Source organism: Solanum stenotomum, chromosome 1 (genome assembly GCF_019186545.1).
Source record: "Solanum stenotomum isolate F172 chromosome 1, ASM1918654v1, whole genome shotgun sequence".
Lineage (NCBI taxonomy): Eukaryota > Viridiplantae > Streptophyta > Magnoliopsida > Solanales > Solanaceae > Solanum > Solanum stenotomum.
The window spans coordinates 276,493-347,320 of NC_064282.1; the positions used below are offsets into that span (position 1 = coordinate 276,493).

General features: G+C 33.5%; 9 protein-coding genes across 11 annotated transcripts in view; 6 read left to right on the forward strand and 3 right to left on the reverse strand.

Moving 5' to 3' along the window:
* LOC125878018 (alpha-1,3-mannosyl-glycoprotein 2-beta-N-acetylglucosaminyltransferase) overlaps nt 1-5,323 on the forward strand; it is a 14,809-nt gene extending 9,486 nt beyond the window's left edge. The window contains exons 15-19 of the mRNA XM_049559321.1: nt 2,119-2,181; nt 2,290-2,328; nt 2,407-2,577; nt 3,903-4,030; nt 4,985-5,323. Of these exons, the coding sequence (XP_049415278.1) occupies nt 2,119-2,181; nt 2,290-2,328; nt 2,407-2,577; nt 3,903-4,016 (387 nt within the window). The 3' untranslated portion in view covers nt 4,017-4,030; nt 4,985-5,323. The remainder of the gene's footprint in view (nt 1-2,118; nt 2,182-2,289; nt 2,329-2,406; nt 2,578-3,902; nt 4,031-4,984) is intronic.
* Nucleotides 5,324-7,342: 2,019 nt separating this feature from the next.
* On the forward strand, nt 7,343-7,906 carry LOC125878122 (metallothionein-like protein 4B). The gene is made up of 2 exons (XM_049559347.1): nt 7,343-7,426; nt 7,507-7,906. The coding sequence occupies exons 1-2, from the start codon at nt 7,344-7,346 to the stop codon at nt 7,661-7,663; spliced, it is 240 nt and encodes a 79-aa protein (XP_049415304.1). The 5' UTR covers nt 7,343; the 3' UTR covers nt 7,664-7,906.
* Nucleotides 7,907-14,233: 6,327 nt separating this feature from the next.
* LOC125878028 (probable serine/threonine-protein kinase PIX13) lies at nt 14,234-16,966 on the forward strand. Its single transcript, XM_049559332.1, has 6 exons — nt 14,234-14,441; nt 14,531-14,871; nt 15,242-15,377; nt 15,494-15,636; nt 15,868-15,991; nt 16,132-16,966. The coding sequence occupies exons 1-6, from the start codon at nt 14,381-14,383 to the stop codon at nt 16,578-16,580; spliced, it is 1,254 nt and encodes a 417-aa protein (XP_049415289.1). The 5' UTR covers nt 14,234-14,380; the 3' UTR covers nt 16,581-16,966.
* A 1,909-nt stretch (nt 16,967-18,875) lies between these two features.
* On the forward strand, nt 18,876-24,620 carry LOC125877968 (probable galacturonosyltransferase 3). The gene is made up of 9 exons (XM_049559263.1): nt 18,876-19,151; nt 19,355-19,395; nt 19,481-19,541; nt 20,252-20,290; nt 20,416-20,553; nt 20,700-20,837; nt 20,920-21,254; nt 21,328-22,273; nt 23,979-24,620. The coding sequence occupies exons 1-9, from the start codon at nt 19,086-19,088 to the stop codon at nt 24,252-24,254; spliced, it is 2,040 nt and encodes a 679-aa protein (XP_049415220.1). The 5' UTR covers nt 18,876-19,085; the 3' UTR covers nt 24,255-24,620.
* Nucleotides 24,621-28,976: 4,356 nt separating this feature from the next.
* On the forward strand, nt 28,977-31,323 carry LOC125877958 (pentatricopeptide repeat-containing protein At2g17210). The gene has a single exon (XM_049559253.1). The coding sequence runs from the start codon at nt 28,996-28,998 to the stop codon at nt 31,198-31,200; it is 2,205 nt and encodes a 734-aa protein (XP_049415210.1). The 5' UTR covers nt 28,977-28,995; the 3' UTR covers nt 31,201-31,323.
* A 188-nt stretch (nt 31,324-31,511) lies between these two features.
* On the reverse strand, nt 31,512-36,040 carry LOC125877933 (protein NLP2-like). Its single transcript, XM_049559226.1, has 4 exons — nt 35,267-36,040; nt 34,677-34,728; nt 33,586-34,599; nt 31,512-32,932 (listed from the first exon to the last, which is right to left on the reverse strand). Exons 1-4 carry the CDS (start codon nt 35,975-35,977, stop codon nt 32,064-32,066), a joined length of 2,646 nt encoding a protein of 881 aa, XP_049415183.1. The 5' UTR covers nt 35,978-36,040; the 3' UTR covers nt 31,512-32,063.
* A 13,812-nt stretch (nt 36,041-49,852) lies between these two features.
* Nucleotides 49,853-56,244, reverse strand: LOC125878070 (uncharacterized). 3 transcript variants are annotated; one of them, XM_049559343.1, is made up of 5 exons: nt 56,122-56,244; nt 54,708-54,842; nt 51,063-51,765; nt 50,883-50,966; nt 49,853-50,121 (listed from the first exon to the last, which is right to left on the reverse strand). In XM_049559343.1, the coding sequence occupies exons 2-5, from the start codon at nt 54,708-54,710 to the stop codon at nt 50,045-50,047; spliced, it is 867 nt and encodes a 288-aa protein (XP_049415300.1). In that variant the 5' UTR covers nt 54,711-54,842; nt 56,122-56,244; the 3' UTR covers nt 49,853-50,044. The 3 variants fall into 3 exon arrangements, with proteins under 3 accessions (XP_049415300.1, XP_049415301.1, XP_049415302.1); XM_049559344.1 differs by having other exon boundaries at nt 54,741-54,842; nt 56,122-56,243; XM_049559345.1 differs by lacking the exon at nt 54,708-54,842 and having other exon boundaries at nt 56,122-56,222.
* Nucleotides 56,245-63,247: 7,003 nt separating this feature from the next.
* On the forward strand, nt 63,248-67,330 carry LOC125878138 (uncharacterized). The gene is made up of 10 exons (XM_049559348.1): nt 63,248-63,408; nt 63,496-63,554; nt 63,641-63,681; nt 63,980-64,011; nt 64,332-64,360; nt 64,482-64,518; nt 64,692-64,748; nt 65,970-66,046; nt 66,365-66,438; nt 67,149-67,330. Exons 1-10 carry the CDS (start codon nt 63,325-63,327, stop codon nt 67,166-67,168), a joined length of 510 nt encoding a protein of 169 aa, XP_049415305.1. The 5' UTR covers nt 63,248-63,324; the 3' UTR covers nt 67,169-67,330.
* Nucleotides 67,331-68,099: 769 nt separating this feature from the next.
* Nucleotides 68,100-70,828, reverse strand: part of LOC125878106 (uncharacterized) — a 4,733-nt gene continuing 2,004 nt past the window's right edge. Inside the window, exons 3-6 of the mRNA XM_049559346.1 lie at nt 69,503-69,631; nt 68,950-69,012; nt 68,717-68,841; nt 68,100-68,526 (exon numbers count right to left, since the gene is read on the reverse strand). Of these exons, the coding sequence (XP_049415303.1) occupies nt 68,334-68,526; nt 68,717-68,841; nt 68,950-69,012; nt 69,503-69,631 (510 nt within the window). The 3' untranslated portion in view covers nt 68,100-68,333. The remainder of the gene's footprint in view (nt 68,527-68,716; nt 68,842-68,949; nt 69,013-69,502; nt 69,632-70,828) is intronic.

Here is a 70,828-nt window from a genome sequence, read left to right on the forward strand (position 1 = left end):
GGCTCACTCTCATCAATAACACCCTTGATTGATTCCTATAGACATAAATGTCACTATTCCCTATCCCCTCAAGGATTCAAAGGAAGCTGGACAGAATTAGAAGGAGCTTCCCGTGGGAAGGTAACATCACTGCTCATAAGTTTCATCTGGTAAAATGGGAGAAAGTAACTCTACCTAAATCAGTGGGAGGCTTGGGCATCAGGAACCTTACGCTTCATAACAGGTGTTTACTCTTGAAATGGCTATGGAGGTATGAAGAGGAGAATCAGCTAACCTGGAAAAGAGTGGTGAATGCCAAACATGGGATACACAGTAACTGGTGCACAAAGGTCTCCAAGGCTCCGCATAGGATAGGTCCTTGGATTTTGGAAGAACATTATCAACCTTTGCGGCAAGTTCAGCCAGAACAACAGATTTCAAGTTAGGAATGGGGCAAAAGTTAATTTGTGGAAAGATAGATGGTTAGGCTCTTCAACCTTGCTATCTGACTTCCCTAACATTTATCAAATTGTTAGAAGACCTGACGCCACCGTCTCTCAGAATATAAAAGCCAATTCTTGAAATCCAATCTTCAGGGGGAATGTGAATGACTGGGAAATGGGTGAAATGCTTGGCTTCCTAGGCAGATTGGGAAACCGTATGGTCAGTGAGCAACTTTCAGACATGTTCATCTGGGGAACAAGTCCATTGGGAGTTTATACTGTCAAGACTCAAGACAGATGACCTACACAACATCAGTCAAAACTGCCCCCTAAAGTCATCTGCAACAGTTGGACTACTCTAAATGAAGCCTGCCTCACTCAAGATAACTTGTGCAGAAGGTCCTTTGACATAGTTCACAAATGCTATTTGTGCCATCAGCACATTGAAACAAATAAACACCTTTTCCTCCATTGTGCAGTTGCTTCAGGCATCTGGAGGATGTTTTTTTTTTTTTCTATCTTTGGACTCAGCTGGGTGTTACCAGAAATCATCAAAGATGCCTGCAGCAGCTGGAGTTAATGAAAAATTGGTATCAGGAAAATCAGGAGACTGATTACTGGGTGCATTTTTTTGGACCTTTAGGACAGAGGAACAAAAGGTGTTTTGATGGTTTAGCAACTCCAAACTACTCCCTGAAAGGTAGAGCCGTCAATATGGGCTAGGCCTGTTGGGCCGGCCTGGCTTAACCTGTGATTTGATAGGGCTGGGCTACGATTTTTGGAGCCCGTTTAAGAAAAGGGCTTTTTAGCCCAGCTTGAATAAGCCTGCCAATTTGTGGGGCTTGGGAAATATGGATAGGGCCGGCCCGTGGGCCAAATAAAAATTAATTAAAAAATAAAAATAAAATAGATTATTAAAAATAACAAGAGTCTAAAACTCAAAATCTGTTTAAAGTTTGAAATATTACAATTTAAATACAAATTATGTTTATAAAATATGTACTACATAAAATTCCCTAAAATTTCTAGGGAATCACTATATAGGTCATAGCCTATGGAATATTGTCATAGTTTTTGTGTTTTATTATGATCATTGGAAAACAATTAGGTTACTATTTTATTTAGCTATTTATGCTTTTACTTGAATCAAACTTAATAAATATTATAAAGATAAATTTATTTGTGTACTTGATTAACAACTAGTAACACTAACACCATGTAATATTGTCTTGTCGATATTTATGATAATATTTTTAAATTATAATTTAATTTAAGAAATTATAAAAAAAAATATACTTTTAAGAAAAGAGGGCTGGCCTGTCAAAGCTCGTAGCCCACATACTTGTGGGCTGGGCCAACCATTTTCTGACCCACACAAAAAATGGGCTAGCCCGGCCTGACCTGTCAAATTTTACAGGCTTAGCCCGGATGGGGTGAGCCAGCCTATATTGACAGCTCTACTGAAACCTAAATGTTTAATATCTTTAAGTAGTTGGAGCATTTTTTCCCCTATTAGCTCTTTTGAGTCTTTGTTGGATTTTGTTATCTCTCTATAGCATAGGACTTTTGTAATCTACTCTTGTAATTGCACCTGTACAGTGCTTTTGTGCATCTTTTTGATGCTTTTAATTTTAATCCTTACTTCATCGAAAAAACTTTTCCTTGAACTTTGTCAACAATCTTTTATTATTTACAGGGTTCTAGTTTGGGGCAGTTTTTTAAGCAGTATCTTGAGCCAATTAAACTAAATGATGTCCAGGCATGTTACTAACTCCCTTGTGTATTTGTTGCCATCACCCATTTTTTCTTGTCTACTCAATTCTTTCCATTTGTACGACATGTATTCTACCTGGAATTTTGTTTGAAGGTTGATTGGAAGTCAATGGACCTAAGTTACCTTTTGGAGGTAATGACTTGAGGATTATTATGTGCTGAAGATTAAAGAACTTAGGAACGTATGTAACTTGTAGTTTCATGTTCTCAGGACAACTATGTGAAACACTTTGGCGACTTGGTTAAAAAGGCTAAGCCCATCCACGGAGCTGATGCTGTTTTGAAAGCATTTAACATAGATGGTGATGTGCGTATTCAGTACAGAGACCAACTAGACTTTGAAGATATCGCTCGGCAGTTTGGCATTTTTGAAGAATGGAAGGTAATGCATATATGACCCTTTCTATTTCATATAAAATTGATTATGACCTGAGATTTGATCATATTTGTTTGAGTGGGTTCTTTTGATGCAGTTATTGCATATGTTGGGTATGACTATTGACTGTGCATTGCATATTGGGCATCTATTTTACTTAACTTTGAAATAGACTGTTGAGGAGTGCAAAATTCATGCCTGATTTTATACTTTTAGCTCTTGGAGATTTACTCTTTCACTGTCATGATTTTTTAATAATTTATTTGGATATAGCATGAATGTGAACAGTTGCTGTTTGCTGGTATAGTTTTGCAACACAAAAGAAAAAGGCAGGTGCCTTAGGGTTAGAGTGAGCAATCAGAATCCAATTCCACAACTCATCCCCTTCTAGGATTGAGGTGCAAAGGGAGGTGAAATTGAAATGCATGCTTTCCTTCTCCCCTTTCACTTGTAGGCATCTATGGGCTTGGGGCCCAGTCAACTTTGTGCGTCTGGGCTTGAACAAAAACTGAGCTTGCCAATGGGCAAGACTTGAATAGTATTAATTGCCTGTGGACTGGCCGTTCTGGCCTCATATATTTATTATTAATATTCATATTTTTTTATATTGAAATTATATTGTAATATATTTGTACTGGAATAAATACCTACATGTATAGAATTAGCAGAAATGAAATAGGAGGTGATTTATCAAAAAAGTAGATGAATTTATAGCCATTTACTTGTTTTATTTGTGGCTTTGGTTACTTGGTCAATTTGATTACTTAATTCTTAAAGAAATGCAAACTAACTTGCTTTTTGATAAATAAAGTTAGATTATATTTAATGTTATGTTTATAAATTTTAAAGATCAATTCTTGTAAGGCCCAGTTGTTGCTCATGGTCAGTCCTACTCTGCTATTAGTTGTCATGTTTCTCTCCCCAACCATTTTTTTCCGTTTTGTTACTGCTTTGATTTGCGTGAGCTGAAGGTCTTTTGAAAACAGCCTCTCTACCTCGGAGTGGTAGTGGTAAGGTTTGTGTACACTCTACCCTCCCCAGACCCCTAGGTATGCTGTTGTTGTTGGTGGTGGTGGTCAGTCCTACTCTGGGGAAAGGGTGCTCATGGAATTGAAATTAGGCCATGATGGGATGCAACATGCAAGTGAAACACGGGTTAGGGTAATCTGTATTTAATATGGATTATTGACTGGCCCCATGTCGGTTCTTACCCCGGACCATGGACAGATCTACTCACTCTAGCTGTGAGCCTGTGATGGATTTGTCCTCTGTCATGGACTCATGGCTCTTATGCTTTCTGTAAAACTTGCATTAACTGTTCATTTCATCAGGATGGTGTACCACGGGCAGCATATAAAGGGATAGTAGTTTTCCGGTTTCAAACATCTAGACGTGTGTTCCTTGTTGCCCCTGATTCTCTTCGACAACTTGGAGTTGATACTTAGCGAAGATATGATTGGTAAGTTTATGCCTTAATAAGCAAAACTATTGAGTATTGTATATGCACCACTTTAGTAGTTTTTGCATAGAATTTTTTTTATTCAACATCATTAAGGAAAATACTCATTTTAGAAGGCTCGTGAAAATAAAAAAGAGAAAAACAGACTTGCATAACTGTTATGTAAACAAACTGATGACCTAATGCATTCACTTCCTATGACCAGTTCCGTTTACAAGGTAAACACATGCATTCTTTTCTTCTTTTTTTCTTTGCTCTCATGACCCGCACAATCCTTTTCCATGTCTGTACTTGTGTGTCTGACCCTCTCTACATAGACTCCACCTTAGAGTGAACAGATGTTTCGTCCACTGTAAGGTGGAGTATAGGAACAGTTTAGCATATAAGCAACATGCATCACTTTACATGAGTTGTATGTATCATAACTTGAAGGCACCTTAGCAGATATCTCACCTTTTCATATGCTGAGTTAAGGCATAGTAGGCTACAACAGGGTTCCGCTTTACTCCCTCCAGCCCATTTGAGTGTTAGCTACTGCAAAAGAAAATATTAACATCATTTTGAAAACATCTATTTGATAAAATTAAATGGATTCAAGTTCCTGGTATCTCCTTAACTCCCATTTTGTTTAACCAACTTCTTTTTGTGGATTAAAGCATACATGTCTTGGTGGATTTTTTGAACTCAATATTTTGGATATCACAAAAGCTCTGCTCTGGAACTTTCAAATTCCCTCAAATGAGAATAATGTAAGAATGTATTTGCAAACCTTAGTAAAAACCACTTATGTAACAGATAGCCTCAAATGTTTTGAGGCACACCTGGTTGGAATAGGGCATAGTAGCTCTTGTTGTAAAATAATAAGTCACATAAATGGATGATATATTATTGTGAAAATAGTGATTAAGTCTGTCACTCACTGATGTGTATTTTTCTTTCTACTCAATTCAACAGGAGCCTGAGCAACACTTTAGACTTATTTGGTAGGATACATTTGAAAGAGCTGACACGAAAAGCATGACTACCAGTAGCTACATGCAACATTTTAATGTTAATTAATGGAAGGAACTCACTGCCTACTGTTGGAATGGATGAATCAATCACCACAGCCTATTATTCAAGTTTTACAAACATAAAGAGGAAATGTAGCCCTATAAACACAATGTTTTTTGTTTCTAAGAAGGAACGTTACGATTATGAGCAACCTTGAAGAAATGTGAGCACTGACGTTTTAGTTTTGAGATTTAACCTTAAAATCACATTATAAGTACTCAAACGTGATTTATATATGTCCGAGGCACCCTTTCTACATTATGATTGAAGAGTGGGTGAAACATGCTCGAAATGATTCAATATAGATAATCGTGTTTTATAGCAGGCGTGACAGTAAGAACAAATTATTTGTGGACTGGACTCAAAAGAGATGAGACTGGGCTCAATCAACTTTATTTTCCCTGAAATAAATTAACAGAGAACTCACACAACTTTTTATTATAAGAAGTGTATTCACTTTATTTCGCAGTACCTTATCAAATTTATACTCCCATTGTCTTAATCTATGTGATAATATATTTTTTTTTCTTAAAAAAAAAGGTATTACTTTTCTATAATTACAAATAACTTTAGCTTTAGAATTATTTTTTAATGAATTTTTGACTAAAATAAGTCATTATTAAAATCAATTCACCAAAATAATACTTTTTTTTTGAAATTTTACAAAATTAGTATAAACGTATTTCTTAGTAATGTTTTAGGTTATATTTTATTCAAAAAATTTAATGGAAAAAAGACAAAAATTTGACAGAGTAAATAGACGTAAAACGTTACTGTCAGTAAAGTTCTATAATTCGTTACTGTGAAGCATGTTTTACAGCTAAAAGGTCACTCTCAATAACGTTGTGAAACACGTTTTACAGCTAAAAGGTCACTCTTAATAATGTTCTCTGGAATGGCTGAAAATTGAAATTCAATATTACACCTACCTCATTCAACTTTATGCAACTTTTCACTACTAAAATGGATATATATATACTCGCGTATACGTTTACTTGAAATATATAAGCTTTCTTTTTTCTTTCACTTTTCACAACGCTTTTTTCAACAATAGGAAAAAAGAAAGTGAAGAGGGCTTTTTACCAATGGCAATTTTTGTTCTTCTCAACAAAAATTATTCACAACACAGTCAACATTCTATTTTAATAAGCCTCAATTAATAAGATCAGCCTAATCGAAATGTAAAATCAAGGCATAACAAGTGCCTAAAATCAATCATAACAAGTGCCTAGAAACATAACTCTATTGAATAAATGTTTGTGCATTGAAATCGATACAACAAAAACTTCGTAAGAAATAATTCAAATTTACTCTCGTTTTCCTTTTGTGGTAAGAAGTACTTTTTTCCTCTGTTAAAAAAAGAATGATTTTTTTTAATTCGTTTAAAGAATATGATCTTTTTTCTTTTTTTGGTAATATTTTAATTTCAGTTTTTTAACGTGACATGTTTAAGACCACAAGATTAAAGGACAATTTAGTACATTTGACATAATTTTAATTTAGAACCACAAGATTTAAAAATCTTCTTTATTTTCTGAAACCCCGTGTCAAGTCAAACTAAACTACTCTTTTTAAAACGGAGGGAGTATTATTTATGTATGAAAGAGAAGAAACGAGAAAATCATATGTATTTTAAGTAAATAGATGAACAAAATATATATATCCATTGTTTTCAGCTATTCCAGAGAAACGTTACTGTGAGTAATGTTTTAGCTATAAAACGTGTCTCAGAGTAACAAATTATAAAACGTTACTGATAGTAACATTTTATGTCTGTTTACTCCGTCATTTTTTTGTTATTGATTTTATTTAAATAAATATAACCCAAAACATTATTGAAAAATACATTTATACTATGTAAAAATTTAAAAATATATATTATTTTTGATAAATAGATTTTAATAATGGTTTATTTTAATAATAAAAAGTTCATCAAATTAAGTAGGTTAGGAAAGAGGGAGCACTAGTTTATTTTGATGATGAGTTATAAGAAGCTAGGTACTCAAAAGTGTTATATTTTTATAGTAAGTAGGTATTAGTTGAAGGTGGCAAAAGAGAAAGAGAAGTGGGCGGGCAGGTTGACACGTAATAGGCAGGTGTCGTGCAGGTGGACCTGCTTCACTCAATATATAAGAGAAAGACGCTCTGCTCTCTTTATCTCATCAACTAACTAATATTGTGTAGGTGGGATGTTGCCCTTAATTTGTTGCAGTTTTATTGTTTCCGTTTAATTAATTTTGACAACGGATCCATTGCAGGTATGGCTGATGTAAGAGGAAGTTGTGGTACATGCAATGAAATGTGTGGTTGTCCTTCTCCATGCCCCGGTGGAATCTCGTGCAGGTACGTATGGTTGATGCTAAAATTTGAGAGTGCAATCAATATAATTAATTAATTAGTAAGTATATATATGATTTATGCAGGTGCGCATCGTCGGATGCAAGCATGGAGAACAAGAGATGCTCATCTGGAGAGCACTGTGGGTGCAATCCTTGCACATGTCCAAAGAGTGAAGCTGCTACTGGAAAGGCCAACTGCAAGTGCGGTCCTGGCTGCGCCTGTCCCACCTGTGCCGCTTAAACTTAATTACTAATTACTCCCTAGCTATTACGTACCTGCATGCATCATATACGTCTATATGTATATATATGTTTACCTTTCCTAAATTAATTATTAGGACTATATCCTCTCTCTTATCCATTTTAAATAAATCAGTATCGTTTTTTTTTTTAATCATGTTCATGTATGTAGATATGAAGTTCCATCGATTGCCAATTTATTATGAATGAATATGCAATAAGTAATAAGCCATTCATGGCAAAATTGAAGTTGTTGGTACATAATTTAGACTTTGGAGATGCAACAAGACTCTCTCTCTCTCTCTATATATATATTAGATTATATTTGCACGTAGAGTCGTAGACAAAACCATGCAACATAACTTGATGGAAAATCGTCCGGTCAACCCTACACTCGCTGGGACAGCAAATTGAGCTCAAAACTCTCTTTTCTCCAAATTATTGAGTAATAATTATGAGATGCTACAGAGTTAAGAAATTATTATGTATGTATTTCCAAATTAGTTCATTTTATCATTAACCATCTACTAAGGTGGGTCATCAAACTCATAATATATACACATTAAAACCTCACTCCCTAAATTCATAGGGAATATAAAATCTTATTATTTTGTAGATTAATTATTTAATTGATAAATTAATATTTATTAATTTATAGAGTGTTTTGACATTGCAAAATTCGTTCGGGATGAGATCTCAGACATTTTAAATGATTAATGATCTCGGTTACTGCAAATTTGTTCGGGATGAGATTGATGAGATTTCAGAGATTTTAAATGAATTTACTTGATGAAAATGTCATCACATATACAACTACCTTTCATCATAAGTCTTCCTCTAGCCTATAGATTCACTCATTTCCATTAAAATCCAAGAAAGGAAGGAGTCCTTCCAGATTACCTTTGTGCAGAGTAGTTGAAAAAAATGGTTAGAAACGAGTGACATGTCTGAGTATCGTACAATAACAAAAATAGTATAAATTTAAATCAGATTTAATTTTTAATATATTAAGTTTTGGTCAAGATTTAAGAAAATAATAGTGTTCTTAATCATAGATGGAAACACACTATTACATTTTGATTCTTGCATTGCCAGCAGTCCCACAATGGAATTGTGTGCTTACATTTGCCCAAGAAAAGAAGTTATGATCATAGTATTGTTTCCCAATCAAACTATTGTATTTATTCGTTGAGGAATGTTTACTATGCTTTATCTAACATAATATTGTTTCTTTCTTGTTGTTCCTTTGTTGCAGTCAAGAGTGATTTTGCTAGCACACATCAATTACATCCCTCTAGCAAGGAAGTAATATTTGTGATTGTACAATTGATAATATATTTACCAGTCTAATACTACTATTATTTTATTGACATCAGAATGCACAAAAACTGGGCTCGTGCTCAAATAAAACCAACCAAGCATAGTTAGGAGTTAATATATTTGTGTGAAGTCGATGGTATTATATTATAGAGACTACTTTTATAGTGTTGTCCGTCTGTCGAGTTATGTTATGTTTCACGTTGGAGTAGGATAGATGGATCATTGTTGTATAACACTGAAATTTTGTGAAAATCATTTACACTAGACTAGCAGTGGCGGCTCAAGCTAATTAGTGGCCTAAAGTAAAAAAAAAATTGGAGGCCTAAATTTTAATTATTTTTTATATCTGAGATTCAAGTTATTTCTTTTCTTTTTAATAAAAAAGTCTTATTTTTTATGATCTTAAATTAAAGATATATATATACTAAAATATTTTTTAATCTTGTGATCTTAAACATATCATGTGGAAGTTAAATTTAAAAATTGATCCATAAAAAAGAAACATTCTTTAATGTTTCGAAACAAATTAAAACATTCTTATTTTTTTTGGTTAAAAAAAGTTTAAGATAATTTTATTATTACTAAAAAATTACGCCCTTCGATTTTGGGGGCCTAAGGCATATGCCTCATCTAGAACTGTTAAAACGGGTCAGCCCAGCCCTACCCCGCCCAAACCTCGCGGGCCAAAGAATTTGATGGGCTGGGGCGGGCCGGCCCTTCATTTCAAAGGGCTGTAAAATGGTCAACCCGGCCCAACCCCAAAGGGTCAAGGGCTGGGGCGGGCCGGTCCTTTTTTTTTTATATGTCAAATCAATGTCACAAACAGTAACATTGTTTCAATAATTTAATATAAAATCTAGCAATAAATATTTAAAGTAAAAAATTATAATTTCTTAAGTAAATAATAACTGAAAAACAAACTAGTAAACTAAAGAACACTTCTGACTAAAACTTTAGTTAGCAATACATAATTACTTAAAGTAATTTGTTAAATGAAATCAAGAAACTAATTAATTGTTAAAGCCATAAAACATTCTATCACATATAATCTAAATAGTGTCTACTATCCAAGTCTTATATTCAAAACTAAATAATAAAGAAATTCATGAGGTAAACTCCTTAGAAAATCTCCACAAACACTTACTTAAGTTTTCTAGTTTTTTATTCTTATTTTTTTAATATTTATTTTAATAAAAATTAAATAATTTGGCCCATGGGCCGACCCCGGTTCGACCCCGATTTTAAACTGGCTTGTAAAATACTATCTCAACCCTATCCCAATAACGGGTTGGATCAGACCAGCCCCATGAGCTTAGCCCTTTTTGACGGCTCTAGCCTCATCTTTAAAGGCATTGAACCACCCTTATAGACTAGTACTAGTATATATAAAACAATTACTTAATATATGTATCCTTGTTCGACCAAAAAAACCAATTACTTAATTTTTTTTTTATTAATTAATAGACATGATTTTCTACTTCCTATTTTAATTAATTTTTATGTGTTATCTCTATTTTACTTTTTAGATTATCAATCTCTCTCTTTGTTTTGTTTTTCCCCCTCAAAAAATGAATCTTTTAATCTGATGTATATGTAGAACAAATAAATTTCTGAAATGAAAAATCAAAAGTGAATTTGAATTTTGGAGAAATGAATGGAATAAAAATAATTAATTTGATCATATATTATATATTGAAAAAACTATTTTAGAGAAATAGAGATGGTTAGTAAAGGAAAAGTAGATAGTTTTGATTGTTGAATTTGCTAGAAAGCGTATGCATGATGATGATGATATACAAGTCTAAGCTTACCCATGAGCAAAATATGTATATTAATTCACATTGGGTAAATTAACATGCATGCATGCTCAAAATACACATCTACCTTTTTTTTAGGCTTAAGTCATCCATAGCCACTTAAAGTTGTCCTCATATTTCACTTAGACACCTCAATTAAGGGGTGTACCTATTGAACACCTCTCTTGTTCAAAACATGTACCTATTACATACTTTTTAATGATGTGGCATCATAGGTGTAGTACACGCCTCAGAAGCGCGTGAAACCAATACAATTTACTTACAAGCCAATCAAAAAATTACATGTCAACATTTAAAAAGTGAAGCAAAAGTCTGAGCATGAAAAAAATATTCCCAACAGTATCTTCTTCCCCAATTCCAAACCACCTTAGTCTTTTGCATTTTCCTCACCGGCTAAATCCTTTAGCCAACGTCTCTGCCACACCCCTTTCTGTATTCATCTTTATTTTCCTTTCTACTATCATCCGTCATCACCAATATCGTCGTCTTTGTCTTAATCGAAAAAGTGTCCATTAAACAAATGACCGTCAAAATCGAAAAATGAGAGTTAACTGATACAAAAAAAATAAAAATCTAACCTTATAAATTGTAGAAAAATTCAAGCGAGTTAAAGCTACAAAAGGAAATATAATAATAATAATAATAATAATAATAATAATAATAATAATAATAATAATCAGATTGAGTCAAAAAAATCCGGTGAGCATCCATTTTTTCCGACAAGACTAATACAAATCTAAATATATTTTCTTTGAAATTGTTAAAGAATTCAAATCCTAAAGAATCCACAGTACAAAAAAATATCAACAAATCTTAAATGATGTATGAAGAAGAGAGTGAGATCGAAGAAATGGCAGCTATGGTATTGAAAAAAAAATTGCCAAATGGGAATAAAAGGAAGAGGGTAGGTAGCAGCTATGGTGTTGATGAGAGAAATATGGGGAAGCTACTTGCCACTCGTTATCGGGCAATGGTGTTCCGGCGGACTAGTTCTGCCGGAAAGGGGTTATGGGTAGATGGGATTGATTTTTGTTTTTATATTATTTTGGCTACCTTAAAATGCTTTTTATAAGATATTTTTAAATAATTTTTTGAAACTAAATGACATGTCAAAGTTTAATTTGTCATTGTGCCACGTCACTGCGAGTGAATCTCACACACTTCAAATTTTTGGCTGATTGTAAAAAAAATGTCAAATAGGTATCAATTCAACGTGGTAGAGGTGTTCAATAGGTACAAGTCTTAGTTGAGGTGTTCAAATGAATTATGCGGACAACTTTAAGTGGCCGTGGATGACTTAAGCCTTTTTTTTATTTAATTATTATTATTTCACACACATAAAAGGAAAAAAAAAGATTGAGTTTACCTGACGTTCTTTTGTATCACCAGAAAACTTTTCACACCAAACAAGTGTTTCGTCTTCCATCTTTCCGTAAGAAAATAAAAATTCAACAGTCGCCTTTCTTTCCTCTTCCTATTTCAATTTCATACTTGAATACTATATTTGTAATTTTAACTTTTGAAAAAACTACTTCTTTTCTTTTTCATATTCTCATTTACAAAACTTTAAATACTAATTTTTATTTCAAATACAACTTCAAGTTTCAATCAATATAATATTTTTTTTAAAAAAATTTAACACCAATATATATTCTTTGTCTCAATTTATGTGATGCAATAATTTAAGTTAAAATTTTGATTATACGCTATGAAAGGTTGGAATTTGAAGGTCCTAAAGTTGTTAACAGTGTAAATGCACATAACAAAATGAGGCCCAAGTCAAATTAGCATTATAGACGTAAAGTTAAATAATTAAAATGGTATAAAAGGAAGAGACCGGGCATGGTAGACTTTGACTAAATTTCCTTGAAAACAAGTGAGACATCTATCGCATTTAATAGTATTTTATTGTCTATTGATGGGAGTTAGCTAGCTAGCTTCTCTATTTTGATTTTTGACGATCTCCGCCCTCGTCCTTTGACTCGACTTGCCATTTCTCTATTACACATTTGCTTCTTATATTTTTTAATATATAAATACAAATGAGGTGCCAAATTATACTCCTTTCATTTATGACATTTTCTATAAGGAATCTTTTATTATCTTTTAAATTTAAATTAGCATCTCATGACATACTAACTTTTTTTTTTTTTCATCTCATGTAGACTAATTTTGGACATAAAAATATTAATGAATCTAGCCATTTAGTTTTATATTAATCTAAGTCTTCAATCATATTGAATTAATGAAGTCTTATTATCTAATGAGGATGATTAATTAATTTGAGTATAGAAAATATAGATTATTGTTAATTTTGAGGATGGACTTTTATATTCCTACTAATCAAATGATTCAACTATTAGATGCTTGGATAAACAATATTGCAAATGAAATTATGTTTTTTTTTCTGGAATAATTAATTGACAAGAGCACTTAAACTAATTCATATAACACACATAAATACAAATTACCTCTTTGCAGTACTTTAAAATTTGGATCGAGATAGCATCTTTGGTTGATATACTTAAAACTAAATGACTAAGTTTTATTTTTTTTGTGTATCTAAAGTTAGCTTAGGTTTTATCTTACATAACATTAAAAATAAAAATTTAAAATAATATCAAGTTGTCAACTAAAAAATCTACTTAAAGAAAAAGGTTTTTGTTATGAATATTATTTTGTAAGACATAAAAATTATAGTTGGAAGGGAATAAAAAATGACATTGATAAAATTTGCTCAGAATATACATAGTGGAAATTAACTTTAAAGAATTCTTTTTGTCCAAATTTAAATAATGTATATGTTTGACTTGGCATCAAAATAGGCCAAATCCGCGTCAGGGTTGAAGGTGTAGGAAAATTGGTCACATTGAACTTATGCAATTAAATATGGCATAATGTTCTCCTTTCAGACAACATAAACATAAAACATTATTCCTATACTTTTTTCTTTTGTGAAAGATGATTAATAAAGAAAGGTAGACATTCAATTTCAGGGTAGGCTAAAATTATGTAGAGAATAATTGGACTCCAATCTCACAGATTTTGCTTTGTGTGACGGACTATACACTTTCCCAAATATTAAATCTACGAGGTTACACAACTATCTTTATCATATTACCAACTTTAACTGTAAAATTACTATGCTATTTTTGTCATATTAAAATAATAATAGAATTTTAACGCCAAGGAAATTTTATTTAATACTATATGAGAATTATGGGAATGAATTACAAGAAGAGTTTAGATAGTTAAACCAATTAGTAAGTAGAATATGTTTGTTTTTTGTTATAAATAAAAGGGAAAGTAGTAGGGATGGAATGGTAAGATATGAATGAGGCGGAAAAGACTAAGTCATAGTTGAAAATTTACAACAACCAACTACGACTAGGAGTGTTGATTGAATAGAAAAGTAAAAATGAAATTTGAGTCAAGTCAAACAAGGTTGGGTGATCGATTGATGAGGAGGCAGAAGCTGCAAATAGAATAGAATAGAATAGAAGAGATCTCAATCTCATCCCATCCCATCTTTCTTTCTTTCTTTCTTTGTGCTGGAGAAAAACGTATGAGAGATCAGAGATATGGGAGTTTGTTTCAGTTCTAATAATCAGAGCCCATCTACCACTGCCCATTTCAGCTCAGGTACCAACTTGATTTATTTATTTATTTATTCGGATTCCGAATAACTTTCTTAACTTGTGCTTCTGCATCGAAATTATTATATCTTGTAGGCATATCACAGACGACGAGCAACACGACATCCTCAACTGTAAGCAACGTCTCCGGGAATAGCCAATTCTCAGCAGCCAGTGGCGGAGGAGTTGATGAGGTGTATCCAAATGGGGGACAGATATTACCGCATCCTAATTTAAGGACATTTTCTTTTACCGAACTCAAGACCGCTACAAGAAATTTTAGAAGTGATACCGTCCTGGGAGAAGGCGGTTTTGGCAAAGTTTACAAGGGTTGGCTTGATGACAGGGCTTCATCCAGGACTGCTAGTGGCACTGGCACTGTCATTGCTGTTAAGAAATTGAATTCTGAAAGTTTACAAGGACTTGAAGAGTGGCAGGTAAATTTCCTTCAAATATATTCTCCTTCTCCACAAATAGATTAAGTTTGAGTTGGATGGATTGTCAGAGTCTTGCTTTTGTTATGCAGAGGATGTGTTTCTAAAACACCTTTCTACTTTCTCATTTGCCCAGACAGCTTTTTTATCCATATATATTGGAACGTGGGTCTTCTGCTAACTTTAGTTGATTGATTACTATCAACAACTTTTGAGCACAAGCTATTGCTTTCTACTAAATTTCACTCAGTTTTTGTTCGTCATTGACTAGACTAGGAACTATTACAAGTTAAAATTAGTTTTATTGCTGGTATAGATGCTCATTTTTTTTTCCCAAGGCTCTTTGTGTATTTCATTTCATTTGTTTATGCAGTGTGAGGTTAATTTTCTTGGAACACTTTCACATCCTAACCTGGTCAAACTCTTGGGATACTGCTGGGAAGATAAAGAACTATTGCTTGTCTATGAGTTTATGCAAAAGGGCAGCTTGGAGAACCATCTTTTTGGAAGTAAGAGATGAGCTATATACTCTCAATGATATATAGGATTTTCTAGAATAAATCAGTTAGGAATGTGCCTATTTTATTCTCCACCTAAACATATTTGTTCTCTTCGGTTTGCTCAGGGGGCTCTGCTGTTCAGCCACTTCCATGGAATATAAGGCTTCAAATAGTGATCGGTGCAGCCCGAGGCTTGGCATTCCTACATGCATCAGAGAAGCAAGTCATTTACAGAGACTTCAAGGCCTCAAATATATTACTTGATGGCGTATGTTTCTTTTTCTTTTCCCCTGGAACATTGTCGTGTAGGTTCTTATCACAAGTAATATAGAGATCACAAATTGATCCCATTGATTATTTCATTCACCACAAACCCTGAGCACCTTTGTGGTTGACTTAATGTTTTGCCTTAAGTTTTGAGCTCTTGATCTCAGAGTGACAAAACCTTACTAGCTGATATAACTGTTACATGACATTCTTTAATTCCTTTTGATTTCAGTCTTACAATGCAAAGATATCAGATTTTGGCTTGGCCAAACTCGGTCCTTCGGCTAGTCAATCACATGTGACAACACGGGTGATGGGAACGTATGGTTATGCTGCTCCTGAGTATGTTCAAACAGGTAAACTTAGTGTCCGTTAGGCTTCTATATTTGGTAGTTATACTTCTCTGGAATCACATCTTGTGCTTACATGTTCAAACATATATACAGTCAAATCCGAGTAAATGTATGTTCATACTTGTATCGTCATTTTTTGGCAGGACACTTGTATGTGAAAAGCGATGTCTATGGTTTTGGTGTTGTGTTAGTGGAAATGCTAACAGGTCTACGGACACTAGACACAAACCGCCCAAGCAATCAGCATAATCTGGTTGAATGGATTAAGCCACATTTATCTGATAGAAGGAAGTTGAAGGACAAGATGGATTCGCGGCTGGAAGGAAGATATCCATCCAGAGCTGCAGTTCAAATAGCACAACTGGCACTGTCATGTCTTGGACCTGAACCTAAAACCAGACCAGGAATGAAAGAAGTAGTGGAGAAACTAGAACAGATTGAGGCAGCCAATGAAAGACCCAAGGAGCCTAGAATAACATCCAGACATCAGACTGCTTATAGATACGGTCAGCCACCTTTGCACCATCGTTCTCCACTTCATCCAAGGAACGATGTAAATCGAGCCTATCCACTCCCAAGAAGAGCATCATGAATATGATAATACTATATAGCTATGTTAACTTAGTTGTCCAAATACAAATGTTGTCTGTTTTTTTTTTTTTGGTTGCCTGACGTCTGAGCTTGTGAGATGAAGTGTCAAGGCTCTGTATGGCATTGGGTTGTGCTTGTTTCAGTGATATATGTAAAGAGTTCATTATTTTGTACATTGAAGGAGATTCAAGACTTCCAGTCCCCTGTGTTATGGATATGGTTGAGTATGCATGATAGTGTGCCTGGTGATGAGAAGTTAGAAACTGGAAGCAGATAATCAACACCTGCACTGCACACAGAGTTGATGCATCTCTAATTTTGAGATATATGTATTCCTAGAATCACCATCTCTATTCTAATCTCTGCTTCATGGATCCATTTCTGGTTTCTCTTTGATATGTTCTTTTTTTATTTTTCTCAATTTAGGTGGCATTCCGAGTTACCTCTTTCGCAAAAAGTAATTTATTTATTTTAACATACAATTAACTTTTAGATAAAATATTGTGAAAGAATTTAGGCATCCAACAGAATCCTAAAGGGGGTGTTGTAGTGAAGTAATCAGGACTTGCATATTCTTTTTGTGGTGTTATGCTATACAAAATTATCCGAGTGTATGCATTTGAGATAACTTAGATGGACAGTTCATATTATGATTTGTCAAAGAACTTTCTAAATGTTTAATTCATATGTACAATATCAGCACTTCAATACATTACTCATGTTTGATGTTTGACTAAATTCAAATTATTTATGTATACCAAAACAAATCTAGATTTCATATTCTTCGGTCATTACAATAAAGATGTTAACCTACAAATAATTTATTACAATTCGAAAATAACAAATAGTAATAACATGAAAAACGCTACAAATAACTGATAAGTCGACCTTAACCTACTAAAGAATATAAGAGAGAATTAATAAGTAGCACTATTTTAGCAATAACATGAAAAGCACTACAAATAAATTAACCTTAACCAACTAAAGGATACACAAAGATTTTTTTAAGTAGCATTATTTTAGCAATAACGTGAATAGTGTATTCAATGCCGGCTCTCTACAACTACAAGGTTAGAAAAAACTGCAAGGCTCTTACACTTAAATTTGAGGGGATGATTTATTATTATTAAATTATTTTTTTAGCAATAATAGATTATGATTTTTTCAAAAAAAATAAAATATATTGAATACTCTTGTTAGAAAAAGTAAACTTTTCGCATGAAAGAAAAAAAATATTAAAAGAAGCTTGTCAAATCTAATGAATAAAGAAATCAATTATAAAAAAATTATATGCAATTTTGCATCTCAACAAATTTTTTAAAAATACTATTATTATTTTAAAAAGGAAAAAGGGTCTGATATACCCCTCAACTTTGTCATTTAGAACTGATATACCTCTCGTTATGAAAGTGGCTCATATATACCCCTATTTATATACAAATGACTCACATATACCCTTTCTCTTTAATGGAAATGAAAAAAAAAATTAGTTTAGTTTTTTATTATTATTATTTTTTAAAATGTAATCCCATATGAGTATATTTAATCCTCCTCAAACATATATATTTTTTTGACTTTTTTTTTGTTTCATTGACTAATTTAGACTTATATTTTGATGGTCAAATTTATTTATGTTTCACTAATATTCTTGTAAAACTTATTATAGATGATCACATTTTTTTCTTCAAATACAAAAATTAAATTACAATATAGACAAAAAAAAAGCTTTAAATTATAATATAGCCACAAAAAAAATAGTTTTAAATTTTTTTCTTTACACCAAGGAATGAAAGAAAAAAATAAAACAAGAATAAAAAACTCAAAATTATAATAAAAGAAGTCAAAAAATAATTTATGTATGAAAAATATTAAAATATACCTTGAACTTTGTTAGAAGAATCATATATACCCCTAAATAATTTTTAAGAAAATTAAAAGTCAAAAATATAAATTTAAAACTAATTTTTTCACTTTCGTTAAATGAAGGATATATGTGAGCTCATTTTGTAACTGTAGGGTATATGTGAGCCGTATAATGGTAAGGGTATATATGAGTCACTTTCATAACGAGGGCATATCAGCTCCAAATGACAAAGTTGAAGGTATATCAAGCGCTTTTCCCTTTAAAAATAATAATTAGGGTTGCCATTTGATTTTGACCATATCTGAGACCATGTTTGAGCTACATTCTGCTTCAAACTAACTAATTTTAAACTAATTTGTATTAGTACTCTTACTGAGCAATAGGAGAGTTGAATTACTTGAAGGACGAGAATAGAATATTGTTGCCGAAAGTGGAATATTATGGTAAAATGTAAAAATTGGTTCCCTCTTATGCTAAAATGCAGAACTTTGTCCCTCTCTTAAAAAATTGACAAAAAAAGAAGAGAAAGTTGTTCATCTGCCAAGGCCCAAGCTGAGTTGAGGTTGAATGCAGAAAAATGGCGCAATACTAATATAATTGATCCCACTGTCAGAGGTCTCTTCTTTCTAATTTTGGTTGGCCATGGAGGCTCGTTTTAAAGGATCGTTCATATCCCCTACCTTGCTAATCTTCTTCTTCTTCTTCCTGGTAAATCTTTCTCTCTGAGTAATATCGTTGCGCATCTAATTGGCCTTCTCTTTCTTCCTGAATCTCTATTCATTAATCGTGTTAGTGTCGCCCTGGATCTCGTAATTTTGAAAGAGGTTTACCGATATTGTTGTTGTCTTGTTTTTTATTCAAAATTATATTATTGGAGCTTCACTTAGCTCTTTGTTCTCATTTTTATTCAGGTTGCACCTTCCCCAGTAGAATTGTCAAATGTATCATCACTGTAAGATCACTCCTTCTCTATACTTTGTAAATTTTGCTGCTGCAACTAATCAATGTTACCTGACTTCTCTTCCTCCTATTTTCAGTCGGGGAGAGCTGAAAGGTCTTTTCCCCTCATATGATTGTCCGCAATGCATTAATAGAAAGGTTAATAATACTTCTCTTTGTTTCTATGTGTCAGTCATGCTTCTACCATGTGATATTCCTATATATTGAACATCTTTATCCGCCTCAAATCCATGAAAATGTCCCAATAAAACTGCAGAATATTGTTACACCATCTGCTCTTATAGCACAAAACTAGAGTTCCTATATTAAGTTCATCCTCTGAAATCTGGTAATTGTTTAGGCAACTTTTTTGGTGCCAGTTCAAGCTATGCTGATCCTGGAGATCTGCATCACCTATCTTGTTTTTGTTATATTGAAAATCTGGTTGTGTTACAACCAGTACTTTATTAGCTGTGCAGTAATTATCCCTTTCTCAGAGAAAGAATTCAAACATCACTATCTGATGATATACTTGGATGATCTTTTATTTCTTAAACGTAAATTAGGAAAGTGTTTTTTTGTTAACCTAGCTTTTAATTGGAGTTGTCTTTTTCTTTCTCTTTTGACACAGCTTAAATTTCCTAATATTGCATTTGTAGAAATGTTGATATAATGCTAGGAAAAGGGACCAGAAAATTGTGCACTTGGCTCTCAGTATGATTACTTGAATGTTGAATAATGAGAGTTTATTTAGTTGATTTGAAAGCCATTATCTATATCTCATAAGATTTTTGCCTCTATGAAACACTGTCTTTTATTTTTGCATCCCATTTGCCTTATATGACATTAACTCTGAAATTTCTTTGCAGGAACATGGTCGAATTAGTGCTGCTCGTCCTGATGAGAAAGTAATCAACTGGTTTTGATTTCATAGAAACAGTATATAATGACTAGAAAATTCTTTTCTGCTTTAGATTTATTTACTTTTAATCTATATATACCATATTATGATGATCTTCTGCCCTTAATGCAGAATATTGGCATCCTTGTAACATATACTGATGCTAATGGTGCTGTTAGAACTAGGAGCATAAACTCCAAGGACTTGTCAACTTCATGGATATGGAGGTATCCTAGTGATGAGGATGGTGATCACAAGAAGAGTTCCAAGGTCTGTGTTCACCGACCAGTTCTCAAACTTCCACAATTCCTCTACTTGGTGATATTAAATGGACAAAACACTTTGAAATGATGAGGATATAGTAGTTTTGAATTTGTTGATGTAGACTGCAACTTCTGTTTACTGCTTGTTCACAGGAAGTGGAAGGGAAGTCTCAGAAACCGGATAAACTTGAGGGCACTATTGATCACTCTAATGGAAACAAAAATCAGTATGGAGTTGTTGTGGAGCATAAATCAGCATCTGAGCTGCATCCAATCAAACTGAAGCGCCAGGTGGCGAATCTTATATCTCCACATTTGTCATGCATGTGCTTTTTCAGTCATTTGAATTCATAGATACTTCCTGGTTCTTCAGAGGCTAAGAAACGAAAGAAGGGAACGGCGGACTGCAGAGCTGATCGAACAAGATAAGGATATTGAAAACCAAATTCAAGACGCTGCTGTTGAGCGAGCTAAAGAGCTTGACACAACTAGCAAGGGTAAATACAATATATGGAGGAAAGAATATGAAAACCCTAATGCTGACTCTACCCTTAAACTTATGCGTGACCAAATCATCATGGCAAGAGCGTATGCTACCATTGCAAAAGCTAAGAATGAAGATTCTCTGTATGATTCTTTGATAAATCATTCTAGAGAAAGCCAGCTTGCAATTGGAGAAGCCACTTCTGATTCTGAACTTCAACCAAGGTTGGTGCTTTCCAGTTTTTGTTATTGAAGTTTAGATGTTAGGTTTTGTCTCTAATATTGGGTTTATCTACAGTGCACTTGACCGAGCAAAGGATATGGGCCATGTTTTAGCTGCTGCAAAGGATCAACTATACGATTGCATGACACTAGCAAGGAAACTAAGAGTCATGCTTCAGTCGGCCGAAACTGGTCTAAATATGCTGAAGAAAAGGAGTGCATTCTTGATACAGCTGGCTGCTAAAACTGTTCCCAGGCCTTTGCATTGTCTTCCTTTGCTTCTCACGACAGACTTCTTTATACGTCGATATAAAGAGAGAGAATTTCCGAACAAGGAAAAGCTTGAAGATCCTTCTCTGTTCCATTATGCAATATTTTCTGATAATGTACTTGCCACATCTGTTGTTGTAAACTCTACTATACTGCATGCGAAGGAGCCTGAAAAGCACGTTTTCCATATAGTGACAGATAAATTGAACTTCCCAGCTATGAAAATGTGGTTCCTTGTCAATCCTCCTGCTGCTGCAACAATTCACATTGAGAATGTCGATGACTTTACATGGCTAAATTCTACTTACTGCCCTGTACTACGTCAGCTTGAATCTGCTAGAATGATAGAGTATTATTTCAAGGCACATCAGTCGAACTCCCTTACATCTGGCACCGACAATCTTAAATATAGGAACCCAAAGTATTTGTCAATGCTGAATCATCTTAGGTTTTACCTTCCTGAAGTATATCCAAAGCTGGAGAAAATCTTATTTCTGGATGATGATATTGTAGTTCAGAAGGATCTGACACCTCTTTGGTCTGTCAACCTACAAGGGATGGTCAATGGTGCCGTGGAGACATGCAAAGAAAGCTTCCATAGATTTGATAAATATCTTAACTTTTCTAACCCGAAGATATCTGAAAACTTTGATCCAAATGCCTGTGGATGGGCTTTTGGCATGAATGTCTTTGATTTGAAGGAGTGGAGGAGGCGCAACATTACAGGAATATATCATTATTGGCAAGAAAGGGTAAGTTAATATTACATATTCTTAAGTTGGTGCTTCTAATCACAATTATCTGAATTCTTTTATATTATCATCATGAATCTTTCACAACTTCTTATTCATTTGTTTTCCATGACATGAACTCAGCACAATTTTACGAGGAAATGATCTCCTATGGCCAATTACAGTTGTATAGAAGATAATGACCCTACAAAGATATTATGCATTTATTTACCGATCTCTTATGTTATAAAAGGGCCATATAGCTATAAAAAAGAACATTTGCAATGGGCCATCAAACACATCTCCCCCAATTTCATATAGGTTTTCACGAGTTTAAGAGGTCCTGCTACGGGGATGGCTATAAGGCTAGAAAGGCATTGCCTTGATGTCCATTTTAGTTTTGATTAATCAAGTTTATATGATTTTACTGAAAATTAAGACAGTGCACTAAACTATATTTTATATAAATAAAGATGTTGCTGCTTTGGATGGTCAAATAAGGTGAAAAGGCTGCAGATAAAAAATCTGAACTATGGAACTACTATCGAAAATAAATGTGCTTAGGGGTTGTTTGGTATGTGGGGTAATGATAATAAACCCAGGCTAAAATTTGGGATTTACTTTATTCCATATTTGGTTTGAAGTATTAGGTAATCCCGGGATAATTTAATCCCATTATTTGTACTAAAATGGTGTGATTAATATCCCATATAGAAGGTGGGATAAAATAATCCCATGGGATATCCTTGATTATCCCTTCCCGCGTACCAAACGATCCATGATCATGAAAAACAAAGAATTAAATGGAAGTATTTTTAGAAGACTGATGGGACTGAAACCTTGAGTTATTGCTGTAAGTACCATCGTTTGCTTGAGTGTAGATAGATGTTATGGAATCAAACTGAAGTGCCAAAATTTGCCAGGAAATGTACTTCCTACCTCCTGGTATTGGTGTCTCAGGCATGATTTTTAAGGTACTAGTTGAAGTTTAATTGTGTTTGAGTAAATGGGTTCATAAGTGGAGATAGAATTTGACTTTTTTCAAATTTGGGCATTGTTTAGTCTTCAAAATGATGGTGGATCCCAGATAATAGAATAATGGGAAATTAGAAGGCGGATAATAATATAAAATGGAAGACAAGAAGGCTGTATGACATCAATGATGTCCGTGGACATTACAATGACTTGTTTAGGTTTTGAGTAGAGGTGATGAAATGGTACATTGATGAAAAGAGCTATATCAATTGCGACCCCTATTTCTAGTTTTGGAGAAACATCGTATTGTATAGTTGTATTAGGTTGCAGCTCTTGTTATTCTCAGTGCCTCCTCACCCCATAAAAGGAAAAGTTGCATACCCTATGCATGATTGCTCATTTTCCGTTGAGCTTTATCGCAATCTTCTAGAAAAATGAATGATTGCCTACTTAACAGGCTTTTTGCAACTCTTTCTATGATCTACCATGTCTAGAATGCATCTATCTACTCCCTTGACCTCTTGATTTGAGAAGTGAGGAAATTCAGTTGATTTTCTTCCAAAAATTGCTCCTGAACTGGAAAGGGCTAGCCTTAAAAAGTCAGTCTTCCATAGCAAGCTTCGCTCTTGCAAAGAGTAGTAATGCATTTGATGTTCAGGAGTACTTCTGTTAGAGGAGAAAAGTCATTTGCTATTTTAAGAAAATCTTCATCCTTGTGTGGTCTTTCAGCTGACTATGTTTTCCGTTGCAGAATGAGGATAGAACACTTTGGAAACTTGGCACCTTACCTCCAGGGTTAATAACTTTCTATAACTTGACTCATCCTTTGGATCGGAGCTGGCATGTCTTGGGTCTTGGCTATGATCCCGCCTTGAACAAAACAGAAATACAAAATGGGGCAGTTGTTCACTACAATGGAAATTACAAACCATGGTTGGATCTTGCAATTGCCAAGTACAAAGCTTATTGGTCTAGATATGTAATGTTCAACAATTCATACCTTCAACTTTGTAACATCAGGGAATAGTAAATTCATGTTTTTGCAAGTTAGTTTTGCTTATAATCAGTTTCTCTTACCCCTTGCGCTATCGGAAAAGGGGGAAAAAATCTTACTATAGTCAATCTTGAAGTTTCTGGTATCAAGAAATTTTGGGAGAGCATGGGCAAGCAACAGAGTACCCTAATGATGTTGTATGGGTGTACTTGTTTTTCGACATCTAACAAATTAGTGGCTATAACTTGAGAAGGATGATGCATATGGTTGTTTGTCCATTTTAGACTGTTTTGGCTGTTTCATATTGACCATCAGAAATAACTTGTAGATCCTTTGTGCTTACCTTCACTTGATAGACATTCCTCTGTGGAAAGCTAAACAGACCTCAAAGTTTGGATTAAAATTATGATTGAACCATAACAGCTGGTCCACCCATGCCTATTAAACAATATAAAATACAATATATATATATATATATACTCCCTCTGTCCCAATTTATGTGGCACTTGCGCATCGAATCTTCAATTTTTTGAAATGAAATTTATATATTTGTAAACTACGTAAAAAGAACTATAAGTCACAATAATTGATAATTCAAAATGCTTAAAGGATCTATGAACAATTTATGGTCAAAGATAGACTTGTTTGAATCTCGAAATTCGAAAAGTGCCACATAAAATGGGACGGAGGGAGTATATATATATATTTCTATTGTATTGAAGAGTGAAGAACAATGACGACCAAGGATAGTTTTGTAATATTAGGTTCATATAAGGGCAAAATAGTAATTGTGTTAGTCTAGAAGAATCCGGTTCTCTCTATTTCAAACTCCCCAAAAAAAAAGCAAAAAAGTCACAACGACGCAGCTTGCATAAGCAACTCTTCTCTTCATCTTCTTCAAATCAGTGAGTCACCAATAGCCAGGTATGGTTTCCTTTTAATATTTGGTTGAAGTTTTATCTGTTTCCTTCCATTTTTTCAATTTTTGATTCACCTTTGTTCGATTTGTTTTTTTTTTTGCATTTTTGATCCCACTCGACTTTATCAACAAAAAATTTCAGACTTGAAGTTTCTCAAAAGAGTACCTCCTCAATCAATGGAGACTTGAACAGTTATCACCGTTGTTAGCTGCATATTGACAAATTTTATCTTAAATTATTATCACCAAGTTAAAGTGTTGTATTTTTTAGTTACTTTGAGATCATTAAAACTTTCTCTTAATAGTTAAAATCACTACCCTTTGTGCAAGTTTGAACAAAGGGTTGTCTTAAAAAGGGTACTTTGAAAGCATGTCATGTATAACAAGAAAATAGGGCTGTCTTTCTAAATTCTCTCCCTATTGTTTTAGAATTTTTTTTTCCAGATGATATGTTGCCTACATCTCAAGGATCTTATTAACTGATTTTACATTTCATATGCCTCTCAACATGCTTTAGTAGTTTTGTGGTCTCACAATGATATTTGCTTAAAAATAGTAAGTTTTCTTTTCTTCTGGGTTATACAAAATTGACCGCAGATAAGTTGCTTATGCTTTGTTCTGCTTTTTTTTTTTTTTTTGGTTTGTTGTGAAAAGAGACAATTGCAAAAGTAAGTACTACTCTTCGATGTCCCCTTTTTCGCTATTATATCATTTTATCACCATAATTATAGTATGAGTACCTTCTTTATTTGTATAGAGAAAAAAAATAAAATTTGGTGTATGCTTAAAATGTAACCTTAGAAGAAGTTTAATAAAGAAATATTTGTTGTATGAGAAACTTAATTAGATCATGATTTACTCGATCTAAAGATACTAACATGTCTATCTAAAAGTGGTGTAATTTTTTTGCATCCTTCTTGATATGAATTGTTTTTCCTCAATATTAAACATGACATGTTAAGTGATCAAAACTATATTTTGATTGTTGTGATAATTATTTGTTTTTTTTGAAGACGTTGGTCTAGACTTATTAATCACTTCACATTATTTGTTCCATTTTGGAAACAAGCTTCAACTATGAATGTTTTTTAAAGATTCTTTATCTTCAAAAATATTATCTGATGAGAAAAGTAGAAATTTATTTCTTTGTAGTTACTGTTACACTGTTAATTTTGTTTTATTAAAAAATTGCTATAGAGTGTCAACAAAACAAATTAAAAGACATTTTTTTTTTGTAGAATATGATGTCTTCCACTCAGTATCCATGTAAAGAAACCATTGCTATTTTCAGGATAACTTCTATCGTTATCTCTGTATATTTTAGATGCACCAGCAGAACTTGTAATTTTTGGAATAGAAGTGTGGTGGGAGGCTTGGAGCTGACGTTAGGGTATTTTCTTTTGATTACTATGGTGTTCCAGTCATCTTGTGCACACCGCTACTAATTCCATGAGGGGCCAACTATCTTCTACTAGCATCCATGAACGTATTAAGAATGTTAGAAACACATTCTTCTGTTATTTGTTGGTATTTATCGATATTGGTGATATAGATATGCTGCTTTTTCTACTTGTAGTTAAAAAAATAATGATCTAACTTGTGGATGATGGACTTAATGTACTTCATTAAATTGCTCAACTTTATGCTAATTTTGTGTAGCTTCCTAGATCTATCCAAGTGTAAAGATAGTAGAAGTTGGTCCAAGAGATATGACTGCATAATGAAAAAATTAAATAAGTCAACGAATTTTCTGAGGCATTCACATGATAAGTAGGTAAAAGAAGTAGTTTCATGGTGAATTTCCTGCAGTTGAAGTTATATAGATGGATGTAGTTGCATTTGTATAGTTTTATCATGTTGTGTTGGATATGCTATTTCTAAAACTTGAAGTTGTAATTGATCGACTGAAATTGAGATATCTTGAAATCTATATTACTGAGACTTTTAAAAATTATCGTGGATACTTCAAAAATAATACATTTTGGAGAATCCAACATGAGAGTGGCAATATTTTGAGAGATTTCAAGCAACATGACCCAAAACATTACTGCAAGATTCACATATAAGCAACTATATAGATAAGAGGATTTAATATGTCGGCAGTAAATTCTATTGCTAACTAATATTATATTTCTACAACTCGAGTTATTACTTTTTGAAATTGAATATCTATGTTGGTATCAATACAATCTGATGTACTTATTTTTTTCATTTGGTGTGGCATTTGCAACTATCACTCTGCTCTATGCTGAGATATTTAGTGTTCCAAGAACACATAAGATATATTAACATGTAATTGAGTCTGGGCTTCCAGACAAGGACGCAAAAGTTATGTGCTTAAAGTATGTTGAACTTGAGAAGTGCCTAGAAGATATTGATCAAGCCCGTGCACTATACAAGCACTCATCTCAATTCACATACCCTAGATCTAACCCTAATTTCTAGAACAAGTGGCATGAGTTAGAGGTGCAGCATGGTAACAAGGATATCTTCCACGAGATGCTCCATGTAAAGAGGAGTGTATCTTCAAGCTACATCCAGGTAAAAAAATTGCCATCCTATTCTTCAGCTTTTCTTATGTCCCACACCTTGTAGGCTTGTATGGTTTGACAAGGTCATTGTAAACATCAAATTCTTTTACTGATTGTTTTTTTTCAAGAAAAAAATGTTGTCAATTTGTCATCAACTATAGTACGAGGGTTTATTCATTGAATTTTCTTCTGCAAAATGTATGTGCAATAGAGAAAACAAATGTCTCTTTTTACTTTATAACTCTCTAATATCTATTTTTGCACTCTGCTTATTTTATATTTTTAGTTGATTGAATTATTATTTTTTGGATCTTTGAAGGTACTTCAAAACTCCTCCTCAAAAAATTTGGTTTGTGGAATAGCAAACATTGGCTACTGATATGGAAAGTATTGTGCGAGATGAATTTAGATGAAAGTGTAACTTACAACAATGGTCCCAACAACCTCCGAGTTACTTGTCTCAAGCTTTCGTATTACTGATAACAACTTATAGTGCAACAATTTGGAAGGAGCTAGCACAAGTTTCTTGATGACGACTCTTAAAGGGAATGTTTTATGAACATCTTAGAGGATAACAACTCTTAAATCAGATCGCTTCTTTCATGATTTTAAAATGGATGCGAGTCTCCTATACATTTTTTGTTCACGAGCTGTAGTTAGGCACCCTTATCTTTTGTACTTTGAATGAATTAACTAAATTCGACACCTATTGCCATGTTCTGATTTTTGAGTAGGGTGTTTGATGATAAAATGCTAATTTTTTCTTTAAAAAACGAAAAGGAAACACTTGTAAACACATTGTAAATTTCCATATTGAGTTCTTTATCAACAGATTCTAAATCTGACTAACTCAATATTGAATTGATCGTAGATTCTGAATCTGACCAACTTAATATTGAATTGATCGTTGAAACTTAAGAGAAACGACAATGCACCTTAATAGTTTCTTATTGTGTGGATTGTTTTTATTTTATTTTATTTTATTATTATTATTATTATTATTATTATTATTATTATTATTATTATTATTATGTATGTAAGCCTAGGAATATGATCTGTTACTAAATGATGGGGTGTTATGTTTCTAAAATTAGGTTAATGAAAAGTATTTATTGCTACTTTGGATTTCAGACACATTTCTGGTAGATCAAGCACAACTGAAATAACATCAGAATTAAAAATGTTGGGAGCACGGGCAAAAAATCATCTAGTATATATATAAAAGATAACAAGAGTAGAGTAGAGTAGTGTAGTGAGTTGTGATAATAATAATATTGCATTGAAGGTGAAAGAGATTAGCCCATCTCTGTCTAAACTAAACTAAATGCGTGTTCGTTGGAACTCTAACTGGTGTAGTAAGTTAAGAGAATTACTATGTCATGGCAAATCTCAAGACGTTCTTCTCCACTACCGTGAATTGAACAAGACCGGGGTTGAGTTGCCGGACCATTCCGTTTTCCCTATCCTTTTCAAAGCATGTTTAAATCTCTCCGCTACACACGGCCACGGCGGCAACTCTATCCACGCCTCTCTGGTTAAGCAGGGATTCTTAGCTTTCACTTCCGTCGGTAATTCTATGATGGACTTCTATGCTAAATCTGGGGATTTGGGTTCTGCGCTTGTTGTTTTTAACTGCATGGGCAACAAAGATTCAGTTTCCTGGAATGTAATCATTCATGGGCACTTATTAGAGCGAGCTGCTTCTCCCCAAGGATTATGCTTCTTCACTCAGGCTTGGGCTGCAGGTTTTGAACCCAACATCTCCACTTTTGTACTTGTCATTCAGGCTTGTCGCAATCTTACAGCTTTTGAGGCTGGCCGGACGATCCATGCTTCTACCCTTCGTGCTGGGTATTCAAGTATTACTTCCATCCACAACTCGCTCCTCAGTTTCTATGCTCAATTCGGAATGCACCTTGCGCACAACCTTTTTGATGAAATGACTGAAAGAGACGTTATTTCTTGGAGTGTCATGATTGCTGCCTATGCCCAAAGTGAGAACGAAACAGTGCTTTCCCTGGAGTTTTTTCAACGGATGATTGACTTTGGGAAACCACCAGACGGACAATCTGTGGTAAGTGTACTCAAAGCCTGCACCAAATTGAAGGCCATTAGAATGGGAGAGTCAATTCACGGATTAGTTATCTCTAGAGGTCTGGGTTATGATTTGTTCGTATACAACTCTCTGATCGACTTGTATTCTAAATGCAATGACATTGATTCTTCATTGAGAGTTTTCCGGGGAATTCCTGAGAAGAATGTCGTGTCCTGGAACTCTTTGTTGTCTGGACTTGTGCAGAATGAGATGCATTCTGAGGCCCTTACTTTATTTGATTCAATGCGCAAGGCTGGAATTGAATCTGATGAGGTGACTCTGGTCAATCTGCTGCAGTTATGTAAGTTCTTCCTTGACCCTTGCCAGTGCAAGTTGATACATTCCAGAATACTTCGACAAGGTTTTGAGTTGAATGAGTTGGTTACAAACTCTTTGATCGATGCATATGCAAGTTGCAATCTCATAACTTATGCATGGAGTCAATTTAATAATATGACAACACGAGATGCAGTAACTTGGAGCACCATGATTGCTGGCTTCACCCACTGTGGAATGCCTGACGAAGCAATTGCTGTTTTCCGAGAGATGAGCCACACCTCTGAACGGCCCAATGCCGTTACCATGTTAAATCTTCTTGAAGCTTGCGCTCTTTCTGCAGATATGAAAAGATCAAGGTGGGCTCATGGCATTGCTATTCGAGGAGGGTTGGCATCTAATGTGGTAGTGGGAACTGCGATCTTAGATATGTACTCAAAATGTGGTTCTATTGGATCTTCAAGAAAAGTGTTTGACCGGATTCCATACAAGAATGTTGTGACCTGGAGTGCCATTATTGCAGCATATGGTATGATTGGCCTCCCAAATGAAGCTCTATCCCTACTTGCTGAGATGAAAGTTTGTGGTCTGAGGCCAAACCAAGTTACTGCATTATCTCTTTTATCGGCTTGTAGTCATGGGGGATTGGTAGAAGAAGGGCTCTCTCTTTTTGAGGAGTTGATTTGGGATCATGAGGTTGAACCTGGCATAGAACATTACTCTTGCCTTGTAGATTTGTTAGCTCGGGCTGGAAAGGTTGATAGTGCAATGAATTTGATAGGAAAGCTAGGTGTTGGACTAAAGCCTGGTGCAAGTGCATGGGGGGCACTCTTGAGTGCTTGTAGGAACTATGAAAGCTATGAGTTTGGTGCCATTGCCCTCCCTCAAGTAGTTGAACTTGAGCCGTCAAGCTCAGCTGGCTATCTGCTTGCATCAAACATGTATGCATCAGGTCGTTCATGGGTTGATGCCACTAAAATGAGAATGCTGGCTAAGGAAGGAGGGGTCAAAGTTACAGCTGGCTATAGCTTAGTGTATGTAAATGGTAAGGCTTGCAGGTTTCTTGCGGGAGAAAACCACCATTGTTTGTCTGATGAATTGCAGTTTGCTATTCAGCAACTGCACTCGAGCATGAAAATGGACATTACCTGCGGATAGGGGATTCATTTTTGTTTTTAAGTAGATGGCTAAAGAGCAATCTTTCTTTTGAAATATATATACTTGGAAAAAAAAGGTGGACAGGGGCGACTGAGATTCGGGAATTGGTAGCTAGCCCGGCCCCAATTGGGGTTACCAAGACAATAATACTAGTATAGTTGCGGTTGCAATATTTATCACCGTCATTAGATGTTACCTCATGTCTTAGGTGTAAGTAGAAGTTATTCATTTTAACGTAGTAAATTATCTTATCAAAATTCAACTAAACCGAGCCATCACGTTAAAAATGAAAAAATTGGGATGTTTTGCCAAATTACTATTAAAAAAACTCATTCCTCAGAATTTCCTTCTTCGTTAAATCAGAAAGATACACAAACTGAATACCTATCTATCTATTAAATCAGTTTGTCTAGTCTCCTGGAACTACTAAATACACAAGGTTGGAACTTAGAAAAAGTAGATAATTAGACACTGAAAAACATCATCCAAAACGATTACGCTGGTATCCTCTGCAGCCCATTGAATGTGAAATGGAAGACTATTCCACCTCGAACCATGCCAAAGTGCCCCAATCAGCATGACTGAACATCCATCTCACCTGGTTCTTAATTGTATGTTCTATATTACATTCCCATTGATTGATTTAAAAAAAAAAAAAAAAAAGACGATACAATGGGTATGCAGTGTGCAATCAACAAGAATGTCAAATAACTGCATGTAGCTAGGGTGGCGGATTGACCATGGATCTGCCATCTTCCCGCATCAACTATTAACACTAAGAAAGAAAGTGAAATAAGCCCTTCTTTCTACTTACATGCATGCAACTGCCAATAATCCTCCATATACCCCAAATCTGGAAACACTTAGGCTGGACCGCTGCTACCAAATGAACTTCCAAGATTGATACGGTAAGTATGGTGGAGGGAAACTTTAATTGTTCTCCTTTTAGAGAATTTATGTATATCAACACATTCCTCAAGATCAGCATCACATGTCAGAAGCACCCATTCGTCATCATCATCCAAATACTTTAGGTCGATTTTACCAACATCTTGTACATTGAAACGCCTCATCACCTCGTGCTTAACATCTCCAAAACCCCAGTGTGATTGCAGGCTGAAACGGATTTTTTCCTTCCCAAAAATGGCTTTTACTTTATATGTACCTGAATCCCGTAAGACCTGATTGCTACTCGTTGGCAAAGGACACAGAGGTTCCACAGAATTGTGATTGCTTTGGATCTTTTGACTCTGTGATCTGACCAGAAGCTTTGTTTCTTCTTGACCCATATCATGCAATTCTGTTTCTGTATGTGCCCTCTTTAGCATTCCTCCAGGATTTTCCTCCGTTGTGCAAGAGACATTTGTACAAGGAAATAAATTCTTTGAACCAGTGGAACAGAATAAACTTGAGCTAGAGTTATGACTGCCAGACGAAGAAGTTGACTTGGATGTGGTGGTCACAGGGCTGCCATCAGGTTGAGTATTTACTTGCTGCAGATGATCATTGTTTTTAGAAGCAGAGAAGTTGCTGGTCCCGGGATTATTTGGAGAGCTAAGTTCAGGGAAGTTGGTGTAGAAAGAACTGAGTTTAATTGCACCTTCAGCACCATGGACTGAATCGATCACAAGTTGAAGTTTCTGTAACGAGTGGCCAACTTTCTTGATCTTACGAGAAGGCCACCTGGTAATTCCATGTTGCCTGCATATTCTTTTCAAAGTTGTAGGGCAAACTGCAAGTTTCAAGAAATTGATAAGTAATCAATGATGAGATCAGATGATAGTGCTCGAGACACCAAATTTGAGACCTCAAGGTAAAGTAGAGGACTGTATAAACAAAGAGGGGACTTCAAATTTTTTTGGTTTCCCACCCGGTGTCTGGAGCCCACATTGGAGCTCCGACCAAATCCAAATCGCGCACTGCAGGGCCCATTCGGGGGTGGCGATTTTCTCCATACCCAGAGGTTAAGGGTGAAGCACTCCCACCAGTGCACCACAATGTAAGAAAGACAAATATAGAAATAATCTAAAATTTTAAGATAATTACTCTGCAAAAGATGAAAAACTGGAAGGATCGTCTGAGCATGTCCGAAAGATTCCAAACTAGAAAATAGAAGAGATTAATCAAGAATGATCATACAAAAATTGGTCTAAAAGAATAGTTGAAACTCTAGAGCATGGAGTCATTTTAGCTAAAAGAGCAGTTCCAGGAGTTTTCCTGAGAACTGAAAATGTCCATGCATTTCCAATGCATCATTTTAATAGTTACCCAACGGTCCATCATGCCATGAAAGGCTGATATTGCATATTTCTAAAGTTCCAAATTCTCAGTAGTCATTGTAGACAAAATGAATGGACTTATATAGTTTTAGGCAACATATCCTACCTCCAATACTTTTGGCAGCATCTTTGAGGCTTCCAGCAAAGTACTGCCTGAGTACCTGTAAACTGATACTCTTCTCGGTTTTTGACCGTCTTCTTTCACCTGCTCTCTTGGCACCTGAGGAATGAGATCCTGTACCAGAAGAAAAATCAAAGGAACCCCCAGAACCTCCTTTGGGTTCAAAATTTTGGTTTGGCTCTGAGAATGTAGATGCATGAATGGATTCCCTCTGAGTGTAATCCCAAGGGGTTGCAGTGACCTTAAAATTTTCTTCTTGCTCATCATTGTGATTTTCTGAAACAGCAGCAGCTCCTTTACCCTTTCTTTGGGCATCCAACATTTCCGAAAGCCAGGAAGAAGCGTCTTGATCCCTGTAAGATGAAGAGACTGGTTTTCTTGATTCTTCTTCATGGTATCCACCAATGGAAAGGCTGACCTTTTCACGTTGCATGAGTTCTTTTTCCTCCTGTAATTCTTGATCCGTGACAACACGTAAGCTTCGGCAACTTTGTTGTATCACAGAAGACAGTGAACTTAGCATTATTTTTTGATCTTCAGTATTCTTGCAATCAAGTGGCAAGAAAAACTCCAAGACAAAGTCAGCCAACCCTGTATATATACTTCGAAGGCGTATTGCTACAGCAGAACATAATCCAAACATCCTGGCGTGGTGTGACAATGGATATTCTGCCTTGCTAAAGGCCGTAATATCCATAGCAAAACATGGCTGGTTTGTATTGAATGCTCCACCTGCAACTCCTTCACCTTTAAGCAAGTGATGCTCAGAACATGCTAAATGAAAAGGCACCACATGTTGATCGCGCACATAGCAAGCTGAGTTGACTGTCGAAACACAGGAAGCAAAGTTCTCATCAGATTGCAGGCACCCACCTTTACCTTGTTGTATGCATGGGGCCCAAGTCTGAGCCAATGGCAACTTGTGTGTATCACACACACATGTCAAAATATATTGAATCTCGGCCAATGCATCTAGGTAAGACTCATTGCAATCCTGATATAGAATCATAACTACAAAATCAGAAGCTGAATATGGAGCTCCTAATGAGAAAGTGAAAGATTAATTTATTGACCTACCTTGATTTTGGAAGGATTTGATGAGATACCAGAACTTCTTAGATTAACAGCCTACAAGGACCAAAAAGCTTCTTTAGGTCACTTCATTCTCATAGCAGAGAATCACAGGTGCCCAAAATTAGTAGGAGATGCTAGAGTCCTTTTTGTTGGTAACTTAAGGAATAATAGACGAGTAAAATCACCAATTCCATTTGGAACTCAAAAAGAAGATTAATTTTCTCCCCTTAATCAGTAGAATGGACGATTACGGGACAAAGTAGTGAAGAAGTATTTAATGATAAGTTCCTTTACAAGCACAAGTGTCAGATGAAACCTCAATGATAGTTGAAGAAAATAATCCTCAAAGTCCAGGTAAAATTTGTGGGAACTAGAACCATATGACCATTTAATTTTTTCAAGGGAGAAATGAGAAACAGTTGGAAGATGATTGCAGACATTCAGGAAATTGAACATTTAGCATGTTGAAGTATCCCCCTCCCCCGAAAAAAAAACTCACGTACCGACTAACCCATGAATTTATAATGCTAATCTAAGTATTGAGAGAAAGGAAATTAAGTTTAAGACGCGAGTGGATACAATTAAGAAATACCTCAAGAGCTTTGCAGACATCTTCAAGCTCCGGAGTTTTCTGAATAGTTGTTACAATCTCAACAACACCCAAGCAAGTTCCACTGCCACTTTCAAAAACAGGAACAGCAATGGAGCCCCTAACATTATGCTGATGAGCATAACTAACTCGTGGATACTCCTCCCGTTTGAAAAAACGAACATCAGGAGTCCATTCGGGCAGCTTCTTCAAGAAGACGCGTCCAGGCAAGCCAACCAACTCCTTTGAATCTTTCTCAGCAGCAAATTGGTAAGTTTGAGAGACATTTCTGTACTCTAATAGACTGTGGGAGTTTGGGTTGAGAAAGTATGGTTGATTATTAGTAATAAGTACATGTTTACCTCCTCTGTTGACAGGGACCCATATCTGAATGAGGACATCTTTATGGGTTGTGGAATTCTTTAGGTATTCAATGGCCTGGACCAATCTGGTGTTTACTGGTATAGTAGGATTTGGGTTAGTGAGAGTGTTTGGTCCAATCCATAACCTCCTAGGAGGAGGAGGTTGATCCATTTGATCAGTAGTGGTAGTATCTAATAAAAGGGGGTGAGGAGAGAAATAATTGGATCCAGCTTGATCAGTAGCAGTAGCAGTAGTTGTTGTTGTCTCTAGCCAGAATCCGTCGGAGAGGAATTCAGTAAAATCACTAGTAGTATTGTTGTTGTCATGGAGCGTAAAGGCAGCATCTTCCATATTAATGATGATAAATCAATCAATCAATCTCCCATCCCACCATAAAGAAGAAGCTGAGAGCTGAGAGCTGAGGAATATATATATATATAAAAAAGAAATGATATATCACTCACGAACACAAAAGCAGCCTAAATATGAAAAACAAGAAGAGGAACTTCCATTCCTTGATCTTCCAAAACCCAATCAGCCCAGGTTCCACAAACATCATCAGTTAAAGTTTTTGTTTCGCAACTGCAATCACAAATGCATTGCAGACCACAAAAACATTAATAATTTTCCATCCCAAAAGAATTAAATTAAATTAAATTGTGGAACGGTCCAAATCCAAAACTCTAATATCAGAAAAGAAAAGAGATACAAAAAAAAAACAAAGTCATCATATCCTCAACAAGAAAGAAAGCATGAGTTAGAGGGAATGAAAAACTCACTTTGAAAAAGAAGCCATGAATAAAAAGGGTGGGGTTGAGCAGCCCTCTATATATCAACAAGTACAAATTCATTGCTGACGGAAGCCAACTTTTATTAGAAGAGAGAATAGAATAAGATGCACACTTGCTGCTCTATGGATTGGTCCCCACCATCCATATTATATTCTAATGCTCTGCTTACCTGCCCTCTTGATTCTATTTAAAGATTCTCAAACAACAATTACTGGAGTAGTATCTATTTTCTATTCTTCCCTCCTTTACCTAAACTATTAAACGACGTCATCTCCTATTTTTATTTTTCTCTCCCCAAATTATCACTATTTTTTTTATACCTCACCCATAAAAATCTTTGATAATTAGTGTCTGTTTATGAAATTTTCAAATACAATTTATAACATGTATTTTAACTTACTTTTTCACTATTAAAGTTGTACTTAAGTATGATTCAAATGTCAACATTATTTCAAATACTCTCTATAACTAAGCATAACTTCATTTTTAACTACTTCAACTTTAATTCATAAATTTCAAATTATTTTTTAAATAGGAATCTATGCCCAAATGTCCACTAAGTATTTATTTTTAATTTCACATTTTTAAGACATCCTAATTATAAATATTCATTGGATGGTCTAATATTCTTTACACCAACGAAATATAAATTAAACTTTTGATAATATATATAAGCAATATGTGTGTTTGGTAAAACGGTGATGTGAGAAACATTGAGATGACTGATTTATAAGCATGTGTTTATGTTTATTGAATGAAACTATTCGCCGTAAAAGGAAAAAAAAAATAGCAGTGAAAAATGTAAATTAAATAGGAAAGAATGGGAACGAGTCTTCATTTTCTGGAAAAATATTCTTCAGAATATCATTCTATTGACCAAATGGATTCTGATGAAAACCAAGGTTGAGTTAACAAATCTATGACATATTTTATGTGATTAATAATTACAGAAATCCCACATTTTAGTTTATTTATTACCATTATCCCTTATAAGTTTTACAAATCTCCAAAATCCCTCATTTTCACGCATCAGATTAGTGTATCTCGCGCATCAAATTAATGTATCAGCGCATCAGATTAGTGTATCTAGCGCATCATATTAGTGTATCATGTATAAAATGTACATCAGATTAGTGTATCATATATAAAATGTAATGTATCTCGCGCATCAGATTAATGTATCGGCGTTTATATTATTGTATCCGTTTGAGGAATTTCTGTAATTATAAATTTTTAAGGGATAGATTGTAATTTTGCCTTAAAAGTATGTGATTTCTGTAATTTGAATAGATGAATGAAAGCAAATGTTATGAAATTAGAAGCGAAGGTATCTAAATGGAACAATTTATTAAGAGTTGAAGTATTCAATTGGAACATGGCGTTAAAATGTTTCAATGAAATGTATTGAGGCAATTTGAAGGTCTCTTTTAAGAAAAGTAAGTATTGGGGTTTGATTTGGTGAAAGATTGAGTTTGGTGGTGCATCTCGATCTTGTCTTATATTAAAGCCAGCTATATATAGAAATTACGGGGTAAATATAGCAAACAAACGTGGCAATCATGCCAAACTCTCTTAAACTTGTGATTAGTATATTGAATTTATCATTTTATCCCTATTAATTATGAAGTGGGTGAATTAAAAATTTAAGATTTTCAATTTTCAAGAAGTTATGTCTTTTTCAATATAATTAATTGAGGATATAATGGGTAAAATGAATTGTTCATTATTTTCTTAATAGATATGTCAATTCAAAAATGGATAAGTAATTAGAAAGAGAGGAAGTGGGTAATTTCTTATATTCATATTAAATACCAATTAAGAAGCTGATGAATTCTCAGGTTTTGGAAACAGAAAAAGTATCGCACCTTTCCCATCTCTGAGTATATATGCTATGCGGCAGCCCGTCAATTGCCTCTTTTAAGCCTCTAATTTCCAATATATATAAATATACCAATCAAACTCACCCCCACAGCTACCTAAAGTAATTAATTTCAACATATATATACTCTCTTTTTTTCTCATTCAATCACAACATCATTCTAATTACACTAGTGTTTAAGCTGCTCTACTAATCAAAATCTATATATAACTATTATCATCCTCGATATGAAAAAAGTAAGATGGGTCAACCTTAAAATGTGAATTCAGAATGCTGACGATACGATACGATACTACTCATATACTAATTTTAATTGGAAAAAGAGTCATATTTATTACAGTACACATGACTCTCTAATCAGTAAAAGGGCACCCGGCCCGTTCGCCGCATCGCACCAACTTTATTTGGAATTGCCCTTATCGAATGGTCCCCACTACTCTTTTTTTATTTCAAACTTTTCCTCTCTATTTGTTTATTTGGCTAAATTTCTTTTTTTCTTTTTAATATTTTTAAATTAAAAATACGTAAAATATAGAGAGATGTTTGGGTGGTAGTCTCGTTTGTCGATTCTGAATGCTTTCGTCATCGCAGCTAGTGCTCTTTTTTTAACATAATAATAATATATGTGGTTGATCTTTTTTAGGTTGTCATTAATTAATATTTAATAATAATGGAATGGGAGTATAAAGTATAAATGGGTGCTGACGTTATACAAACAGGGCCCCACAACCTGCCGCTAATGAGGAAGCAACAATTATTACAAATCTTAATTATTTTGCTCATCTCAATTTATTCATGTTTGGTCTTTGCCACCTAACCAATCATTATGAACCTCAAATATACTACTCTACTTTTTATCATTATTATTGGGATTGAAATAATATACGCAAAAAGTTAATAATTTATAAATTATGACAATGATAAAAAAAAATAAAATAAAATAAAAAGTGAGCTTCATATTAATAAATTAAGCAAAAATCATAAAATTTACTGTGAGAATAATCTCTTCCAAATAAAAATTTTAATCTAATACTTCTCTTAGAATACATATAGAAGACTACCAAATAAACTTTTTTCAACGAGAAAATCTTACCTTAGTACTCTTTCAATTTGTTCATGTGTTAATTTAGCATGAAGTTTAAACAAGTAAATAATTTTTTTAAATTGTGTTGCCTTAAATAAAAAAGATGTGGAACAAAGAAGTAAAGGTGATGAATTTCTATATATTAGAAGGAGTTTCAACATGTTAATTTTAAGTCATTTTAAAAAAAAATGAGGGTATTATGATCTTTAAAACACTTTGCAAGATTTGCTTGCTTAAAAGGGTTATCCCTCATGCTTATTTATTTAGACCTTATCAATAACTCTAAAAAGAAGTCACATTTTTTCTCTTAAATTACAAATGATGCCCTAGTGAAGTGCCATTGAGTATTTTGGGGCCACTAAACTTTCCAAAATGACACATTGACATAACATTTGTCAATTGTGCTCTAATTTCCCCATATATTTTCCATTTTCATTTTAATTTGGTGAAAGACAATTATTTATTTTATACTCAAATTAATACTTTAAAGTGTGTAAATTACCCTACTTTAATTAACTTCATATATTTTTCAGTTGAATTTGATGAAGGATTAGTAAAAGGGAGAGTGGAGATAAATTATAATTAAATAATTTATTGAAGTAATCTGCAATTAGTTAATCATAATTAAATAATAAAATTTTATTTATAAACACATGGCATATACTCTTTCTTCGTTTTCACTTTATTGATTGACCATTTTTCCTTTTTACTTGTTTAATAACAAATTAATAAATATTTGTTATTTGCTTTTAATATTATTCTATTATTAAATAATAATATAAAGTACTAAAAATTTAGAAAAAAATAGTAAACAAAAAAAATTTTATTTGAAATTTTAAAATATAATTAATAAAATTATTTCGTAATATGTTTTTGGTAAAAAAAAAAAATATTGATTACTATTGAAAAAAATGAATCATCTTTCACTAATATATAAATAGTAATTCTCTATTGTGTATAAAATTAAATGTCGCTTTAAGTATCTACTGGTATAACGTTTTCATGAGTATAATAATTTATTATTTGACAATCATCATCTATTCATGGATAGAGAGCATACTCAACTTTTAGTATGCAATACTATGAGTATATAATAATTACTTAGGATGTGTTTGTTAAGATTAAAAATATATTTTAGAAATGATTTCTAGGAAAATAAATATGTTTCTTACTTATATTCTTGTTTTTGATAGGTTGGCAATAATTATTATCCTAAAAGTATTTTTATATAATTTAGACAAATATTATAAGAGGTGAAGGTAGAGGGTAGGGATGTGTGTGGTGGAAGGGATGAAGATGGGGGGAGCTCCATATTATGGGGTAAAGATGAGGTGTGGTAGAAAACTGAGGAAGACATTATCAATGTAGAATATCATGTGTAACTTTTTTTTCATATGTATATTATAGAAATCATTTCCTCATTTTAGAAGGAAAAAAATAAATTTTCTAGAGAAAATATATTGCAAAGATTTTAACTAATCAAATATAGAAAAAATAACATTTTACATAACAAACACATCTTTAGATACATCAAATTTCTTTTCTCCAATTTCACGTAAAAATAAATTTAATAATAATAATAAAAAAAATACTTAATAATATTGGGTTCGTGCTGGCACGTGCCATTGCTTTCTAGTTATAGAATGAAAGAGACTTTGAGATGCATGGTGTAAAAGGAACAAGTTAAGTGAAAAAAGTTCCATAAGGCCAGGATTGAAAACAGTTTAAGAAGTTGCATAGATGGTAATTGATAATTTGATATCTCTTAGATTCAGAAAGAGTAGGCTATCAAAAGTAGGGGTGTGCAAAAACCGATTTAACCAATAAACCGAATCGAAAAAAACACTAGTGGTTTATTGATATTGGGTTATTGGGCTAACGGTTTTTAAACGGTTTTGCAAAAAAATTTATTGGGTTATTGGTTCGGTTTTCGGTTTTATAATTTTTGTTAATGGTTAAACCGATAACCCAATAAGACTATACTAAATTTACTAGTCTTATTGTTAATGGTTAAACGATTGTTACTTTCACACTTTTTGTTAATGGTTAAACGATTGTTACTTTCACACTTTTTCCTTTGAATGTGTCTAGTGTCTAAACTTGCAAGAAAAATGATTGTTACTTTTATGATTATTACTTTCATGCCAAATGCTGGAAAAATCATATGGTTTATTTGAAAATTTTCTTATCGTGTATATAATATATATGAGTATTTTCTTATTGGTTAAACCGAAAACCGAACCGTTAAGTACCTTAAACCGATTAACCAAAAACCGATAAGAAATATGTTATTGGTTTGATTATCGGTTTTAAGTATTTACAAACCGAAAACCAATAAACCGAACCAATAACACCTAAAATTGAACCGAACCGACCGATGCGCACCCCTAATCAAAAGTGTGCAATTAATATAACACATAAGAGTAGGAATTACGAGGTTAAAAAATAATAAACATATAGTTTACTTTAATTTGTTTCAACCCATGAGAGACAAGAACCCTTTCTTGCCTTGGTGCGGTAATATTTAACCATTTATTTTGTCAAAAATAATAAATAAAAATGTTTAAAATATATTATTTAAAAAAAAAACAAATAAATTGAAACAAGAATAATACTAATATATTTTCTCATATTTATAATCCTCTTCCTCGTTCACTTTTTTCTTTCTTTTTCAATCTAACACGTTAAGCCCTAATGTTTAGGGTTTTGTTTGATTATCAAGCTAAAGAATAATAGCTACGTGATAAAATAATAAAATGACGTATTTATCCTTTTCAATGTCAAGAAAATTAAAAAGTAAGAATGCATAATCTACCTTCTTAGCTCAAATTCTTGTGATGAGAGGCAATCTCTTACACACGCATTCAACCTTTTAAAATTATCTTTTAGGGGTCGTTTGGTAGAGTACTGATAATGTTAAATAGAGTGTATTAATAATATTTACATTAATAATGCTTGTGTTAGTTATATTTATATTAGTTATACACAAATTATTTCTTATGCATTGTTTGGTTCGATGTATTAAAAATAGAAGGCATTGTAACAAAATATTTATTTATAAAAATATCATCTATAATTATGGTGAAAAAAAGATGTAAAAAGAGTTTTGAAAGGTAATTGAATTTTTAACCATGTTAATACATATATTAAATCCATTTGCATTACTAATACCTAGAAATTAATCATGGTGTTAATATACACTCCCTAATACATAATAAAGTAATAAATTAGTTATACATAACATGAAAAAAATGTACCAAACAAGATATTACTAATACATAGAGCTAATGCATTCATTATTTTTCTAATAAACGATACACTTGGTTATGCTTGACAAATATTTAAAACATGTGCATGTCACCCTCCAATAGGATTGTGATATGTGTCATCATCATTCAAAAAAATACTTACTACTATTGAAATTATCATTAGTCCATCCCACTGGCCACTTGTATGTATCTTTCCTAGCATGGCTGCCACTATCATGGTTTTCCGTGAGAAAATTTCTACCAACATTATTTATCTAAATTAACAAGTAGCCAATCAGAACTCAACAACGAATTCATGAGTTCAACAAACAAGAAGACCTACATAGATTTTTCAAGTTTTCTCATCAATAATATATAATGGTGAATTCTAAAAATGAAAATTCACCCGACCTTCCCAAAATCCAGCTTGTTAAAGCTGCTTTTACATCTAACACAAACTAATGTTGCTTTCCATAGCATATCAACAATAAAATACTCAATTTTTGTATATGGAGGAGCCCGAGGGATCGGGGTACGTTCTATGCGGGAGACAAAATATCGTTTCTCCTGATTTTTTCAGACTTAATAACCATTACCTATTTTATATGTTTGTTGTGTCGCATCTTATAAGTAGAAATTACCTATCCATAATATATTCTTAGCTAATTCACTGTCAAATACCTCTTAGCTGATTGAATTTTCATATATTTCATCGTTAATATAGCTAAATGATTAGCATGACATTTTCATTATTTAACTATGAAATTTTATCAGTAAATTTTAGGTTTATCAAACATAAAAATCATATTTGTATGTTATAGTTATAGTTTGTAAAAATGCGCTTCATAGTAAACTTTAAGTTTTTTATGGCTATTAATATGTATTTTCCGTATACATATAAAAAAATCAATTGTATAATTTGTTTCGGTATACATATACAAAAGAATCAATTGTATAATATGTGTTTGTATAAAGTGAGGAAGAGAGAAAGACAAAAGAAAACTGGGCAGGGGAAGACCTGTATTTGTATAATTATAAGTGTATAGGACGAAAATATATGTATTTGTATTTATATATATAATTTTCTCTCGCTTTATACAAATACAAACGCAATTTATACATTTGTGTTTGTATAAAGTGAGAGTGGCACGTGAGAGTGGCGTGCGGGATTCTATGCATATTATTTTGGGGCTTGGGTAGAATTTTCTATTGATTGATATATATATATATATTACATTTGTTGCCTAGTAATCTAAATATACATGTAAAAGGATGGATTCTAAGTAATATTTTTGTGCTCCAAACTTTTTATTTTTAGTAAATCTTAGCTCTCAAGCATTTCCATACTAATATATCTTCGGATTTGAGACCAGGCAAGCTACACTCAAATGCTGTGCTAACATCTAGCACTAAAGCTCCATTGCTTCCTCTGCAGATTTGCTTCACTTTTTTTTTTCTTCTGTTTTTACTTAGATCAGTTGATATATATAATAATTAATCTATGAATGAAATCAAGACGTATGTTTTTGACCTCGTATATATCATTTTCCTGATAAATACTGTGTCTGTCCATATTGAGAATTTCATGAGCTTCCTGATTTTGCGTTTTCTTATAGAAAATTATTTGGAAATGAAGAGACAGTCAAATTAATTAAAGGGTCCCGCTAAGAATTTGTTCCATTATCGTACGATCCGTTTTTTATTTAGAAAAAAAAAAAAGAAAAAAAGAGCATACATACAGTAATAAGAAGAGAAATAAGCTAAATTTTTGTATTTCTATGGAAATTCACATGCTTAACCATATATTATTCGTACTACATGCATACACACACTTATTACGTACATATGCGAAAGTTACACTCTAATAATGGTGGCATCGCATGGACATATTATATATTATAGACTACATTGAAAGTAGCAAAAGATTAAATTAAAATAAGATTATAGATGCATAAAATAAGGTTGATGTGTCATCGAAAAGGATGTTAAAGTACATTAATCCACATATGAGTAATGACAACAGCACATGGTCGTTGTTCCAAATTAATGTGTTTATTATCATTATATGTCTCTTTCGTTCCCTCTTTTCATTTGCTTATGTCATATTTTTAGGTCTCATTATCTATTAACTAATCTTTTTACTTACGTGCATTCCACACTAACTCTTAAGTTTATTGTTTCACGATGATTACTATATTGGTTATGATTAAAAGAGTTTGATGCTAGTTGGTGGATCTAGGGGTGTACATGACCGGATTAGTTTGGGTTTTTCAAATATCAAATCAAATTATTTGTGTAAAAATTTTAAATTTATAAACCAAACAAAACTAATAAGATTCGAATTTTTTTAGATTTTTTAATCTCGGGTTGGTTCGGGTTTTTCAAATATGTCGAATTTTTAAATTTATAAATCAAACCAAACTAATAAACCTCAAATTTTTTCAGATTTTTGGATTTTTCGGTAAAGTTTGCATACAAACATATAATTAACTTGTGCTCCAAATATTTCTTTAGTCCAACCAAAATACAATTATCTAAGGTGTTTCTTAAAAAAATAACAGAAAATATGAGATGAGTACTGATGAACAAAAATATTCAATAAAAAATAATAATGAAATCATCATATAAAATAAATATTGCAAAGTCATAATAAAAATGATCATAATTTAAAAGTAATAAATCATGCTAAAATTATAAGTTTAATAAGTATTAGTTGCATTACTAAATATTTAAGGAAAATTAAAATTAGATTATGTATTTTAATTGTTTAAACCAATGTAAAACTATAGAACAAATATTCAATATTATTGTCATTCTTAGTGTTGAACTGATTTTCTTTTTGCATTAGTATTAATTTGATTTTGATTCAAGTTTTATTATAATTATCAACATGTATGAACTATAATAATTATTGGACCATTCCGAATTCTAAGTTTTAAACTTGAAATAATATATTAAAAGATAAAACCTATGAAATAGTATAAGAAATATTTTAAAATTATATCAAAGTAAATATTTTTATGTATAATATAAAATTTTAAAATTACATATATAATGTCGGGTTGGTTTAGTTTCAGATTGGTTTTTTAAGTTAAAACCAAACCAACCCAAATATAGTCGGATTTTTTTCCCCAATACCAAACCACTAGTCGGGTTTTTTTTCCGATTTGACTCGATTTGCGGCTTGATTCGGTTTTCAGATCGATTGTGTACACCCCTAGGTGGATCTAATATTAGCTTCTCCACACTCTTTTTTAAAATACAACTATCAAACTCCAAACTTATGAGTTCACGTAAATTTAATAGCTTTTGTTTAGATTTTATAAATGTGCTAATAAATTGATTTAGTAATATTTGATAGTGAATTCATGAACAACAACACATTTAGTGTAATTTCACAGCGTGGGGCGTGAGGAAGGTAGACTGTACGTAGATCTTATTTTTACCTTAGAAGTAGAGATACTATTTTCGACAGACCTTTGGCTCAAGGAAATACAGTTCAAAGTAGTTCCTAAATAAAAGTAATAGAAGTACAAGAAACAACATATAGTAACAAAACAATACGAGGTACAAAGAGCAACATATAGAGGCTAAAGAACTACATAAGTAATAATGCGACTATTAATATATGGACCGACAACAAGACAACACATTGCTACCTATTAATCTTCTATCTTAATTTATGTCCTTCACAACCTCCTATCTAAGGTCATGTCCTCGATAAGCTAAACTTATGTCAAGTCATATCTAATCACTCATCTCTAATACTTCTTCGATCTACATCCACCTTTCTTGAAACCAGATATAGCGAAACTCTTATACCTCCGCACTAAAACATCGGTAAACTCATTTGCTTAAAAATTTACTATTTACTATAATATAAGATATATATAGTTATAAAAATTTATGAACTTTAAAATATCAAGTTGCGTACGGATGGTATCCCCCTCTCTCATGTCTCTTTCACCTTTTTCGTATAAATTTGTATAAAATTACTTGCTACTTAGAATCTCTATGCCGCTTACGCCAGCATTACTTTATCGTTTATCTTGTTAATTTACTGGCAAGTTGTAATAAGGCAAAGCCATTAATTTCCAAGTGTGATACATTTAATATATTTTTTTTAAGAGAGTGATATATATGCTACATTATGGATGTGTTTAGTAAGAACGAAAATGTTCTGATGAAAAATATTAATGGATTTTTTCTTTATTTTTTAATATTTGATAAATAAGTAAAATATATTATCTTAACAATATTTATATGTATTTTAACAAAACAATGTTGGGTAGGATGGGGACTTGGGGTGGATTGGGGGTTGGAAGCGTCGGTGGGTAAGTGAGAGGAAGACAATAAAATTGAAGTGTTACTAATTACTTATAGTTCAACTAAAGAAGTCATTTTTAAGAAACTTATTTTCCTAAAAGAATATAAATACTAGAGAAAATTGAAAAATAATTTACTATGTGCCTAATACACCCTAGACTTGAAATAGCCGATCATAACTTAAATTTGGGATTGAAGCTAGCTTATTTTGATGCAAACTACTGTTACTGAATAAGGGAGCAAAATTAAGTTATGCATGTTGGAGTATTTCAATTATAGAGATTGATGAGCAATTGCGACAACACAAGAACAGGAGAAAAGTTAATCAATTCCATGGTAAATATTACGAAGATATCCAAAATAAAATAAGGAGACATATTTTGACAACATATATATCTTAATGAGAAGACGTAATCTAAGAATAGCCAGAGACGTGAATTGGTTTGGTGCCTACCTAGTATATACTGTTGGGTTTTGAAGGAGTGATTATGGCGTCATGCGGAAGCTTGCAATTTGCAAATCATATGGTTGATAAATCAGATAACAAAAATTTATACTAAAAGCTAATATTATTATTATATGAAAACTAATATAAAGAAAAACATTGAAACTTTAGAGAGAATAAATCTCCCCATAAACAAGAATCTTAAACGACTACATTGTGGATTCTATTGTTATGTGTTAGAAGAAAACAAACCTATATTTATAGAGTCCTAAAACCTTTCCTTACTAGAAAAGGAGTCCTAAAACCTTTCCTACTAGAAAAGGAGTCCTAAAAGGAGAGAATAAACCAAATATAAAATAATATTATATTTTCCTTTCAAGAAAAATAAAAACATTTATGGTAATGTTTTGTTTTTTCTTTAAGGAAAAATAAATCTTAAATTATGGTAAGAAAATCAGGGCAAAACCCTAACATATACTCCCTCCCATTTCATTTTTGCAAATTAATTAAGAGAGAGTTATTATTTTCTCTTCATACTATTTTATTTTTTTTTATATTAAATAACTATGTAAATTTAGAATTGCAATAAAATATCATTTTTTTAAGGAGTGTGTCAGGTCAAACATGAGTTAAGGGAATAACAAATCGTATTGTAGACACGTACTTATAAAATGATTAATTATTAATTCCACTTAATATCTTGTAGGTAATAATTAATCTATATATATATATCTTGAATGAGCCCTATCTATATAGCTAGCTCATCCTTTGTCAAATGGAACAGTTGTACCAATTTTTGTTAATGGGCGGCCTTGAAAGTGACCATCTTCATTAATTTTATTTTCTTTTTTCACTTTTTCTTTATGTTGTGGGTTGACAATTACTTAGTATATTACCACTATATATAATTATCTGTTGAGCACGGCAGCCGACTGTGTGATTAATTATTTGTATATATCCACCTCCAATATTGTTTTATAAGCACATGTTCTATACCATTTATCTTAATCCATCTACTTTGAATAGATCCCATACACCACTCTCGATCATCAACTGTGAGAATATATGATAAAACATTCAAAAGTGAATTAAGTTTTGACATTTAATTGGATATAACACACAAATATCTCATAAAATTAGCCAAGATATGTGTCAGGTGAGGTAGGACTAGGAGATTCGATTCCATGAGTAACAGAAACTTGTAGTGGATGTGTTCATGACGTGTTACTACTAATGCAAGTAATGGTAAACTCAAATAAAATTAGCTAATGGTATATTCAAAATTTGAAACATACGCAAGCAAGGCAAGAAACATCTACTACTATAAAATAATAAAAGTCAAAAAGTTTATTTTTTCTAGTAGATAGAAAAAGAAAAAGTCGTATTCTGTTGTCTAAGTAGGAGTATTATTATATATTGTATTATTGAAGCAGAAAAATAATTAATTATGTGTATGTTGATAGAAATAATATAGTATCATATTCTCTGGCTTCAGGCTGTAAGAGATAAGAGAGAAGATTCCAGGCCAACACGATTATTGGATCAAACCCAAGATTCAAACAAGATTCTTCTTTCTTTAATTTCCATTATTACGACATAATCAGCTCTAATTTTTTTTATATATCTAGATAGGTATGTGGACAACACATACCATGTACAAGTGACGATGGGGTGAGAAGATGACACATATTTTGCTAATAATTAATTTTGTATTATTTACAAGTTGGAGATAAGGTGGTAGATGTGAAAGATTCATTGCATCTCACTCCCCCACATATAAGAGAAAAGAAAAGAATGTGAATATTGCATATTCTCTTTTTATGCATCTATACCATATTCCAAGTCCATATCAAAGACTTTTTTGTGCTTGTGATTTTATTGACAAATTACTCCTAAAACTGTCGGAGTTGCCCCGTACTATCGTGGGACAAGCAAGCATCATTGATGTAATAAGCTGACCTTCCATTTTTTTAATAACAAATGTCCAATAACACTCTCTCTTCTTCTACATCACTATACATATTTTAGCATCACAACTGTCTAAGCTAACAAATATCTGTAAATAACACGGCCCAAAAAGATTAAATATGAACTATGCCATATACTCTCACTGATGATAAAGGGGGAAAACAAGACCACAACCCAACATCAACTACTAGGACAGGGAAACAATCTTTCTTTTTACACTATATGGGACAGGGGTATAAACATAACTCGTTATTCCATCAACACCAATTTACAATAACTAAAACAAATCAACTACGTCTCAATCCAAAACTGGTTTGGGTTGACCACATCACTACTAATTCACAATATCTGCATGAATACAAATTGTCATCCCGCAAAAATTAGATTCATTTTGATAAGTTCTACGACTGAGTATAGATAGAAACAGAAGAGGATTAAATGATTTATGGGCACAAACATTCAATCTCAACTGTTGCTGATGGACCTGAGGAAAGTCATTTCCATTTCCTCAATAAAACGCGCTATAAGTTAAGAGTTAACAAACGATAGCTACAACACATTAACTAGCTAAGACCAGACAGATACTCTAACTACAATGTGAATATGAGGCTACAACATGTACAAAGTCTGTTTAAGAATACAATTACATTTCCTTCTTTCTGAGGCTGTTCAGGACATCAAGCTAGAGAAGCTCTGGGGTTCTTCGGATATTTCCCCAAAATATCCAAGACTCTTACTCGCTGCGCCTCTTTCGCTGAGAAATTTCGGGAGAAAACCAAAAAAAAGTGAAATTTAGAAACAATACCAGCACCAGAAAAGGTCCTTTGAACTAATTGTGCTAAAAATCTATAAAATAGGTAAATGTTAAATGAAGCAGAGAACTGAGAAAATGGCACAAGCTTTTCACCATTTCACTGGAACAAAGAGGGCAGAAAGGAAATAGGCAGAGTCAAAAGCCCAATCATTTTCAACAATTAATAATAGGTTCAGTATCAAATATAGCAGCAATTCTCTTTCTGATGCCCCAACGAAGAACCACTCTATCAGAGAGGAAATAACAAAATGTTAATCCATACAATGTACAATTCGTACTCTTTTGAGGATTCAAACTTACCAAAACTTAGTCAGAGGTCATTCCCAGGGATTGTGAGAATGGCTTACTGAAAAAACCTCAATACAGAAAATAAAACCCAACTCATAACTATCTTTAGGGCCAACCCTTTCATTAGAACCAAGCCGCGCACACACAAGACTTTAGGAGATATCAAACACCATTGTCGTTTCTAACCAAGTAAATATCCAAAAAGATCAGAAATTAATTCTTGAAGCAAAATGCATCTTGCATCATCAGCCAAATAAATAAATAAATCCAACACATCATTGAAACGGAAAAAGATGTGTCAAGGCAAATCTGAGAGTACAACAATAAAGTCAGCAGGTTTACTTACTTTTTCATTCAAATCACATCTCTAGGACCATAATAAAGCAACAATAAAAGCAAATATCATAAAGTACCTTCCTCCAAGGCAAGCCGTATGGACCTCTTCTCCAGTTCAACAGCATGATTGCTTAGGTCAACAGAGGAGAGAGAACGAAGCACTGCTCAATGACATTATATTGATAAAATGAGTAAGAAGATGAGTTACAACAGACAGACAATTAAGTGAGCAAGCATCAAGAAATTAGACTACATACTCTGTACATAATCCTCTTGCTTTGATTGCTCCAGTCTGTGCAGCAAGTTCTGCAATTGGAAATACCGCTCTTCCCAATGCTTAAAATTAACCTTCTTGGGATTATCCAACAATAGTCTGGTAGACGTGACTTGATGGTTGCTAACATTAACTGAAGCTAAATTGTTGTTGGACTCTCCTGTAGAGGGAGGAACTGAAGGTTTTGTGGACAAGGAGCACCTTGAAGGAGTCCATGCGATTGATGAAACTTCTGGAATGTAATATCCTTCCTTCATCTGGACTTCAGTCTGAGTTTTCTCATCACGTTGACTAAGCTTTTTTAGTTGTGGATAATCTGTAACACCGCTTTGGTTGTTATTAGCAGCTGTTTTGCTTAACTCTCCTTCAGGTCTTCTACGAACATAGACAAGATGCCCACTACCAGAATTGTTTGTCGAGCATCGGTTGAGTGGGTTCACTAGGCATTCCGGGGTAGGTCTTTTGGAGCCAGTTATATTAGAAACTTTATTCGCCATAGTATTCGCTTCAGGAAATAGTGGGCTTTCAGCAGATTTGGAGGCAGCAACTATACTTTCACTCTGTGAATCTTGTAGTGCAGGTCCCACTATGGCTACTGGCACCAACAGCTGTTTATCATGCTTGGGTAAACCAGATTTAGCATTAGTCTGGTCACTTGATTTTGAATCTACAGTTTGTTGACCCATCTAAGAGAAGGTGTATGTTAGATGATTACATAGATCTTGCCTTTTCAAGTAATTATGAACAAATCTTGTGTTACTTAAGTACAAAAGTTAGTAGTTTGATTTTTAAGAAGAGAAGGTTCAAAAGAGTTAAATCTGAAAGAGAAATTCACAAGTCCGATACCCTCTATTCCATTTTATACTACACTCTTTTCTCTTTAGTCCGTCCCAAAAAAGAGTGACACCTTATACAAGGAAAATCTTTAATTTCAGTTTTCTCGCTTTTCCTTATAGAATCGACATGTCATGTTGCAAACTAGAATACCTTATGGGTATATTTGGTGCATTAATAATATATATTTAGTTACTGTGCAGAAGTCCTTTCTTTCATAAACAATAAACTCTGTGCCAAGAAAAATACTATCATATGAAGTGAAATGAAGGGAATATATAACTACCAATGTGTCCATAAGCTGCAGTTAATTTTGTGAAAAGTTATGGATCTTGATTCTCCATCAGATAGTTTATAGGTAAATGCATGCTCCTAACATCCTATGATCCTAAACTTGAGGGTCAAATGTTTGATGGTGTGACATTTTAAACTAAAAATTCATCATAAAAGATAATTGAATCTTATACGTCTAGCAACAAGCAAAAACCAGATCATGATAAAAGCTACTATTTAACCAAATAACTGTTATGATCTAGTCAAGTACTCCACAAACATTTTAGTACAAACAAAGTTATAATTTTTTTCTTAAAAGCCAAGATATAAAGGCTCAAACTAGACAAATTTCGAGGTGTAACAAAAAATATTTATTCCTCCTCCTTCCACTCTCTTTTTGTTTAAAGGATAAGCAACAGGAATGAATGCAGAAATCCATTCAGAAAGTGTTTATTCCATTAAGCCATTTAGTTACCAACTTAAGCAGAGCTCGCTTTATTCCTAATCTAGAACATTCCCATGGAAAAGCATCTACTAGTTCCAATTCAACTTATCTTTACACATAAAAACATTATTCCACCAACCCAGCATATGCTACAGCTCCACCATTAAATTGTTCTCAGAAACAACCTTATCAATTTCATCTGCATGATCTCTGAGAACATTCCACAAATGCATACTCAATGAGATGCCTTTATTACTCGCATTTGCTCCATCTCAAAATAACACTCTCAAATGTCCATCATACTCTTCCCTCTGAAGTTCCTAACTGGCACTTTCCAATTCTTAGAAATCTAACAAACTACGATGTGATCGGCAACTTCAGAGTCATAGGTTCTGGAGGATAGTCTCTTAGGAGAATTGTTGCCTCCAGAAGCATACTCACCCTCTTCCTTTCTCTTAACTTTCTCAACATATCTGCACATGCAAACAGAAATAATACTCTCGAATCCATCATTATCTTCCCTCCAAAGTTCCTAACTGACACTTTCCCATTCTTAAAAACCTCACAGACTGTGACGTGCTCGGCAACTTCAGAATCATCGGTTCTGTAAGATAGTCTCTTAGGAGGATTGTTGCCTCCAGAAGCATACTCTTCCTCTTCCTTTCTCTTTCATAACCTTCTCAACATTCATACAAACAGGTACACTAGTCTTATCAAAGAATTTTTCTTCTGGTCTAACTTTTTTTATTTGGGACAAGTTCTTCATGTCAAAGAATCCTTTTCAGCTTTCCATCATGGACAACAAAATGGAGAGATATATAGATCATTCATACTTCAAAGATTGTAACAAAATGATCCTTGCAACAATCACCAAAATATTTATCCTTGCAATACATTGATGTCGAACACCTTCTTATACTATAACAACAACTACTCCAAACCAATGTGTTTGGAATTTTGTAATTTTCTGAAAATTGTGTTCTTCACTTCTTGCTTTTCACTTCATGCCTATGCACCGTGTTGCTTCTTTGTGCTTTTCACTTTTAACAGCATTGGTTTTAATAAAGAAGCCCCGGCCTGAAATCATTTACTCGCCATTTAACGGAAAAATGATGCTCAACCATCATATTCCAACTCTTCAGTCTTAACAATAAGAAATTCAAGACCACTTCTACTTATGCACTGGTTATAATTGATTTAGCAAGCTTATACTAATAAATAAGCTCCTTAAGTGGACTATATCCATCTCAAGAATCAGCTAGGAGAAGGTAAATACTTTCTATAAATTTGCAACATCAAATCCCAAACTACGAAAACTAGAACAGGTTAGGTGTAGATAGAAACCCTTCCACACTCAATGGGTGTGTTTATGTTTTTGAAAGTTTTCTTCAATTGTTGCTTTTAAAAAGTTGGGACTTAATAAATCAAATCATTTTTTCCAGAATATATATTAAGGAAAAGTCGAAAAGTTTAAAAAACAGAAGACAACAAGCTAACCATTCAGAGCTGCAGTGTTGAAGAGAGACCAATTTATCCCCGCATTTGTTGAAAGTAGTTACGGTAACTTGGGGGATAATTCTAGTTTTACAATTTTAAGCTAAGTTGTGCGAACTCTTTACTTTCGATGCCGCACCCGTGTCAGATTCTCTAAAAATACACTACTTTTGGCGAATCCGACACGCACCCTTTGACATTTTTGAAGAGTCCGAGAAACATAGCTTTAAAGAGAGGTTAAAGAAAGATGCTCAATGGTGTTAATTCGTCATAGGTTATTGTGATCTGGACCTATTCGGGATTAGTGTAGCAACAGAGTCAGAACCCACCACAATATCACAGCAAGGATTTTACTTTAAACTTCACGGCAAGGAGTGGTGGAGGGAAAAAGAAATTAGAACATGATTTACATAAAACAATTGAATAGATGACAAAGAAACTTGAATTTCAGTGTTTCGGGAACACTGTGAGTGATGAATGTAGAACATCAGCAATATATGCCTACATTTGCATGTCAAGAATATATATGTCCAAGCAAACGTCTATATAATGAAATATGAATAAAATGGACTAACTGTATACCATCCAGGACGGAGTCGAGAATATTACTCTCACCTCATAGGCTCACAACATCAAGATGATGGAGCATGACATGAGAAGAATATGTTCCATTCAAAGTGGTTCCATTCCAATACATAATGAAAATGATCTGCAGCTCTGAAGAGAAGCAGCAACTCACATGAGAACATATTCTAGTTCAGCGGTTTTCAACAACCAACAACAAAAATGGAAGAGGATCCAACGATTTTTTTTGCTAAAACAGATATAAATAATATAAGTTCTGCTAAGTTGGTTTGAATCTGTCAACTTAATCCACATGGTTTAGAGAAGTAATTTTGCAAGTAATACATCTAAAATGTTGTAAATGCAGTTCTCAACGTGCCAAGTCCTTTTTCCATCTTTTTAAACGCCCTACTGCCTGATCTCAATAGCAAGAAATACCGCCAATTACTGAGTTGCATTGATAGTCACAAAAGTTAAGTTACATTATCCACTGGATCAAGAAATTATGGTATAATCCACGAGAAAGACAATTAATTCAAGTAAACAATTTTGCATTTGGTGAGTTAATTCTATTGATAAAATAAATAAGATTTGATCCCCTAAACATTCTTTTGATAATTTATCCCAAAAACATATTCAGCTAAAGTTTGAAAAGAATGAAAACCTTAAAACTGGAAAATAACATGTTTCATAATTCTTAAAATGGAAAGAAACCTAGCATTCCAATTATGTAGCTAAATTCCCTTCACTATTTTGTTTCCTTTTTGGTTCTGTTTTTTTGTAGTACTGTACTCTACTTCTTATCCCGTAGTGAACATAAGCAAAGAACTACTTTTTCATATCATTTCACCTAAGGTAATTGGAACTTGTGATTGCAATAGTATGATTTATCTTGCAAAAAAATCATTTAGGAAATAGCCAAGTTATCTGATACAGCTAAGGAAGTTTGTAAGCTATAGTTTTAACATTTGTAAGCTAATAGATGTAGTTCTCTCTCTTTCTCTCATTGTATTCTTTTAGCGATTAAGAATGAGGCAGTTTAGAATGGGTTAATCTGGCCAGTGCTCTTTTTTCTTTTCTGGGGGTGGGAGTTAGGTCAGGATGGATGACGAATTAGTGTAGTCTTTCCTGAACAATGGAATCATCTTTGAATTACAATATCAATAAACTGAAGGAATCACGTTTCTTTTAAGATTCTGAAACCAAATTATGAAACCAAGGAATCCCCCTTGTCCACAATAGTAGGTATAAATATAATGCAATCCCTCTACCAGCAGAATATTGTTTTGAATATCTAAAATCCAACTTAGCAGAAGATTTATACCATGAATAAATAAAACAGCAATCATGCGCTCTACAAATGCATAAGTATCAAAACATCAATTCGAGAATTGAATTGCGTGACTAAATGAGAAAAGCAATGAAATCTTACATTAATATGTCTATGCTTTCAAATTCTTCTCAACGAGGGAGGAATTGTGGTAACAAACAACCGGTCCAGTATGAGGAGAAAGAAGATTGATTTGATTGAGAGAGAGAGAGCGGGAGCAATGGCCCTCGGATTGTTGATCGTGCCTGTCTGGTGCGTGCAAAGAGTGGAGTTTTTGGTTATCGGCTGTTGTAACCCGTTACGACCCGATTCTTTTGTGGGCTATTCGGGTTGTAGCCCGTTTGGACCCATCTGTAATTCTAAAGTGAACAAATGGGATAATTGTTTGAGTTAAGCTTTAGGGTCAAAATACATCTCAACTAGTCTCTACGTTCATCTTTACTTGTCCATTGTACTATTTTAACATGTCCAACAATATTTTTTCAGTTACCATTTTGTGTCTATTTTAATTTCGTTATTAAATATTATTCATTTTTCAATGTTTAGCTTGTATTTAGTAACAGTGATTTGATAAAATTATCTCTATCATTCACTACTTTTTAATCCTGTTTCAAGTCAATAGTGGACAATTATTGTTGGACAGAAGGAGATTTTATATTACTGAGTTTCGTATCTAATCTATTGAGAGTGCAAGTTTTCTAACTCAACTATTGCTTAATAGTTTGCAAACCATACCTTAGAATTGAATAGACCAAATGTTTGTTGAGAAATGTTTCTAGGTGCGTTTGTCCATAAAAATTTCATCCACCTGACATATAAAATGACTCTATTAGTTGACACATTATTTTTAAATATATTTTTAATTGGTTTCTTTAAAATCCTATACTCTCCTCTTCCAAGCTGTAGATATCAACGTCATGACAAAGATGAAACCACAACTAAGAAGATGGAGAAGAAGATGGTGAATGTTATTATTGGGATAAATTAATGGGAAAAAGGATAAATATACCCTCGAACTATCGTAAATGATATGCAGATATCCTCCGTCATACTTTTGGGACATTGGTGCTTATGTCGTCCAAAAACTAGAGCATATATGCCCTTCACTCTAACGGAAGACTAAATAGGGACACATGGCGCAATCTCATTCATCGAACCGATATTTAATAAATGTCGTGTCAGTGGATAAGGTTATGACACGTGTATATTCGTTAGTGTAAAGGGTATATATGCTCTAGTGTTTAGACGACAGGGCACCAATATCCCAAAAGTATGATGAAGGGTATCTGCATACCATTTACGATAGTTCATGGGTATATTTATCCTTTTTCCCTAAATTAATTTATATGGTGATAGTTTTAACCATTTACGTTAATTTTTAGCTTAATATTAACTTGTTTAGATTTGTCATGTGAAATTGTTTTTCCACGTGAAATTTTTTTAAATAAAAGAGAGACTATAGTATACACATCATAAAAAATTAATCGAAATGTGTTTCGCTAACTATTGGGTGATAGTTCACGCAGAAAACTTATACTCTCGATAGTTTAGATATGAAACTCACAAAACTGGAAAAATTCAAATGTACTTTTAACCCTATCTCTAATTGTTTTTGATAGTCCTTCGGCTCGGATGAACAAAATAAAAAAAGTGATAAATATATCAAACATAAACAAGTAAGCAACAACAACAAGAAAATAAAATATCAACGCTAAAGAAATAGATTTAGTACTAATAAAAATCAAAACATAATGAAAACCAAGAAAAATACATTTAAATGTTAAATTAGAACACTTTAAGACCCGTTTGATCAATAATAATTTTCATTTTTTCAATTTTTTTACTTTATTTGAAAATCAATTTTGGCCATGAAAATTCTAAATACAACTCCAAGTTATATGAACCCATTCCCCCATTTTCTTTTGCACTTTGATTATAATTATTTTTTTCTAAATTTCCCCTAAAATTTATTTTTATAAATATGACCTTGTTTCAACTATATTTCATGCTTTTAGAATAACAATCAAATAGTAGTTATAAAATTATAACCAAACATAACTCCATATTTAATTTCAACTTCAAAAATCATATATATATGAAAGAAAACCTTAGGCCCGCCTACGTGGCGTCACTACAAACTAGAATTCTCTTTTAATTTATTTATTTCCAAAACCAGCCTTCCTCTTTCATGAAAAGTTGTGATTTTTATGAAAAGTTGCGACTTTAATGAAGAGTTGCGACTTTTATGAAAAGTTGTAACTTTAATGAAAAGTTGCGACTTTTATAAAAAGTTGCGCCTTTTATGAAAGGTTGTGACCTTTTCGAAGGGTTGCAACTTTTCCAAATAGTTGTAACCTTTTCGATAAGGCACAATAAACATTTGTTCACACTACCCTTTGTTGTCTATAAATAGAGGAATTTCCTCTCATTTTAAAACAACAAAAATTTTAAACCTATTCTTCTTCACAATTAAATATTTGTGTACTTTGCTCATGTTGAATGACTCATTGACACCATTGCTTATGTTACAGATTGTCACACCCCAAATTCGGATGTGATGGCACGTGTCCATTTCCAACCGGACACGCCAGCCTAACCCAACCACAATGATAGAGAAGTAGAAATACGAGAATAAAAGATAATAAATAAGCGGAAGACTTTAATTAAGACTCAACACTACCCAGAATTTGGTTGTCACATGTACAAACCTCTAAATACAGAATTCGAATAAAAATATACAAGTCTCAGAGTATAGTTCTCGAATAGAACAAAACTGAAAGTAAAGATAACTCAAGGGCACGTCTGGAATGAACCGCTACCTCTCGAGTATGTCCCGAAGCTCAATCTGCTAAAGAAAATACTAAGCCGAATCTGAGAGAGAGCTGTCAACCTACACAATTGTGTAGAAGCAAGGGTGAGTACCGAAAACCACAGGTACTCGCAAGTAACTCTAAACTAAGCAAAACTAGCAGCTACAAACAACTCCTTTCAATCCCAACCGAACCACCGAAACTTCAATCTAGCAGCAAACCAACCAACCTATACTAAACAGATCATATTCAACAGCCAGAACCAACAGTATATCCTCATCAACCTCAGATCAACAAATAAGAGCAAGTAGATCAAATTCCACATAAGAAGGGTAAACCGATACAATCCACACATCACAGACAAAGATAAGGCAAATGCGATGCAAAATGCAATAATGATGTCATGTAGTCGTGATGCATGTCTGTCCTACGATACACATCTGTTGACGTAATCAGTCCGCGCTGAATACTCAAATCAGAACCCATGGGGGCCACACATGGACCATGTATCACCGCCGGAACCAGATCCCATCGGCATCCAAATCGCTAGCCGGAGCTAGTCCATCTCATATATCTCTAGCCGGAGCTAGTCTCAACTGTGTCTCATATCCATCCATCCTCATATCAGTGTCTCAGAACTCATGCAACAGATAGTTCACACATGGGATGAATAATGAATATGCACATGTCATCAATCACAATCATATCACGATCACATCATAGTATTACACATCATCTGTCTCAATCACAACCATATCACGACCACATCATAGTATTACACATCACCTGTCTCAATCACAACCATATCACGACCACATCATAGTATTACACATCACCTGTCTCAATCACAACCATATCACGACCACATCATAGTATTACACATCACCTGTCTCAATCACAACCATATCACGACCACATCATAGTATTACACATCACCTGTCTCAATCACAACCATATCACGACCACATCATAGTATTACACATCACCTGTCTCAATCACAACCATATCACGACCACATCATAGTATTACACATCACCTGTCTCAATCACAACCATATCACGACCACATCATAGTATTACACATCATCTGTCTCAACATCAATGTCTGTATCAATCATAGCCTACTCATGCTCTTCTATCCCCTCAATATCAGTTATCACATGACTTATTCAACAAATTCAAGTCACATATAACACATTTAGCTCGTTTTATTCCCCATCTTTCATTTACAACAATTTCAATCAACAAATAAAACCCATCCTCAATCCCCATTACTCCCCAACACAATTAGGAAAGTAGTCATGCGTAGTCTAAGAGTTTTACAAAGTTTGGAAGCCACTTGCCTTAAAACGAACTCCAAAAGTTACTTGACTTGAGCCTTTCCTTTCCGAGTATAATCCGGATCACGATAATCTATTCAAACAATTATTCACAATCACAATTCGAGTCCAATGACACCAAAATCAAGAAATTTAGGGAAAAAGGGCAAAACGGTCCAAAAGTCTCATACCGGAAAACGATACCCAAATCTGGAAATTTTTGATGTAAAATGATCCTTAAAGTATTTGGAAGCTAATGGTGAAAACCAATTTGAAAACGGAGTTGAAATCAATTCACAAACTCAATTTGAAGGAAAATCCACGTTCTTGAAGAAGCCTAAAATATTCGGATCCGAAACCCCGACTCGAAAATGAAATATCTCCTGAAAAACATCTTACCCATGCTTAGATAAGTTCAAATATGAAATTTCATCAAAAACGGAGTTAAGATCGACCTTGAAATTCTCAATTTATCAAACTTTAACTTTACCGGAAAAGTCCAAATTGTACGCGGTTAATATGATGAAAATAATCGATGAATCAATAATTTTATGTTGAAATCAGTTTACCCATAACATAAGGATCGTAAATATACCTTTTTCATAAAAAATGGAGTCCAAATCGATAAAACCCCAATTTTTCCCAAGAGATTTTCGGATAGGGAAAAAAAAACCAGATACAGAAATTATGAGAAAATGTCGAATTGAAGATTGAATACTAACCCTCATATTAATTCAAGAAGAAACCCGCAAGAATCACTCCATTCTGATCTCTAGAACTCCCGATATGCTCAAAATACCAAATGAACACAGTCTGAGATTTTTATAACAGTACATGGCTGTTATGCACCAGAAAAACAGCAGTTAATCTTTCACTAAAAAGGCCGTAATTTCCTCATACGATAGTGAAATGACCCGATTCTTTTTTGTAAATGCCTTAAATAATGTTACGGACCTGCTCGTTCAATCGGAGCTCAATTTCATGCTCGTTTGCCCAGTCAAATATCATTTCTACTCGGTAAACAATTATTTCTTATTTGCGATAAAAGTCCAATCTCGGGTTAGCGAAAATGCACCAAAATTTGCAGATAAGTCCTATAATTCATGCTCGAAATTTCAGAACCTTCGGAATAATTTTTCGACCTTTAAAACTAATAATGAACCCTTTAGTTGCCACAATTTGCTGAAATAGTGTCAAAACATCCAAGAAGCTTAAAAGTTTACCCAAAACTCATTTGGCACTTCCCGAACACAAACCAAATATGCTACTAACTTGAAAATGACATTTTGGACTCAATGAAATCGTCGGAATTTGAATTCGAGGTCTCCTTGACCCGATATCCGATAAGGCATCAAGAAACTAACTTTAGGCTCAAAAACTCGAAACGCACTCGGGGCCTCTAAAAATTCAACCAAGACTCATTCTAGACTTAGAATCACCCCCTGAATCCAGCGGTGCTCTCGAAATTCCATTTCGAGCACCGGAACCTCGCTTGTTGACCAAAGTCAACTCTTGATCAAAATTTCACAATTTTAGCAACTTATGACCTCAAATCTTCATTTTAACTCCAAATTCGACTCCGTAAATTCTCATAGACCCATTTCGACATTCTAAAACTGCTGGAATCGACGGAAATTCGATTTGAGTCTCGAAACTCCAAATGACTCGAAATAGCACTTTTAACCAAACTTTAACTCTTAATAACTCAACTTTCCAAAAACTCAACTTTTCATCAATTTTCCTTCAAACCAACTTCGAAAATACAACAATTAGGACTCGGGGCAATTATCGGGAGGGGTAAAACGGTCATTTTATGAAAATTTCCAAAAATGACCTTTAGGGTCATTACACAGATTCTAGTATGTATTTTTATAGTCATTAATTTATGTTTATGTTATTAAGGATAAATGATACGATGTAATAATTTTCATTTTCCTTCATATTATTAATGTTTGTTACTACGTATCTTGTATATAAGATAATATAGTGTTTTAGTTTTAATGACTGATAGTTTTAAGTATTATTTTATAAATTTCGTGATATTAAATTCCCGCACGAAGGGCGGATAATTTTACTAGTTTCAAATAAAATGAAAAAAATATTGTAATAGTATGTGGTAGCTCTTATATAAGATTTAAATATGATATTATATGACTATCTATTTTAAGATATTATTTGTTTAGAACAAATTTAATAGTGTATTTCAGATCAATTAGTTACATTAAGTCATTTTACTTATTTAAAAATTTAAATTAAAATATAGTTCATATAAAAAAAAGTATGACTCCAAATTCAAAATTTTCATTTTTTTTTGGGAAAATTGTATATAATGGCAAACTAATAATTCAAATTAAATGGTATAACCACACTTTGATTTAATTGTGTCCTGTAGCAAACTGTTTGCCAGCGTCTCTCTCCCTCAAACTCTCGCTCGCCACTCTCCTCTCTCGCTCACTCCCTCTGTGTTCTCCTCTCTCGCTTTATACACAGAAGTGTATAAATTGCATTTCTGTTTGTATAAAGCGAGAGAAAATTGTATATACACATGCAAATACATATATATTCGTCCTATACACTTATAATTATACAATAAAAATATTCTCCTGCCCAGTTCTCTTGTGCCTTTCTCTCTTTCTCGTTTTATACAACAGAAGTGTATAAATTGCGTTTCTGTTTGTATAAAGCGAGAGAAAATTGTATATACACATGCAAATACATATATATTCGTCCTATACACTTATAATTATACAATAAAAATATTCCCCTGCCCAGTTTTATGTTTGTATAATGAAATTATACAATTCTGAAGAGGAGCCAACGAATTATACAATTGCTCTTTTTGTATTTATGTATAGCGAAATAGACAGCTTTTAATTGTATATGTATAGCGAATTATACATATATATGTTTGCTATGGAGCGTAATTATGCAAACTTTGCTATAACATACAAATATGATTTTTTTGTTTGCTATATGTGAAAGTTACTCTTTTTTTTTTCATTTTTAAGGCCTAACCTAAATCTGGAAATTTTTCAGAAATTAGGAATATAGGGGTTAGGACAGTGATACATTTCAGAAAAGTTGGCAAGGAAGAAGTAATAAAATAAATAAATATATGAGGAGAGAGAGAGAGAGAGAGCATTGTGTTGACGGGTCCGTCCGATTGTAGAAGAGAAGATGGAGAACTCGGCGATTTTGAGAGAGTGGTTCGAGCGGGTTGACACCGACAAAATCGGTAGTATCACTGCAATCCAACTGAAGGTCTTTATTTTTTGCTTTAATATTAATCCTTCTTCCTTACTTACTCTCTCGATTTGGTCCTTATTCCCATGCTATCTACTGTCTCAGAGTGCTTTTGCAATTGGAAATTTACAATTTCCTATCACTGTTGTCCAGCAAATGATCAGGTTTTCAACCTCTCTATATTAAATTATCAAATACTCCTATCATTTTTATTTTTATTTTATTTTATTCTTTTGTCAATTACCACCAGGATGTGCGATTTTGATCAGAATGGAACCATGAGTTTTGAAGGTGAGGTTCATCTTTCCACTCTAATTAATCCATTAGCTTGCCTATTTATTACTGTCATATCAAACTGGAACTTCAACAAGGAAAATATATAACAAAAAACATAATCAGCATTTGTAATATCTTAAACTTAACCTTAACATAGACTTCCCTTTTTCTTACTTTTATAGTCATTGTTTACATCATCAGTGCAATCTACTGCATGCCCTTCTTTACTTTATTTTGGTGCAATTGAGTTCATATTTACTAATTGTTCCATTGAGAATCTCATACTGTTGTTAATCTTATTTTTGTTTCCCAGAGTTTGTTGAACTTAACAAGTTTCTGCTGAAGGTCAGCTTTCTTCTCTAGTTAAATTTTTGTGTTCTAGTTTTTCTTCAAATACATTAAGTCATTAATTGGTCTTCTCAATATGCAATTTGCATGTGACTTGAGGTGTCGCTTTGTGGTGTTCTTCTCATACACTGAATTTCACAATAGTTGTACTACCTCATCTTGGCAGCACTAGAATGAAAACTTTAGTGCTGCATGAATTCAATGACATTTTTTCTTATTTTACTGTAGATACTTCATTAAACGTGTTTATAAGATGCGTTCCTTCAAAGATTTTTCAATTGCTTGATTTTTATGAACCATCAATCTATCATTTGTAGGTGCAACATGTGTTCTCAGACTTGGAGAGGTGAATTTCTTTTTCTTGGTAAAACGAATCATTTAGTACTTTTCGAGTACTTCTCATGTCATTGGTTGGAAAATATGTTTTGAGGAAATTAATTCTTGTATTATTTTGGTCACTGAATTAGGGGTCGTGGATTCCTTGTCCCAGATGATGTTTACAAGGCAGGAAACTCCTTAATCTCAAACTCCTGCTTTCTTGCATTTGCTTATAGTACATTTCAGACCTTCTGACTAGGAAAATGAAGAAGGAACACTTGGACTGCCAAATGGCCTTTAACAGAGGCCTATTTGCAGTAAACAATAATCTATCAATGAATATGTTGCATAATTTGCAGGCCTTGATAAAAATTGGATTCCGCCTCGACTCTCCAGCACTATACACTGTCTGCGAGGTATTATAATTATTATAAAATTCATTATGAGATTCTTTGTGAAGTGGGATACATAAATATACTTCTGCATTGTACTTCCTTTTGAGGCCTACAGATGTTACATCTTTTTCTCAAAGCACCATCAAACTGAAACGGATGTTCCTTTTATCCATTGCACACTTTTCTTGTAAACCATCACCTTTTGTCATTGGGAAAAACAATGTCTAATGAATTTGTTAGTTTTACAACATAATTCTACAACCAAACGACAAATATAAGAAAATTTTTTTAGACTTATTCGATGTTCCTTTTTGTTATTCACTTTAGTTGTTTTAAACCGTTTTTCATAGAAGAGAAGAAGAAAATGTAAACAAAAGTACCGAACAGCCAAATGACATATATAAGAAGAAAACATTAGATTTATTCAACTACTTCTGGTTCATTTGTTTTAGTTGTTTAAACTGTATTCATACAAGAGAAGAAAATTGTAAATAAAATGTGAAAGATTTGGCATTGAGTTCCTAGTGACATGTATTTGGTTTAAACAATATTTTAATTGAAACTAGAAGTATGGAATATAAGAAATGCAGTAATGAATATAAGAAATTGAAATGCAAAATAGAACATGCGTTTGCTTCTTACATTTTATTTAAAGCTCAAGGATCTTTATCTTCTTCTTTTTTTATTGTGTGGTTCTTTTCGCATTTATAATGACTTGGTGGTACTATAAGCGTGTTAACAAAGAAAACAAAAAGACAAGATAAAGGTGTTAGTTAATGGCTTGCTATAGCTAGCAAACCATACTCATATACAATGCTAATCCTGTTGGTTACGTTGTGGGTAAGTGGTGGGTTGTGGCAGTCTGGCAGATGGTTAAAATGAAATAGTAAAAATTCATGAAATTCATTGTAATAGTTATTCTGGTTTTTCTCTTTTGAGGTTCATGAGAGCAGGATGATAGAATTTCATGGTGCTTGATTCTCTGCTTTTACCGATTAAAAAAAGAACACAGCGTAATGATTTCATTACTCCACCTTTCTATTAGGGACAGGGACAACCCATTTGGTTGTCCAGAACTCCAGATGGAGGGTTACTCGCAGGATGACATATTGAAACTTGTAACTAAGATGTGCCTGTGGAATGTTACGTGAAACAACCTATGTCAATTGGACTGAGGGTGGAAGTTCTTTCTAGTCCTCTTGGTTTGAACTGATATTATTCTTTTCTGGGTAAATTGTGCAGAGTTTTGATAAGAATAAGAATGGAAAATTCAGGCTTGATGACTTCATATCTCTTTGTATCTTTGTACAGTCTGCACGGTGAGTAGATATTTATTTACATGAAATGGTTGTCTCTTCTTGCATTTAAAATATTCATGATCAATATGTTGAGAGGGCCTCATGATTTATATCTGGCGCTTTCACATTGAGTCACTGTCATCTGTCTTGCAACTAAGAAGGATTCTTGGTTAACACATCAATTTAGTGTTTGAGTTAAGACATTCATTTCAATACATTTGTAGTTCTTGATGAGACTAAAATGTGATTCAGTAGAGCTGCAAATGTAATTGTTCTCAGATGTTAGTTCATTGTTGAATTTCTTAGAAAAATCTTTAATGATCTTCTCAATCTTTGCAGGAACCTTTTTGATTCATTTGACGCAACCAAGCAAGGGCGAGTGACTCTTGATATTAACCAATTTATCTACTGCAGTGAGTATTTAGAGGGCACACTACCTTTCGCTATCTTCTAATCTTTGTGATGCCTCATTTCATTTTGCATTTCACTAATTGTTATCTGTAGTAGAGATGGGTGACTTCCATCAATTAGCCCATTCAGGGTTCTTTTGAAGAGGTGGCTTTCGGTAGCATTTACTCATCCAATCTGAGTGGTGAACCCACAAGCCCCACTGATTGGCTATGCCAGAAGTCTTCCCACTTTTTTTTTTTTTTGTGTGTGTGTGTGTTGTAAATGTACCATCTGCTTGAAACCATGAAAAAGGTTCACTAGTTAGTTGAAGGTTGTGATATTCATGCAAATGACCATAGTGGTTCAATAGGTTGGCCTTCCAAAATATAGGATTGTCTCACATGCCAATGGAGTTTTTCATCATCCCTGTCCTTGACAGATATGTATGATGCTCCTTTGCCGTTAGTGTGCCAAGAGAAGAAACAATAGAAAGGAAATGATTCCTATGGGAATGTAAGAAATATTAAACATTCACCTCTCGTGATGGGGTGAGTATAAGTTTTCAATTAAAGATACAGCCATCTGTTTGCATCTCTCCCGACAGCGTCAGGGGTTGTTATCCATTCTTAGGCAAGATGTTTTTCTGCTTTATGTTAATGATACAATGTATCACGCCTCGTTTTCTAATGGCACTTCTTTTCTTTTTTGTTTCTTCCTCTTTTCTTATTCGCAGCTGCCAATTGTCGAATCTGAGGTCGTTGTCTCACTATCCAGTTTCCAACTGCTGCTATAATAGCATTGAGTAAGATGCTTTGTACGATTTCTGTAAAATGCAATGATTTGAAAAGAGTTGTTAGCGGTGAATGGTTGGAGGGAGCACTAAGGAGTCATTTGGTTGTGTGTACAAGTTATATCACTAAATTATTGTATTTGTTTAGACATTCAGTTGGTCACATTAAAATATTGATATGTGATGTACATTTATTACCTGAGTCTAGTCTTTCAAAGGATTCATTATTTGGAACTCATTTGCTTGTATTAATGCTTTATTCAACTTTGTATTACTAGGTTGATAAAATAAAACTTAGAATTATCAAATTTTAATTACGTTAAATAAACAATGATTTTAAGAGGAAAATTTCAGCAAGTTATACTATAGTATGAGATAAATAATGAAGAAATCTTGCAGTTCTCCTTTATTATTATAATTATAATTATAGAATCAATACGACGAACATTAGTATTAAAAGGCGAATGAAACATTATGAATATGATTAACTAACAAATTACAAAGTTTTAAGGGCCGCCTTGTAATAATCTAGTACATGTACTGTTGATACATCTCTTGTTATCACATTTTGTTGTTAATATAATTATAGAGTCAATACTACAAACATTAGTATCAAGTGAATCTTTGGTAGCAAAAAATGGCATTTCAAGTAGACAAATTCCAACATGCCTTTTACTTCAACCATTGTTATTTTGGACACAAAATGCCTTTTACTTCAAGGATCACTTAACAATAACCTGATCGTTAGCATCATCTCCATCTTAGCTTCCCTAACCTTTACACGAGAGTGGGAAGATACATCTTGAAAGCAGACCTAGTTATGATACATAGGGAAGCAGAGAACTATAAATTTCCCGTCACATTGACTGAGGACTCTTTGGTAAGGAGATCAGAAAAAAAAAAAGCATATTAAAGCTCTCCAATTATTAAGAATGTACTCAAGTACAGCAGCTTACCTCTCCTGACAAAGGAGATGACAAATTGAATACTACCGTTTAATATTGTTTGTAAGACCAAATTATTCTCCCTAGAGACAGATAAACCAGTAAGGGGCGATTCAGATTGTATACAGAAGAATAACAGCATGAGCTGAAAGAATGTTTCAGGATGTGCAGTTCAAGCTGTGGATTAAACTGCTGAACGCAATTCTCCTGTTTGTAGAGCAAACTTTCGGTGCTGTGAGAGAACGGAAGGGATTTTGACTGCCTGTATTCTTGAGGCCAAGTCATTTTCACAGGATCCATTGTTATCCTTAGCTGCATTCAGAATAGTCTGGAAAATTTGCAGAGGGTCACCATGGCTGACCACCAATACTGTGCATCTGCAATTGAAGTGTCCAAATCACAATTATAATTTATATGTCCATCAGATATAATGACAATACAATTAAAAGCTTAACTATGTAAAAGTGAATAGGTAAACCCCATTATCACTTTACATAGCGACTTTCTTTACACTAAAATACTCCTACTTGACATGATAAATTTTGGAGGTAAAAGCATAATAAATACCCTCGAAATTGTGTCTCCATGTTAATCAATGCATTCGTGAGTCTAAACACAACATCTGCAACACTCTCTCCACCTTCAGGCTGCATGAATGGATCCTTCTCATCTAGAGCCCATATATCAGGATACTGAAATCAGAAATAATTAATCAATTCAAGAGCCACAAGCCAAGTTGAAGGTGTTTAAGATTGTGCTACATCCACTTGATTTTGAAATGCAGAAGACAAACAACTTACTTTATCATGAGACTTAAGTTCATATGAAGGACCAAAGAAGCGCTCCCGAAGATCATCTAGAACCTGTTATAACAAAACTATCTTAACTCAGAGCTTATTAACAGAATCTACTCGGCTTAAAGCCCCATATAAATTTAGAGATACTTCGTTTAAGGAAGCAATGATACAGGGTGAAAAAAGAGAAATAGCCCAAACAGTTCATTTAAATGACCATATCTCAAGTGAATGACTTATATCAATAGAAAAAAACTAAATTTCAGCCTATGAAGTAACAATCCCTTTTACTTGTTTCTATAGATCCTTGCTGCTTTTGACCTCAATTCATGTCATGTATGTTCCAATAATTGTGATCTGAGAGAGCTTCATGAATTGATCATTTTAAGAATGTCTGGAAACAAAGTACTATGATAAAACTTAAACACAACTTTTTTTGTTCTTTTGATAAGCTAAAAATCACTTATATACAACCTAGCAACCAAATAAATTAATAAAGTACAAAAAAGGAGGATACAAGACGGCCTATATGTCCTAGGTGATGGGTAGATAGGCTTACCATGCACTGTGGTCCTTCAAAAGAAATATTTAGAACTGATGCAACCACTTGTGCTGTATGAGTGGTTCTCGAGAAGGGAGAGTAGCAAATTCGAACATTTTCAAGTGGTATGTTATCTTCTTTGAGTACCTGTTATCAGAAAATATATTGCCTGTAAACACCATCAACAACTTAAGCTTATAAAGAAGAGATAGAACTCTTTTTGGCCCAAAGAGAATAACATATACGTAATTACTCTGAATCAGGAACCATAGGGTAGTCTCTCTTTACCTTCTCTAAATGAAGGGCAGATGACAGAAACATATACATCAAGGTGCTAATCATCAGAAGACTCTGTTACTGGCACTAGCCTCCAAGGAGATACGATTTCGCAACTGAAAAAAGTATTTATTTTGACAAAAAGTTGAGCTTCCACATGATATTATTCTAAGGGAATAGAAGCACATGCATGGTCCTTTCAGAAACCGCTTCACTCTTCCCCCTGTGCTACTTGGATGCTTTTGCTTAGGCCTTTATTTTTTCTGCTTAAGATTCACATTACGCTGAAGATAGAACTCATTTGTTCATTAGCAATGAACACTCTCTTGGTGTACTAGTTCGCTTTCTCCGTGATGTGCAGGTTTTCTTTCAAGCACTACAGTTACTCCAACTTGATCCACAATTGACACTGAAGTGAAAAGGAAATGACTGTTCAAATGTGATAAGAGTTTTTAGTAGTTTATACTTGTTAGAATAGGAATAGGTATATATAATCTTACTTAGAATTGGAATAGGAATAGGAATAGTAAATAGTATCTTACTTGGTAAAGGATTGTACTGTAGACTCTATAAATAGGGTCTTTGCGTAATAATGTAGATAGACAATTCAATAATATTTTCTCACATTGTATCAAAAAGCCTCTACGATCTTAGCAAAGTTGAGTCACTGTGTATCTTTTCGGTGATCATTTTCTCATATCTAATTTGCGTAGCACCGTGCATCTTTCTGGTGACTACTTTCTCACATTTAATTTGCATAGTACTGTGCATATTTTGGACTATTTTTTTCATATCTTATTTGTGTAGCACCGTGCATCATTCTAGTGACTACTTTCTCATATCTCACCATGCCATCTTTTCGGTGACTACTTTTTCATTTCTGATTTGCATAGCACCATTCTTTTTGGTGTCTACTTTCTTATTTGTGTAGGGTTGTGCCATCATTCCAACCCTATCCATATAATTTCTATTTTCTAGTAGGATTGTGTCATCATTCCGACCCTACCCATATAATTTCTCTTTTTCAGTAGGGTCGTGTCATCATTCTGATCTCTTTCTCAATAGGGT

What these genes read in the sequence shown, in the direction of transcription:
- LOC125878122 (XM_049559347.1), top strand. Translation starts at nt 7,344, where the DNA reads ATGGCTGATGTAAGAGGAAGTTGTGGTACATGCAATGAAATGTGTGGT. An exon ending in CCCGGTGGAATCTCGTGCAG is followed by an intron (nt 7,427 to 7,506) that starts GTACGTATGGTT and finishes TGATTTATGCAG; the next exon opens with GTGCGCATCGTCGGATGCAA.
- LOC125878028 (XM_049559332.1), top strand. Translation starts at nt 14,381, where the DNA reads ATGGGAGTTTGTTTCAGTTCTAATAATCAGAGCCCATCTACCACTGCC. An exon ending in GGAGAACCATCTTTTTGGAA is followed by an intron (nt 15,378 to 15,493) that starts GTAAGAGATGAG and finishes CGGTTTGCTCAG; the next exon opens with GGGGCTCTGCTGTTCAGCCA. An exon ending in TCCTGAGTATGTTCAAACAG is followed by an intron (nt 15,992 to 16,131) that starts GTAAACTTAGTG and finishes ATTTTTTGGCAG; the next exon opens with GACACTTGTATGTGAAAAGC.
- LOC125877968 (XM_049559263.1), top strand. Translation starts at nt 19,086, where the DNA reads ATGGAGGCTCGTTTTAAAGGATCGTTCATATCCCCTACCTTGCTAATC. An exon ending in CGCAATGCATTAATAGAAAG is followed by an intron (nt 19,542 to 20,251) that starts GTTAATAATACT and finishes ATTTCTTTGCAG; the next exon opens with GAACATGGTCGAATTAGTGC. An exon ending in GATTCTGAACTTCAACCAAG is followed by an intron (nt 21,255 to 21,327) that starts GTTGGTGCTTTC and finishes GTTTATCTACAG; the next exon opens with TGCACTTGACCGAGCAAAGG.
- LOC125877958 (XM_049559253.1), top strand. Translation starts at nt 28,996, where the DNA reads ATGCGTGTTCGTTGGAACTCTAACTGGTGTAGTAAGTTAAGAGAATTA.
- LOC125877933 (XM_049559226.1), bottom strand. Translation starts at nt 35,977, where the DNA reads ATGGAAGATGCTGCCTTTACGCTCCATGACAACAACAATACTACTAGT. An exon ending in ATGTCTGCAAAGCTCTTGAG is followed by an intron (nt 34,729 to 35,266) that starts GTATTTCTTAAT and finishes TGGTCCTTGTAG; the next exon opens with GCTGTTAATCTAAGAAGTTC. An exon ending in TGCTGCCAAAAGTATTGGAG is followed by an intron (nt 32,933 to 33,585) that starts GTAGGATATGTT and finishes TGAAACTTGCAG; the next exon opens with TTTGCCCTACAACTTTGAAA.
- LOC125878070 (XM_049559343.1), bottom strand. An exon ending in GCAAGAGGATTATGTACAGA is followed by an intron (nt 50,967 to 51,062) that starts GTATGTAGTCTA and finishes GTCATTGAGCAG; the next exon opens with TGCTTCGTTCTCTCTCCTCT. An exon ending in ACGGCTTGCCTTGGAGGAAG is followed by an intron (nt 50,122 to 50,882) that starts GTACTTTATGAT and finishes GAAATTTCTCAG; the next exon opens with CGAAAGAGGCGCAGCGAGTA.
- LOC125878138 (XM_049559348.1), top strand. Translation starts at nt 63,325, where the DNA reads ATGGAGAACTCGGCGATTTTGAGAGAGTGGTTCGAGCGGGTTGACACC. An exon ending in TCACTGCAATCCAACTGAAG is followed by an intron (nt 63,409 to 63,495) that starts GTCTTTATTTTT and finishes CTACTGTCTCAG; the next exon opens with AGTGCTTTTGCAATTGGAAA. An exon ending in GTGTTCTCAGACTTGGAGAG is followed by an intron (nt 64,361 to 64,481) that starts GTGAATTTCTTT and finishes TCACTGAATTAG; the next exon opens with GGGTCGTGGATTCCTTGTCC.